The sequence below is a fragment of the Salvelinus alpinus genome, chromosome 1, assembly GCF_045679555.1.
Source record: "Salvelinus alpinus chromosome 1, SLU_Salpinus.1, whole genome shotgun sequence".
Classification (NCBI taxonomy): Eukaryota; Metazoa; Chordata; class Actinopteri; order Salmoniformes; family Salmonidae; genus Salvelinus; species Salvelinus alpinus.
In genome coordinates this window covers 45,740,457-45,806,040 of record NC_092086.1, presented here as the reverse complement: position 1 = coordinate 45,806,040, position 65,584 = coordinate 45,740,457, and the positions used below count along the sequence as shown (strand labels likewise).

At 45.7% G+C, this 65,584-nt stretch overlaps 3 protein-coding genes and 1 non-coding gene across 7 annotated transcripts; 2 read left to right on the top strand and 2 right to left on the bottom strand.

Annotated features, from left to right (window-relative positions):
* The first annotated feature begins 13,503 nt into the window (after positions 1-13,503).
* LOC139540564 (serotonin N-acetyltransferase-like) lies at positions 13,504-17,503 on the top strand. Its single transcript, XM_071344427.1, has 3 exons — positions 13,504-14,115; positions 14,482-14,636; positions 14,814-17,503. Exons 1-3 carry the CDS (start codon positions 13,950-13,952, stop codon positions 15,117-15,119), a joined length of 627 nt encoding a protein of 208 aa, XP_071200528.1. The 5' UTR covers positions 13,504-13,949; the 3' UTR covers positions 15,120-17,503.
* A 49-nt stretch (positions 17,504-17,552) lies between these two features.
* Positions 17,553-60,119, bottom strand: LOC139540341 (inactive rhomboid protein 1). 4 transcript variants are annotated; one of them, XM_071344289.1, is made up of 19 exons: positions 59,783-60,116; positions 34,088-34,232; positions 33,421-33,560; positions 32,161-32,268; positions 24,814-25,033; positions 24,361-24,567; positions 23,582-23,707; positions 23,136-23,305; positions 22,642-22,893; positions 22,409-22,520; positions 22,068-22,142; positions 21,729-21,890; positions 21,502-21,602; positions 21,298-21,361; positions 21,102-21,196; positions 20,676-20,751; positions 19,922-20,022; positions 18,999-19,152; positions 17,553-18,722 (listed from the first exon to the last, which is right to left on the bottom strand). In XM_071344289.1, exons 2-19 carry the CDS (start codon positions 34,202-34,204, stop codon positions 18,303-18,305), a joined length of 2,700 nt encoding a protein of 899 aa, XP_071200390.1. In that variant the 5' UTR covers positions 34,205-34,232; positions 59,783-60,116; the 3' UTR covers positions 17,553-18,302. The 4 variants fall into 4 exon arrangements, with proteins under 4 accessions (XP_071200390.1, XP_071200241.1, XP_071200470.1 ...); XM_071344140.1 differs by having other exon boundaries at positions 21,502-21,890; positions 59,783-60,119; XM_071344369.1 differs by lacking the exon at positions 32,161-32,268 and having other exon boundaries at positions 59,783-60,115.
* trnaa-ugc (transfer RNA alanine (anticodon UGC)) lies at positions 28,942-29,018 on the top strand. Its single transcript has one exon. It is a non-coding gene; the product is annotated as a tRNA-Ala (tRNA).
* LOC139561768 (histone H1, macronuclear-like) lies at positions 46,547-47,080 on the bottom strand. The gene has a single exon (XM_071379082.1). It carries the CDS (start codon positions 47,078-47,080, stop codon positions 46,547-46,549), a length of 534 nt encoding a protein of 177 aa, XP_071235183.1.
* Positions 60,120-65,584: the final 5,465 nt, after the last annotated feature.

Genomic DNA, 65,584 nt, shown 5'->3' with positions numbered 1-65,584 from the left:
AAGGGGGTGAAAGGATTGTCTCCTTTAGATTTGGTCTGACTAGATTTGGACTCATCCTTGGCCCTATAGATAGTCCAGATTGAACATCTCCCAATCTCAGTGCATCAGCAGGATAACTGACCATTGATGTCAAAACAAAAGAGGGGTCCAATTAGAGCAGCATCATGTCAGAGAATCCTGAGGTGACAGGCTGGGGGTGAAACATCTTCACTGCTGTTTGCGAACCTCTGTTCACGTCTGTTTGAGAACCTCTGATCAGGTGATCCTTAGTCATCATCATTTATGTCACATTTGAGTCATTTAGCAGATGCTCTTATCCAGAGCGACTTCAGGAGCAGTTAGGGCTAAGTACCCCACCTCTACACCAGCCTCCACCTGCTGTGGGTCTGCTCTATCCCTATGGGGAATGTGGATTATCATCAATAAGGAATACCAAACAACAGCCTCCATTCCAGACCAGACCGAGGAAAGAAGGGAATGCCCTGTAACACAGCATGTTGAATAATTATTATGTATTGTTATTGAACCTTTATTTAACTAGGCAAGTCAGTTAAGAACAAATTCTTATTTTCAATGACGGCCTACACCGGCCAAACCCGGATGACGCTGGGCCAATTGTGCGCCGCCCTATGGGACTCCCAATCACAGCCGGTTGTGATACAGCCTGGATTCATACCAGGGTGTCTGTAGTGACGCCTCCAGCACTGAGATGCAGTGCCTTAGACCGCTGCGCCACTCAGGAATTAGCTCTTGCAAATCTCTTGATCGTTATAAGAAAGTATTTTCTGCCACATCATTGTAGTCGCCAATAAATTCATGTGTTCATTTGAGTTGTGTGCTGTGTGTGTGTAAGCGCAGATGCTCAGTCCTCTTTTCTATTTCCCTCACCTCACATCTCTCCTGATGAGTAAGAAGGTGGGTTTACATTGCAGGCATTGTCTGGGTCTTGAAGAGAGTCTTATTTGATTAGCTGCTCCCTGCTTTATGAAGCCAGGCATCTGGCTCCCTGGGCCAGCTAACTGGTTAATACAGGGTAACACTACACCTTCCTTCCCAAGGCCTGGGGCCAGGTGACCGCACTGGGAGCTCCCCTAATCAGCTGTCTGGATGGAGGGATGTGTGTATGTATGCTGGAGGTAGATGTGATGGGAGCAGAATCTCTCTCACCTGCTCTCCTCTTAGGACATCATCATACTCAACACAATAATCTCTCTCTGTTACTATCAGACTAACAATCAGTAGTCAATATTGACCAATCCAAAGAACAAGTGCCTACCATGAATCAGCCAGTAAAAGCAGACCTGTTTAAAGATTAGAATTACTTCCTGGAAGGACTATTCTGCTTTGAAAACGTTTTATGTAACTGGCATTCTCAAAACATTATTAACCGAACTATACTGTATATATACTGAATAACAAAGCTCATATTGTGAAACACTTCTCAACCACTAAGAAAAACATTCTAAATGTAAAATCACGCAGATTTTAATACATTGCAGAAATGATAGAGGCAAACACAAGATGTAAAAAGCCACACACCAGTCCGTAACACCATTGATCAAGATACGGCCAACGGTGGCCTCTCTTGCAGAAGAGATCAGTGGGATTCATTAAAAGCGATGTAATTACTGTAGCTGGGACTCCACCTGTCCCCGGCAGACTGTTGATCTAACATGCAGTACATCTGCCTGCCTATTGTGATTGGCCAAGAGGCACAGCAGGGAAGTGCGTGCTGTGTGTGCAGCTCCTAGAAGCCTCAGTTCCTCCAGGAGAGAGAAGGGTACCCTTTCCTCTCCATCAGCGCTACTTTAAATATTCATGCTGGATCAACAGTGGAACACAATCCTTCTCCTGGGTTTTCTCCTTCCCTTCTTTGGGAGGCATAGGTCTATGGTGGCAGACCCATTATGGGCCGTTATCTCGCACATACACACAAGCAGAGCACACACAGTAAGCCATCATCATACTTAATACCTGATGAAAGCAGGCATTTGCAAGTGTTAAAGTGCATTGATCAGACAAATGTCAATTTTCACAGAAAAACAGAAAAATGGATATACACCTTATCCTGTTGGACAGCAATGTTATAAAAAGCTATCATTGATCACTCTTGACGAATTACTGCACTGTCAAATATTTGAGTCAGAAGGCTCTTTTTCATCTAAAACCAGACGACGGTGTGAGACCTCAGAGAGGAGAAGCTACTCTGTGGGTAGGAGCATGGCTGGTATCTCAGGAAGGGGTATCAGGTACCGGGGGACCCTGGGAGTCCCTAGGGGCCAGAGCTCATTAGGCATCTGCTTAATGAGAGAGCTGAGGGAGAGATGGGATAACTTGTGGCTCTCGTTAATGCTGTACTAGATGGTAACAATGGGAAAGAGAGGGAGAGATACCTGGAGACCATTCTGACCTAAATAGACAGGGTGAAGAACATTGTGTGCAAATATTGGTGATGTAACAAGCACATTTACATCAGCCAAGATCTCCCTCATCACCACAGATTGGCAAAGTCATTTTGAAGTAGTAGTGCTTGGTGAAAGTATGTGTAAAGCCTAGTATGAATGCCTTATTCCAACAGACTTTCATTTTTGACTATTTGATATTGTCTTCTAGAGAGCACAAACAGATTTCAGTCACAAGGGCATATATTACACTGCACAATCAAGCACACAATTTGGCCAAATGATTCAGTGCACTTACTAAAAAACGTGTCCTCGGCCAATCCTAATTATGGGGCTTGGATACTTGATGAAAATGCAGACCTCCGCGTCATTCAGAGCATTGTTTCTGGGGTATTGTTCAATACCCCTTTTCTGATCATATGAATACATAATTGAGTAACTCTTTAGCATTTGAATCTGTCCTGAGAGAGGGGTCTTTGTGTAGTGGTAATCATGGGGGCTTGCTCTGGCATTAGGGTCAGGACCTGTCCACACTCAAGATGCCTCCCTTTTTTTATGTCACAGCACCAATTATCCTGGACCACAGGGACACACATTAGCCAGCTTCTGTCAGGAGGAGAGAGAGAGACCAAATACTGCTGTAACCTTTGGGAATAGGACTACCCTGTATTAGAACATCTAAGGTTACAGCAGTATCTCTCTCTCTCTCTCTCTCTCTCTCTCTCTCTCTCTCTCTCTCTCTCTCTCTCTCTCTCTCTCTCTCTCTCTCTCTCTCTCTCTCTCTCTCTCTCTCTCTCTCTCTCTCTCTCTCTCTCTCTCTCCTCCCCCCCCCACAGTGGGCTCAGCAGGGGGTGGCATTCCAAAAAGACAATGCTAACCTCCCATTGGTCAACCGCAAGCTCAAGTTAACAGCTCATATGAACACCAACTGGCTATTTGAAGAGGAGAATGTGTGCACTTATGTGGAGGGTAAACATGTGGGTAACAATAAAGACTGTCACACTAATAATAAATCATGAAATAGGTATAGAGATGGCTGGTTGGCTTTTTGGAGAACAGACAAAAAATGATTTGGGTCCATCCATCTGTAACGTGTTTACTTGGATATGACTGAATCTGTGTACAGAATTGGAATGGACAAAAAGGTGAACACTGTAACAAGAATGTTGGGTGGTCAGACCATGTCAGATCATAATCAATGAACAGTACTGTCAATAAGATCTTGCTTTTCTGCTCCAAAGTTATATTGGCCCTAGAGTAACTGAAGCTATTTGTTATGCACCTGTGTTAGACTAATAATGTACTAGAGGGACTGATTGAGACATTGCCGGGTCATGCAGGTTTCACAGTGCCCCCTGCTGATGGTCTCCATAAAACTGGCCTTCTGGTACTCATGGTTGCAGGTAGGTGACATAAGCCTGTGTGTGTTTACTTCAATTATACTTCGTCTTCTGCACATCAACCACACAATAAACCTACACAACCACTTACCTGAAATATGCTAATAGAATTCACAAAGTGTGGTCTCTCTGTTATACGCTTCCTCTCATCTCCATTTGACTATCTCTTTATTGCTCTCCAGTTTACATATATAGCCCTCCTATATAGCCCTCCTCTCCTCCCTGTCTGGCCAAAGTCACTATCGTCTACAAAATGACCCTGTATGTCCTTAACATGATGTCTAATGTCCGGTCCTTCATTTTAGACCATGACGATTTTATAGTCAACATGTAATACATATGTGAACGAAAAAGAGGAACAACACTTACAACACGTTTAAGAAATAGGTCTTCATAATACTAATGTTGTTATAGAAATACTGCACGGTACAAATTCATTTGATAGTTTACACCAGAATATGTGTCTGTTGAAAGAAGAGACAGGTCAGGACTGACGTGGATACTGTGAATTGTTTGTTGCTGTCTTGTATGGCAATATACCAAAAATAATCAGAGGGGTAATATGATAGGTCTGGAACGTATAGTTACTTGGACAAGGGACACTGTTCGCCAATATTGCAAGTCTGGGCTTGAGATGGAGGCGGTCCTGGGTCAACCCTGGTGGCCTTTCAACTGATAATAGAAGATTGGATCATGAACAACCTTGACAGTTCCTGACAAGCCGTTTAACATTAACTATTGTTCTTCAAAGTTTGTATTCTTTTATGATTCCTAAATATTGTGAATATAGCATGTATCATTTCTAGAATAGCCCTGTACAGATAATTCTCAACATAATTCTCAAATTCTATACCCTCCGAGGCGAGGCGCCCTCTAGTGGGGAAACTGCAGTATAACCAACGGCAGATGAGTAAATATGGTCCTTGCATTAAAAACCTTAACAAAATGCATTGTAAACGATGGGCTGTCAATAAATAACATACGGACACATTTACTGAGAACCGATGATGCACATCACAACTGCAGCCGGCTTCCAAAAACAGGCGTCATGTTTGAGTAGACCAGTATGTTAGGCAAGAACCCGCTGAGACGCATAATTGTGCACCATGGATAAGGACTAATAACTACTTGTCTCACTGTCCATTATGTGTTGATGTGAATGACCTATACTTCTGAAGCACACCTGCTACCACAGCAAGTCCGTACATGCTCTGACTGAGTGTTGATTACTGATTGACAGTTCAGGCACATACATTCCAAACAGGAACTAGTGAAACACCTGTAATAATAATACGCTGCAATTGTTCTTGAGTCAATGGATTGGTCACGTTAGGTATTATTTTGCCCATATCAGGTGTGCAAGGGGTGATACAATTTCACACGTTGATTCAATGTCATCGCATTGAATTTTGGGTTGAAATGACGTGGAAACAACGTTGATTAAACCAGTTTTCGCACAGTGGGCAGATACTCAGAAAAATCATATAATGTTGATAAAGATCTGTATCACCCCTTTACAGTCCTTACTCATAATATCTGTATACACTGAGTGTACAAAACATTAAGAAGACCTTCCTAATATTGAGTTGCACCCTTTGCCCTCAGAACAGCCTCAATTAGTTGGGGCAAGGACTCTACATGGTGTCGAAAGCATTCCACAGGCCCATGTTGACTCCAATGCTTCCCACAGTTGTGTCAAATTGGTTGGATGTCCTTTGGATGGTGGACAATTCTTGATACACACGGGACACTATTGAGCATGAAAAACTCATCAGCATTGCAGCTCTAGACAGACTCAAACCTGTGGACTCAAACCCCGTTCAAATACACATCTTTTGTCTTGCCCATTCACCATCTGAATAGCACACATACACAATACATGTCTCAATCCATGTCTCAATTGTTAAAAATCATTCTTTAACCTGTCTCCTCCCCTTCATCTACACTGAGTGAAGTGGATTTTGTGACATCAATAAGGAATCATATCCTGGATTCACCTAGTCAGTCTGTCATGGAAAGAGCAGGTGTTCTTTATGTTTTTTACACTCACTGTATATTACGTATTTTCAAGCCCTCATACTCCCTCCCTTCATTAGTCCAAGTATGACATTGTGTGGTTTCTGTTATGCAAAAAACTAGATACTGGACACTGGATAACTGCCTCTAAGCACAAAGAGGAGAGTGTCTCTCACTGGACATTTGCCAGGCTTGGCTACGGTCTGCGTCAAGTTACAAGGTCAGTCAGTCAGCAAGTGCAAGGCCAGGTCCCTCCCCAAGACAATCAACTACCCTAACCTCAACCCTAACTCTAACCCTAGCTTCATGTCCCCACTCCGTCTCAACCCTAACTCTAACCCTAGCTTCATGTCCCCACTCCGTCTCAACCCTAACTCTAACCCTAGCTTCATGTCCCCACTCCGTCTCAACCCTAACTCTAACCCTAGCTTCATGTCCACACTCCGTCTCAACCCTAACTCTAACCCTAGCTTCATGTCCCCACTCCGTCTCAACCCTAACTCTAACCCTAGCTTCATGTCCACACTCCGTCTCAACCCTAACTCTAACCCTAGCTTCATGTCCCCACTCCGTCTCAACACTAACCCTAACCCTAGCTTCATGTCCCCACTCCGTCTCAACCCTAACTCTAACCCTAGCTTCATGTCCCCACTCCGTCTCAACCCTAACTCTAACCCTAGCTTCATGTCCACACTCCGTCTCAACCCTAACTCTAACCCTAGCTTCATGTCCCCACTCCGTCTCAACCCTAACTCTAACCCTAGCTTCATGTCCCCACTCCGTCTCAACCCTAACTCTAACCCTAGCTTCATGTCCCCACTCCGTCTCAACCCTAACTCTAACCCTAGCTTCATGTCCCCACTCCGTCTCAAACCTAACTCTAACCCTAGCTTCATGTCCACATTCCGGCTCAACCCTAACTCTAACCCTAGCTTCATGTCCCCACTCCGTCTCAACCCTAACTCTAACCCTAGCTTCATGTCAACACTCTGTCTCAACCCTAACTCTAACCCTAGCTTCATGTCCCCACTCCGTCTCAACCCTAACTCTAACCCTAGCTTCATGTCCCCACTCCGTCTCAACCCTAACTCTAACCCTAGCTTCATGTCCCCACTCCGTCTCAACCCTAACTCTAACCCTAGCTTCATGTCCACACTCCGTCTCAACCCTAACTCTAACCCTAGCTTCATGTCCCCACTCCGTCTCAACCCTAACTCTAACCCTAGCTTCATGTCCACACTCCGTCTCAACCCTAACTCTAACCCTAGCTTCATGTCCCCACTCCGTCTCAACCCTAACTCTAACCCTAGCTTCATGTCCACACTCCGTCTCAACCCTAACTCTAACCCTAGCTTCATGTCCCCACTCCGTCTCAACCCTAACTCTAACCCTAGCTTCATGTCCCCACTCCGTCTCAAACCTAACTCTAACCCTAGCTTCATGTCCACATTCCGTCTCAACCCTAACTCTAACCCTAGCTTCATGTCCCCACTCCGTCTCAACCCTAACTCTAACCCTAGCTTCATGTCAACACTCCGTCTCAACCCTAACTCTAACCCTAGCTTCATGTCCCCACTCCGTCTCAACCCTAACTCTAACCCTAGCTTCATGTCCACACTCCGTCTCAACCCTAACTCTAACCCTAGCTTCATGTCCACACTCCGTCTCAACCCTAACTCTAACCCTAGCTTCATGTCCCCACTCCGTCTCAACCCTAACTCTAACCCTAGCTTCATGTCCCCACTCCGTCTCAACCCTAACTCTAACCCTAGCTTCATGTCCACACTCCGTCTCAACCCTAACTCTAACCCTAGCTTCATGTCCACACTCCGTCTCAACCCTAACTCTAACCCTAGCTTCATGTCCCCACTCCGTCTCAACCCTAACTCTAACCCTAGCTTCATGTCCACACTCCGTCTCAACCCTAACTCTAACCCTAGCTTCATGTCCACACTCCGTCTCAACCCTAACTCTAACCCTAGCTTCATGTCCACACTCCGTCTCAACCCTAACTCTAACCCTAGCTTCATGTCCCCACTCCGTCTCAACCCTAACTCTAACCCTAGCTTCATGTCCACACTCCGTCTCAACCCTAACTCTAACCCTAGCTTCATGTCCACACTCCGTCTCAACCCTAACTCTAACCCTAGCTTCATGTCCACACTCCGTCTCAACCCTAACTCTAACCCTAGCTTCATGTCCCCACTCCGTCTCAACCCTAACTCTAACCCTAGCTTCATGTCCCCACTCCGTCTCAAACCTAACTCTAACCCTAGCTTCATGTCCACATTCCGTCTCAACCCTAACTCTAACCCTAGCTTCATGTCCCCACTCCGTCTCAACCCTAACTCTAACCCTAGCTTCATGTCAACACTCCGTCTCAACCCTAACTCTAACCCTAGCTTCATGTCCCCACTCCGTCTCAACCCTAACTCTAACCCTAGCTTCATGTCCACACTCCGTCTCAACCCTAACTCTAACCCTAGCTTCATGTCCACACTCCGTCTCAACCCTAACCCTAACCCTAGCTTCATGTCCCCACTCCGTCTCAACCCTAACTCTAACCCTAGCTTCATGTCCACACTCCGTCTCAACCCTAACTCTAACCCTAGCTTCATGTCCACACTCCGTCTCAACCCTAACTCTAACCCTAGCTTCATGTCCACACTCCGTCTCAACCCTAACTCTAACCCTAGCTTCATGTCCCCACTCCGTCTCAACCCTAACTCTAACCCTAGCTTCATGTCCACACTCCGTCTCAACCCTAACTCTAACCCTAGCTTCATGTCCCCACTCCGTCTCAACCCTAACTCTAACCCTAGCTTCATGTCCACACTCCGTCTCAACCCTAACTCTAACCCTAGCTTCATGTCCCCACTCCGTCTCAACCCTAACTCTAACCCTAGCTTCATGTCCCCACTCCGTCTCAACCCTAACTCTAACCCTAGCTTCATGTCCCCACTCCGTCTCAACCCTAACTCTAACCCTAGCTTCATGTCCACACTCCGTCTCAACCCTAACTCTAACCCTAGCTTCATGTCCACACTCCGTCTCAACCCTAACTCTAACCCTAGCTTCATGTCCCCACTCCGTCTCAACCCTAACTCTAACCCTAGCTTCATGTCCCCACTCCGTCTCAACCCTAACTCTAAAGTTTACCGTATGCTTCCCAGTCAAAACAGTGTGTGCATATATTATATATTTTTTGTTAGTTTTGGTCTTTGGCAGTTTTTTTCCCCGTCTGTTCGTGCACACAAAAACATTTCTTGAGGCAAGTCGAAGTTCGGTAGCCAAAGTCTACGCCCCTTAGTCTGTGATTGGTCAACAGTACTACTCCTAGTAGGAGTGGGAACATGAAGAGTTTGTTCTCATTCAACGAGAGATGACTAGGTTTCATGCATTTTTTCACTTGAGAAATACTGCACCAAACATCTTAGTTAAATGTAAAATTGCCTGACAAAGATCACCTCACCAAAAACGTCAAAATTAATGACCGATTTCTTGAGTTATCTTAGATTAATTCGGACTATTTTGAGGAAGTATTTCTGGCTATGTTGTTGCTACGGTGACTCAGGATGGACAAATGCTTTTTTCTTGTTTTTCAAGCGAAGGTCTTTAGGGAGTATGAGAGCACAGACGGTCGTTTCGCATTGCCAAGTTCTGCTAGGAGCAAACCAAACCTAGATTATGTATCTGGATTCCTTAACCCTAGCTTCATGTCCACACCCTGGCTCAACCCTAACCCGAACTTAATTTAGGAGGAATCGGACCATATTTACCCATGGATTTCAGCCATCCATCCTCCCTTTTCCCATTGGTGTTGACCTGTAGCCCAGTCTCTGTGTCATTTGTTAGGCCAAGTAGAGCTACTAGCCTCATAACCAGCTAGCGTAATCTCCCAGCACAGAAGGGTAGAAGAGTTATGAGACTACGCTGTCAGAGGATGGGTGATCCTCTGGATGTGCCTGAGCAGGCAGCAGGTCGGTACAGATTAAAACAGTCTGGCACACCGTGCCAACCTCACCCACTAACCTCATTAAGCTGACACTGCCAGTACAGCTCAAGAACCAATTCCATTTGCACACACACTGATGCACATGCAGGCACGCATGTGCACACATACACTACCGTTCAAAAGTTTGGGTTCACTTAGAAATGTCCTTGTTTTTGAAAGAAAAGCACATTTTTTGTCCTTTAAAATAACATCTAATTGATCAGAAATACAGTGCAGGAATTGGTAATGTTATAAATGACTATTGTAGCTGGAAACGGAAGATTTTTTATGGAATATCTACATAGGCGTACAGAGGCCCATTATCAGCAACCATCACTCCTGTGTTCCAATGGCACGTTGTGTTAGCTAATCCAAGTTTATAATTTTAGAAGGCTAATTGATCATTAGAAACCCCTTTTTCAATTATATTAGCACAGCTGAAAACTGTGGTGCTTATTAAAGAAGCAATAAAACTGGCCTTCTTTAGACTAGTTGAGTATCTGGAGCATCAGCATTTTTGGGCTTGATTACAGGCTCAAAATGGCCAGAAACAAAGACCTTTATGCTAAAACTTGTCAGTCTATTCTTGTTCTGAGAAATGAAGGCTGTTCCATGCGAGGAATTGCCAAGAAACTGAAGATCTCGTATAACGCTGTGTACTACTCCCTTCACAGAAGAGCGCAAACTGGCTCTAACCAGAATAGAAAGAGGAGTGGGAGGCCGCGGTGCACAACTGAGCAAGATGACAAGTACATTAGCGTGTCTAGTTTGAGAAACAGACGCCTCGCAAGTCCTCAACTGGCAACTTCATGAAATAGTACCCGCAAAACACCAGTCTCAATGTCAACAGTGAAGAGGCGACATTCTAATGTACTTGTCCTCTTGCTCAGTTGTGCCCCAGGGCCTCCCACTCCTCTTTCCATTCTGGTTAATGCCAGTTTGCGCTCTTCTGTGACGGGAGTAGTACACAGCATTGTACGAGATCTTCAGTTTCTCGTACAAAATCAGCCGCTTCCAGCTACAATAGTCATTTACAACATTAACAATGTCTACAGTGTATTTCTGACCAATTTTATGTTATTTTAATAGACAAAAAAATTAGCTTTTCTTTCAAAAACCAAAACATTTCTAAGAGACCCCAAACTTTTGAACGGTAGTGTACACACACACACACACACACACACACACACACACACACACACACACACACACACACACACACACACACACACACACACACACACACACACACACACACACACACACACACACACACACACACACACACACACACACAACATTCTGTAACACTACATTATAGTGCTCTTATTATTCTGTCATTACTTCTTGAAAGTATTGTCACATCCTGATCCAGTGATCCATGGTTTTAGGTTATCAAAGTATTTAGGAATATAATGATATTCGTCAACAACTTTGTAAGATGGAGTCTTATATATCCGAGTGTAATCCAAAACATTGAACACTAACAAACAAGGACATGATGTCACATGGAAAACATATAGGAGGTGAGAACCTGATATGCCGTCCCAAACCACCATTGCACGTCACCACAGCATAATTTCCTCCTCAACTCTCATTTAAAGTGGATAGAAGCTGCAGCTCAGAGGTTTGAGTGCTCCTTGAGATAATTACCTTCCTGACAACAACAGTGAGACCCTACTCTCCTCTCCTTTTTCCTTTTCAAGCAAACTAGTGAGATTAGGAAGACAAGAGCTTTAGGTGGATCCCAAACAAATCACACCATCATAAAAAAAACAGAATCCGTGCATACGCTTTAGGCCTAATATCCAGTGAGCCCAACAAGTGGGGGTTTTCTCATTGTGATTGTCTTGGAAAGACGCAGCTGTTGGCTGGAAATAGAGATTTCACCATCCGTTTCTAAAGTAATCCTACAGACAATGCTTTTTGGTAGAATAGTGGTCTACAGAGCCAAGTTACTCCACATTCAGTGGTGTTAAAGCTGTTATGGCTTTGCTAAGCCTGTGTGGATGAGACTATGGGGGGTATCTTTAAAAAAAGTCATGTTGACGTGGGCAAAGTTGTCTTAGTTGTCTACAATATCATCTTAATGTGAACAGTATGACAAGTAATGAAAGGCTATACTAATAACTGATAAGGAATGGGCGGCATGACATTATTTAGCTTTCTCATCATAAACTACTCAAGGAAGATTGTTTTGGGGATTAATGTCTATTTCAGTCACTATGTGAAGAAATGCTGCCATCTAACAATTCATCTGGCAACCTCAATATTTAGAAACCAACGGACAATGATGCACCTTACAGATGGCCCTGGTAGAAATGTAACAGTAAAATGATCAATTACTCCATAAAAAGAAAATATAATATTCTACATGTGGATTAGCTGCATACAGCACAAAATAAAAATCACATAAATTATCACCACAGTGCTACATAAATGATCACCATAAATAACTAGCACAGTGCTACATAAATGGTCACCATAAATAACTAGCATAGTGCTACATAAATGGTCACCATAAATAACTAGCATAGTGCTACATAAATGATCACCATAAATAACTAGCATAGCGCTACATAAATGATCACCATAAATAACTAGCATAGTGCTACATAAATGATCACCATAAATAACTAGCACAGTGCTACATAAATGATCACCATAAATAACTAGCATAGTGCTACATAAATGACATGATCATATTTGATCATACTACTTTATTTGACTACAAATCTGTTCATCTGTCTGGTGACGTCAAGAGTAGTCGTTCTGTAACCTACTCATCCTACCCCGTTCCTCCAGGCCATAAACAGGTGTATTCTACTCCAGGCAGCCCAGCAAACAGGCTGCTTTCATTCTCATTAATTAGCAGCTGAGCTAAACCTCTAAGCCATGAAATCAGCCTTACAGCAATCCACCCAAATCTCCCTCTCTCTTTCTCTCTGGGTTTGTTACAGTGAAAGCCCACATGTCCTTGGAACTGCACACACATGCCTATCACGCCAGTAAGCCAGAAGCCACGCTACATCTCTTTCCATGGGGCCCTTGGGGGTGTCTCCAAAACACACCCCCAAGGGCCCCACGTGTCAACACAATGTGAGCTACAGTATATCGGCTACGTTGGCTACATGCACATACCCTGGACCAGATCCACGACATACAAACGTGGGAATATTGTAGCTCTAGGCCGGCACATGAGAGCCGTCCAGAAAAGACGATGTGGGCGCTGACGTTAGCGTGCCAAAATGACATCATCGATGTGAGAGAAAAAAACATTGGTGATCTTGGTCACACTGAGCTTTAACTTCTAAAGCTTAATGAAGGCTTCAAAACTCTTTAAGCCTACACAGACGTTTCACTAATCATGTTTTAGTATATCATATAATGGTGATATAAGGAGCCCTTACATACAGTATGGTGCTTTGAAGTGTGAAGTGTGAACTTGGTGGTTTTCTTTATGGATGGATTTAATAACAGTACAGTGAAAGGGAGAATATACTAAAAACTGGCCTTCAATTGAGTTTTGAGAAAACCCTGAACAAATGAAGACTGAATGAATGAATCAATCCCTAACATAATGTATATCACAGAGTTCAATGGTTTCCTTTAATCCAGACACTGCGCTGCATAAACATGTGTGTCACCAGATTTTGTGAATTTTCCACCTCACGTGCCCAGACAGTGATCCCCTCTTTGGAATGACCACTTTGACAGATCAGGGGATGGGCCAATAAGAGAGAGAGTGCATGGAAGAGGGGGATAATGAAAGAGAGAGATAGCAAGAGAAGGAGATCAGGGAGGGTAAGAGCTTGCAGTGGAGGTGTTGAGACAAAAGGACAGGTACTATTCTACTGGTGAGGAGAAAGACTAGTCAGTTGACAGAGACAGACAGGCAGATAGAAAGCACAGAGCAAGATAACCTCAGATGTGTTTTTAGTGTTGGATTCAAAGACTATTATCATCATCAAACCACTCTGGAACAAAAAAAACGGTCAAGAGGAAACCAACATCTAACCAAGAAAATATCTACAGTATTCTCTACAACAGAAGACTGGAAAGAGAGCTGATATACTTGTAAAGACAGCACAGAGACTGTTTCATCGTTATTATTCGTCAGCCCAGTAACTGACCATCATGACACATCAGGTCAGCCGCTCTCCGTTCCTCAAGCCCTTCTACACGAGGACCCCGGTTGGTGGGGTCATTCCGCGAACCCAGAGACGCCACACGCTCCCCGCCAGCGAGTTCAGGAATCTGACCCCACAGGACGCCATCAGCGTGTTCGAGATCGAGAGAGAAGGTAAGGGTGTCTCCAGATTCTACTGGTTACTCAGAAAATGTTGATTGTATAGGATTTGTTGGATTAGAGAGACTTTTGGGTCTTATGTTCAACAAAATGCACATTTATCTTATAATTTCTAACACATGACAATAGCTGTCAGTCTCCACAATATAAATAGCTCAGGAAACTAAACAATGCCTTAACCACCAAATGTGTGTTTATCACAGATTCTGGTCCCAAAAAATGGATTGTGAATAACATCAATAAACTGTGATAAGAGAACAAGCAGCCTGTAATCCCTGGTTCGTTTGCTACTCTTCCAAGATGCTTAATCTGCTCACTGACTGACTGACTGACCGTGTGTCTTGTCTTTCCTCCCACCAGCATTCGTCTCTGTGTCTGGTGAGTGTCCACTCACTCTTGACGAGGTGCTGAACTTCCTAAGTCAGTGTCCGGAGCTCTCCCTGGGCTGGTTTGAAGAGGGCCAGCTGGTGGCGTTCATCATCGGCTCAGGCTGGGGCAAAGAGAGACTGGAGCAGGTGAGACAGACATCACAATTTACAATAGCTACCTCCATTGCATATTTGGAATTGTTTTGCCCCCAAAAAACAGAAATTTGTTTTTCATAATCTAAAAGGTAACCATCAATAAAATACATGTTTTTTACTCTGATCATACCTGGTCATTAACCCTACCTTTGCCTTTCCCTACCCCAGGAGGCCATGACCCAGCATATCCCAGAAACCTCAGCAGTGCACATCCATGTGCTGTCTGTGCACCGCCACGCTCGCCAGCAGGGTAAAGGTTCCATCCTGCTGTGGCGCTACCTGCAGTACCTGCGATGTGTGCCAGGCCTCCGGAGGGCCCTGCTGGCCTGTGAGGAGTTCCTGGTTCCCTTCTACCAGAAGGCAGGCTTCAAGGAGAAGGGGCCTTCTGCCATCACCGTGCCCAACCTCACCTTCCAGGAGATGGAGTACCATATCGGCGGAGCGGCCTACGCACGGCGGAACAGCGGCTGCTAGTCACTGCCGGCCGTCACCGCCCCGCTCATAATCACATCAACCCTAGCACTGGAACTCATCCACCATGTAAACATAGACTCTGGTCATCACAGTTGACCGTCCAGACCACACTATAGCAGACAGACAGATCCAAGCACCAACCTGGTCTCAGAGCATTTCATAATATTCTGTACGTAAATTCGAGACACTCCATTTAGTATGATAGGTTACATTTGGTATGGTTACATAAGACAGATGGTTACTTAAGGAGGGTGGTTGGTCAGGATGGGTGGGTGTACAACACGAACATCTAGCAAAGATTGCGAGTTCAAATCTCATCACGGACAACTTTAACAACTTTTCACTACTTACTACTTATTAGCTACTTTGCAACTACTTGTTATCCAAAACTTCCCCTAAGCCTAACCCTAACCCTTTTAGCTGACCTTTCACGTATAGCTAACCTTTCACGTAACTTTAACCTTAACCCTTTTAGCTAATCTTCCCCTAAACCTAACCCTAACCTTAACCCTTTAACCTAACTCATAAACTTAACCCTAACCCCTAGCCTAGCTAATGTTAGCGAGCTTGCTAGCTAGAACTAGCAACATATCATACGTTTTGTAAAATCCCAATATATTGTATGCTTTGCAAATTCTGAACATATAATACGAATTGTAATTTGTAACATATCATATACGAAATGGGTGATGGACGTCTACCAATCAACACATACCATACCAAACGTAACATATCATGCTAAATGGATTGTCCCAGATTTACATACAGAATAATATGAAATACTCTGAGATCAGGTTGCAACCACAGGTGCTCCATGAGAGAAGGCACTGCCCCATCAATCTCAGCTGCAGCACCAGCAGGCTCCGAGACACCATCTTTCAGTGCCTCACAGACAGCATCCCGACGCCCTGCAACATAGAGAGGGGACATGCACCATCAAATGAAGGGGACAAGAATGGGTTTTCTAAGAAAACAGCAACAGAAAGCAAAAAAAATGTCTGTTAGCGATAGAAGACAGAATCAGAATATGTTTGAGATGCAATGTGGAGTTTCAGCATACTTTGTGTACAACACGTCTTGAATTAACAAAGTTCTAATTTTGCCGTCCCGACATTCTTCTTTTTTATTATGCTTAATTTTGAGAGTATTTAAATGAAATATTCCTTGCCACAAATTGTACTTTGTAGTACTATTCTTGTTTGAGGTCTTTATTATTACTAATGCTACTATTGTTATTGGGATACTAATACTACTATTGTTATTGGGATACTAATACTACTATTGTTATTGGGATACTAATACTACTATTGTTATTGGGATACTAATACTACTATTGTTATTGAGATACTAATACTACTATTGTTATTGGGATACTAATACTACTATTGTTATTGGGATACTAATACTACTATTGTTATTGAGATATAAATACTTACTATTGTTATTGGGATACTAATACTACTATTGTTATTGGGATACTAATACTACTATTGTTATTGGGATACTAATACTACTATTGTTATTGGGATACTAATACTACTATTGTTATTGGGATACTAATACTACTATTGTTATTGGGATACTAATACTACTATTGTTATTGGGATACTAATACTACTATTGTTATTGAGATACTAATACTTACTATTGTTATTGGGATACTAATACTACTATTGTTATTGGGATACTAATACTACTATTGTTATTGAGATACTAATACTTACTATTGTTATTGGGATACTAATACTACTATTGTTATTGGGATACTAATACTACTATTGTTATTGAGATACTAATACTTACTATTGTTATTGGGATACTAATACTACTATTGTTATTGGGATACTAATACTACTATTGTTATTGGGATACTAATACTACTATTGTTATTGAGATACTAATACTACTATTGTTATTGGGATACTAATACTACTATTGTTATTGGGATACTAATACTACTATTGTTATTGAGATACTAATACTACTATTGTTATTGAGATACTAATACTACTATTGTTATTGGGATACTAATACTACTATTGTTATTGAGATACTAATACTACTATTGTTATTGAGATACTAATACTATTGTTATTGAGATACTGTTACTGAGATACTACTATTACTGAGTTCTCTGAGTGTGATGTAAATACCATTTTATTTTTGTAAACCCTATTTAGTCCTCTGGTGTGTTGAAATCTTAGGCTTTTGCTTATCTTTTTTGTATTAACACTATGATGTACTACGGCAATAAAGGGAAACGATGCCACTGATTTTATAGCTCCTCATGTTCCCTTTAGCATTGACATACATCATGAAAACAGTGGTGCCTTCAACAAAGCTGATTGTTAGCGAACGGTAACTAATGTTCATGTCTGAAAGTAAAGGGCAGCATCAATCACCATAGAAAATCAGACAGACTTCACTGACGGATTTCTTTTCAAGTTTTTTTTACTGTTGTATTCAGTTACATATGAGTAGATGGGTAGCTAAAACACTACCTTGTTTCAATCAATCATTACTTCTTAAGAAGCAATACACAAATAAAAGGATAGCATTCGAGTGCTCAACGTATTGTAACAAAAATATGGCAGTAGTTGGTACATTTATCAGCAAGGCACCAAAGGTATTAATGTCTGATTTGTTTGTCCCTGGTTGTTTTGAGCGGTTGCCTGAATAATTACAAAACCTACTCCTGGATTGTGAGTGTTAAAAACATGAAAATAAAATTAAAAAAGAACAAATTGAAAAAAATACAGAAATATTTCCTTCTGTCTATTGTACCAGTGATGACTCCTCCAAACCCTGCCTTACACGTGAAGAGAGAGAGACATGTGGGAGGGGCTTAGATAAGTGGTTAGACCATACCCTTCTCTCATTGGTCAGTGGAGGAGAGAAAATGGTGTGTGTGGGGGGGTGAAAAGAATGTGATTAATGCAAGTCCTCATGACGAGTGCAGTGGCATTCCTACTTATTCATACAGACAGACCGAGTAAAAAACACAAGCATATTGTCATCAGAGTTCAGTTCACAGAGCCAGAGGAGAGGGAGCTCCACACAGGACCCTCCCCTCCTCTTTAGCCACACTATAGGGCAGAAACAGAGACACGGATTACTTGATAACACCTGCCAATCGATGCCTCGAGACCTGACGCCCCTCCTCAAGCGCTACCTTCCCACTCCTCAGTGGAGGTGGGCGTTGAGGTCATACTTCTCACAGAACTTATCTGTGAAGGGGATGCAGGTGAGCAGTTCACACCAGTCACACTTGATGGGGTACACATAGAAAAGCACCACGAGGCCGGCGAACAGCCCCAAGAACACCACCAGGAAGACGATGATCTGCAGCCGCTTGCGGTACATGTCCATGCGTCCGAAGCTGATGTAGGGCAGGAAGGCGAAGGACAAGAAGAAGCCAGAGATGAAGCCAAAGATGTGGGCAAAGTTGTCGATCCAGGGCAGCAGGCCGAAGGCGAAGAGGAAGAGCACCACACACAGCAGCTTGATGAAGGCCCGCCACGGCTGGGCCAGGATCTGCCAGCTCTGGAACAGCTCCACAAACAGGCAGGCCAGGATGCCAAACTGGGAGCCTGCCGGACCCACCTGACGGAGGGAGGGGGAGAGAGAGGGACCGGTCAGTCAGTGGAAAAGGTCAACATAGAAATACTCAGCACCTAGAGTGGACACATTCTATTAGACACATTCTATTAGACACATTCTATGAGCTGCACAAAACAATGAAAAATCACCCCCAGTCTGAACCATACATCTAGTCTGTCTCATCTGACACTATTACCAGTCATGTGTTCTGAACTGTCCAAATTGAACCCTACATATTGAGGTGTGCGTGTTATTGTGTTTTATGGGGTTTATTGAGACCTCTGCTCTGTAGGGCAGGAAGATGGCGCTGGCTAGGTTTCCGGTGATGCCAGACAGGATGTATATGATGGAGATCCTCAGCCAGCCTGCCAGCTTCTCCAGGTCTCTCAGGATGGTCATCTGGAAGCACACTGACACCATGCAGTGAAGGATCCTACAGTGGGACAGAAAGACACGTTACACCATGATGTGAAGGATCCTACAGGGGGACAGAAAGACACGTTACACCATGATGTGAAGGATCCTACAGGGGGACAGAAAGACACGTTACACCATGATGTGAAGGATCCTACAGGGGGACAGAAAGACACGTTACACCATGATGTGAAGGATCCTACAGCGTGTATGCTCGTGAATGTAAGAGTATGTCCTCTGCAGGTGATGTAGGGATCCAGCTAATCCAGCTGCTGTGAGAAGACACCTCCACAGCCAGCCAACCAGGGATCTCTAGTTTATCCAGCATCAACATTTCTCTGCTGTCTGTCTATCTCCTCAAGCCTAATGAGGGCTGCTGCCTGCAGAGAGGACACTTCCTTTAATTACCCCGGAGAGGAGAGAGAGGAGAGCAGAGACAGATAAGAGGCAGCAGAGATATGAAGGAGGACTGCTACTCAGCTCCTTCTACTAATAGGATCACGACTTCTGCGCTGTGGAACCACTGACATTCTGACTGAAGAAGTCAAAGACATTAATGAGGGGCTTGAAGAAGGAGTTATTGGAGAACGTGTACATGAAACATAATGAATCAGTGAGAGGACACATAATTGGTCACCGAATGGAACGAATCGTAGGCCACCCTTCTGCTTCATTATAATACAGCTGCACCAGGGATGTCTAACAGTACAGTACCGGTCAAATGTATTAAATGCTGCTAGGATGGACAGAGGTTTGTGATGAAATGGCAGAGGCAGGCAGCCACTTACCCAGCGTGCAGGAAGAGAGAGAGCCACAGTCTGTAGAACTGGTCTGGGATCTCTGGGTTGAGGAAAGGCAGCAGGCCACACACATCATCCATGCAGTGAACCTGGGGGAGGAGGTAGAATACGTCACCTACAGGACACCATCGCTCTCTTTGTCTCTGTTGGCACACTCTCACACACTCACACACATACACATATTCACACACACACACACACACACACACACACACACATTCACACACGCGAAACCGCACACACAATAGCATAACTGATACCCACTGAATTTACAATAACTTTTTTTTACTGTCAAGCTATTCTAAGATAAGGATGTCACTGCAAGTACTAGAGGATGCATTTTCATTTGACACATATTGTGGAATGAATACATCATATTTATAATGAACCTTATGTGTGAATATATTTACTTGTGCCCTGGATATTCTGTACCTCAGAGCGGAGGGGATTACAGTGAGGACAATTTGCTTACTCAGTAGGGAATTGTATGGCACCCTTTATGGTGATTAAACACTATCCACTCTCACAGCTTAGATCTTCCTCTGCTCCTCAACGGCTGCCTCCGACTCAGCCTGTCTCATTAGCCTAGTTGGAACGGGGTCGGGGTTATGGTCTGGGTTATGTCTTTGTAGGACTGGGGCTATCGTATCCATCACACTAGCTAGCCACTAAAGATGACTTGGCAATATCCTAACGCAACGTAATAGTCAGATGTTCATTGAGTAGAGCGATGCTTACTTACTTGGGAGCAGAGAGTAGCCTCCTCGTGGAAGTAGCCCATCATGAAGTCACAATACTCCCTGGACGTGATCTCACACCTGAGGAACAGGAGAACCACAGCATGACCTCATGACCACACACTCCCTTGACTCCTCCCCGTCATGTGCACTGATAGGTCATGAACAAGACACATGGTGACCACTACACTGCTTACATACTGCTGCTTTACCAGATCAGTGAAAATGAAGGCAAGAGGGGAGAGGAAGTCCATATAGATTATTGAGATGCAGCCCCTGCCTTGTTTAAACATCCATCTACCAACTACATGTACCACAGACATAGGCAAATCAACACCACAGTGTCAATAGTAAATAGACACACAGGAATGTGTGTGTTGTGTCTGGCGTGAATGTTTGCATGTTTGGTTTTGTATGTAGGCTCTCCTCACCTCCCTTTTGTGCCGATGCAGCAGGGCCGGCCTGTGATGGTGCAGTCTATGTGAGGCAGGTTGGTGTGGTTCCCTGTGTTGTACCTGGTGCAAACCTAAAAACACAGCCAGAGGAAACAGTGAGACACTGACTGATTAACAGGTCCTCTGACCTCTCACCCTCTCATCATGACCAATGGGGTTCCACAATACTCACTGGCCACTTGGTGATGTCATCAGGCCATTCATGCGGTGCCACCGAAGCTGGCTCTAGACAAATCCTGTTGTGGGGTGAAAAATATGAATGAAATATTAGTATGGATACACAGTTCAGTCAGTGGTCCCAATAAACACACAGTGTAACTACAGTAGCATGAGGAGTGTGACGGCGTACTGCTGAATGTAAGAGTGGTTCTCTCACCGGGGGTCCTGATGGCACACTGAGCCGTACTGCCTGTCTTGGCCCTCCAGCTGAGGGGTGCTGTGATGCCGCGGCCACTTCACCCACACGGCCAGAGTACTCTGAGACAAAACAAAGATGGAAAGGTAAAAATATCGACCCCTGAATAGATCACTCGTGGAGGTAGAGTACAAAAGAGTGAGGTAGAGAGAGTGAGTGAGAGAGACGGAGAGAGATTCACGACTCACCGAACACTCCTCCTCTGAGGTCTGTAGACAGCCGGAGCGGTCGTTGCGTACACAGCAGGCAGAGTCTCTCTCTATGTCTCTCTTGTCCCGGATCAGGTCGTGCACCTGCTGGTCCTGACGCATGCAGGGAGAGTACTTGGCCCCCAGGTGGATCAGAGCCTCCTAACGAGGGAGACAGATGGCATGCAGACAGTCAGGAATAGACACATAGAACACCATCACTTCAGGCCTAGTTAAAGCGCTCAAATAAGTACCTTCCAAACTGAAAGGATCGGACATATCTGGTCATGGAACAGAATGTTTGAATGAAAAAAAGGGGAGCAATGTGAATGTGCTTACTGAACTGGGCCCGACCCAGAAGTTCTCTTGTTGTACAAACTTGACATTTTCATATACACCTTTGTTTCTTAGAACCTGGGGAGGAAAACATGTCACATTTCAAGTTGCTCCTGGAAGGATGTAATAGAAGGTCATAACGACTGTAAGACCATTGTAAAGCTGTAATGATTCGTTCAGAGGACTCTTGAATACAGTTTTTGATTATTTGATTCAAATTTTACTGCACGGTTAGGAGCTAGTAACACAAGCATTTCACTGCACCCGCAATAACACCTGCTAGACTGTGTACGCGACCAATAAACCTTGATTTGATTTGACTAGGGAAGTGAGGTGGTACTCACAGAATCAACCGTCTCGTGCTGGGAGAAGCCCACGGGGGCGATGCCATAGATGCAGACAGCCAGGATGGTGATCAGCAAGTGGACAACAGTGATCCAGTACGTAAAGAAAGGCCTGATGGAAACACAATATCCATATTAGAAAACAACGGTTTTACACAGAAGTGCTGTACTCTACACCAATGGTCTCATATATTGGACACGCTGAGCCTTAGCATGGTCTTAGAGACCATTACCTATGGTCATCCATGTCCTCTATCTGCCTCTTCACATAGCTGTCGATGCGCTTGCGGTAGGTTCGGTTGGTGAGCTTCCCCACCATGCCCAGCCCGTAGGGCCTCTTCTCCCGAGCGAACAGCTTCTTGACGGGCACAACGATGCGCTGACCCCGTCGCTGTCCGTTCACACTCACCACCTCCTGCCGCAAGGGCACCTTGGGCGGTCCTGGGGTTCCCTCTTTGGCCTTACGCCACCCTCGCTCCAGAGGCCTGGGAGGGGAGGGGAGACAGAGAGGAGGAGGGGTAAAGTCAGTTTAAAGGAACCCACCACAGAACCACCCTTGGAGAGAGTGTGGGTTCTCTTTAAACCAAACACTGTGTCAACACAACTGAATGGTTCACTGAGATGCTCTGGTAGTGTACTGGATATTGGCAACAGGAAACCAAAGATACTGTAGTCATTTCAGATGTTTCTGTGTACTTGTTGTCAGGAGTCAGTGTGACAGACTCACAGCATGAGATGGCTCCTCTCCAGTTCACTCTTGTCCAGAGCGCTGCCGGTCAGCTCCGTCTCGTCCAGCATACTGCCCTCCTCCTGCACCACATCCATCATAGCCGCGTCCGACGGAGACTCAAACACCTCGTCAGCGTATGTGGACAACTCTTCCTGCATCAGACAGTCCTGGGGGAGGAATTGGGAGGGGGTTGGCCAGGTCTGAGAACAGTAGTGGGTGGGAACTAGGCACAGGAGATTTCCCTGGTCAGCTCACACATGGTTTAGGAAAAACTCCTGGCCGTAATGAAAACACACACTAACTGGTCGGCCAATCACAGGCCTTTAGACTCTATCCCAGGCTGCAACTCTGTTAGAGACCTCCAGGGGGTGCTGTATGTTCTCTTTTAGATGGAGGCTTGAGATGAGTTTCTAACTACAGAGTAGATGAGGACATGTCCTTACTCTGGCGAAGAAGGATGTGTCCAGCTCATCAGGTAAGTCCACCCCGTCCTCCTCCATGAAGCTAGCAGGGGTGAAGCTGCGTCTCTGCATCCGCCGCAGGGTGGCGTTTTCCCGCAGGGAGCGCCCCTGAGACGCACACACACACATAACAACACAACACACACTATAAGCTGTCACCTAGCACAGCAGGCTGTAGTGTTTTGTCTAGTGCCATACAGCAAACAAACGGTGCAGACACACAAACACACACACACACACACACTAACATTGAGTTGAGTTTCTTTTTGCATGTCAGAATTGTTGGAGACAGTACCTCATAATTATAACACATGCATAGTAGGTATATCAGAGCTTGAGTACCCATGTTTGTTCATTCCTCCATGTCCCTCTTGCACTTCCAAAATGGTAAGCTCTTTCATAACAGTAGTCCTAAGCACAGCATTGCTGCTCTTGAACATGCAGCACAGCACATAGTGGTCTCCCTCAACACTGAATGACACAACACAACACAGAGATAATGTCTCCTTTTGAAAATAAATGTATCCGCCCCGATGGAACTGAGTGTTGTTCTAGAACGCCGGAGGCTGACTGATTCCACACAACTGATCAGGCCATGCTGTTTCACTGAGGGTACCTTATCGATTAAGGGAAGAGTTTGGTCATAGTGGTACTGGGTGGGTATGGTTTGGATCTGTGTGTACAGTACAGTAGAGGGCTTTAGCAGCTGAAATAATGAATCACTTCCTTCAATAGGATGTCTCGTCACACAGCAAGCTCACCTTCACCAGAGCTGTTGCTGCCCTGAAGCTCATCTTGGCGACAGACTCCCTCTTGCGTCGCCGCGGCAGCCGGTTGAGGCCTGAGCGGGAGGAGGTGAAGGAGCAGAGGGAAGCGGCGCCGGGGGTGACGGGGGTCTGGGGCACGCTGTAACCGTCCACCTCCTCCACCATACGGAACGCACGCCCCCTCGCCAACGGGTCCACGATCTGAAGATGACAGACACAGGCAGGGCGGTTAAGAACAGGCTATCTAGGACTGAGTTTATATTGTGAAACTGGATTATGTTCGAATAATCAACCTAGATTCTAATTGAAAAAACTACTGTGGATGCCACAGATAAATATTGATACATCCTAAAATATGTTATCAAGATCCACAATGAAACCCTCACTGAGGTACAAAAGTACTACAGGTATAATGACCCAAATATATAGATGACATAGGTATCATACCTTCTGCATGCCAAAGGCGTGTGCTGAGGAGGGTACGTAGAGGGGCGGGGGCGTCTCGGTGCTGGTCAGAGAGATGTTGTCCTGACTGGACAGGTCCATCTCCCGGATCACCTGGGGCTTCAGACGGCCATAGCGCATGCTGCAGTGGCGCAGACTCTTCCTCTGCCATTTCTGGGTGGCATCGCCGTCCTTACTGACCCCGAACCAGTCCGCTGTGCCCCTGACACCACAAACACCAGCCACTCAGTCCGCGGGAAGCACACATCTCATCTCACAAACTCCAACCTATCCACAGAACTCTCTCTGATCACCTAGTTCCGCAGTACTTCTCTTGTAGAGGGAGTCTGCTAACTCCAGCTATCTAGCACAGAGTGTGTCAGTTATTGGCCTGAGAGATATAGAGCTGTTATTAGATGTCCCTCCTCAAACCCTGTTTGGAAGACTGGGTGGGCAAACATGCAATGGACTGATAACGCCACACTTCCCAAGAATGGAAAAAATGACTAATTGTTCTTGACTGCACTAGTAATAGACCATCAGCATGAGAGAGGGAATAAGCCCGGACATGTTCCAGTCCAGGCACACACGCACACACACACACACACACACACACACACACACACACACACACACACACACACACACACACACACACACACACACACACACACACACACACACGCACACACGCGCACACACGCACACACACACACCCACACACCCACACACCCACACACCCACACACACACACACACACACACCACACACACCACACACACCGTCTCTCTCATGGGTCTGGTGTATATTGTATTACTTTGTCTGCCTTTGCAGCATTACAGCACGGTAATAAAGTCATAAACATTTGAATAAATGTAAAGACTGAACTTGCATGCTGGAGGCATTCTGTTGCTGGAAACGGCAAAAAAAAATCTGTCAATTTCCTCCAGATCACTACCTTTAGAATAAAGAGATTTTTGGAATGGACTATTCTATTTCAATTTGACCACATTAAAAGGAGTAGTTCACTATTTTACAACACGGTTCCTGAAAGTAGTAGTAGTCTGAAAGTAGTCTATGGGCCAGGAGAAACTGTAATCTACAGTTCAGTTCTCTTTAAACATCCATTACAAACTTCAGCTAACTTTAGCCACTACGGACTTTTTTTTCCTTTAAAAAGTCAGACGAGAATGATATACTGCTCTCCCGGGAACAGACCCAGATTCTTCTGAGAATTCATAGGCGATCGAATAAACCCCCACTTCTGTATTTTTGTAAATAATAGCTGGTGCACGATATCTAAGGAAGTCTCAAGGTTTTGCTCTCCTGAGATAGAGTATCTCATGATAAGCTGTAGACCACACTATCTACCTAGAGAGTTTTCATCTGTATTTTTCGTAGCTGTCTACATACCACCACAGACTGATGCTGGCACTAAGACCGCACTGAATGAGCTGCATTCCGCCATAAGCAAACAGGAAAACGCTCACCCAGAGGCGGTGCTCCTTGTACCCGGGGACTTTAATGCAGGGAGACTTAAATCCGTCTTACCAAATTTCTATCAGCATGTTAAATGTGCAACCAGAGGGAAAAAAACTCTGGACCACCTTTACTCCACACAGAGAGACGCATACAAAGCTCTCCCTCGCCCTCCATTTGGCAAATCTGACCATAATTCTATCCACCTGATTCCTGCTTGCAAGCAAAAATTTAAGCAGGAAGCACCAGTGACTTGATCAATAAAAAAGTGGTCAGATGAAGCAGATGCTAAGCTACAGGACTGTTTTGCTAACACAGATTGGAATATGTTCCGGGATTCCTCCAATGGCATTGAGGAGTACACCACATCAGTCATTGGCTTCATCAATAAGTGCATTGATGACGTCGTCCCCACAGCGACTGTACGTACATACCCCAACAAGAAGCCATGGATTACAGGCAACATCCGCACTGAGCTAAAGGCTAAAGCTGGCGTTTAGTGGGACTCTAACCCGGAAGCTTATAAGAAATCCCGCTATGCCCTCCGACGAACCATCAAACAGGCACAGCGTCAATACAGGACTAAGATCGAATCGTACTACACCGGCCCTGACACTCATCGGATGTGGCAGGGCTGGCAAACCATAACAGACTACTAAAGGAAGCACAGCTGAGAGCTGCCCAGTGACACAAGCCTATCAGACTAGCTAAACTACCTCTATGCTCGCTTCAAGGCAAATAACACTGAAACATGCATGAGAGCACCAGCTGTTCCGGAAGACTGTGTGATCACGCACTCCGCAGCCGATGTGAGTAAGACCTTAACACAGGTCAACATTCACAAGGCCAGAGGGATTACCAGGACGTGTACTGCGAGCATGCACTGACCAACTGGCAAGTATCTTTACTGATATTTTCAACCTCTCCCTGTCCGAGTCTGTAATACCAACTGCTTTAAGCAGACCACCATAGTCCCTGTGCCCAAGAACAGTAAGGTAACCTGCCTAAATGACTACCGACCTGTAGCACTCACATCTGTAGCCATGAAGTGCTTCGAAAGGCTGGTCATGGCTCACATCAACACTAATATCTCAGATACCATAGACCCACTCCAACTTGCATACCGCTCTAACAGATCCACAGATGATGCAATCGCTATTGCACTCCACACTGCCCTTTCCCACCTGGACAAAAGGAACACCTATGTGAGAATGCTATTTATTGACTACAGTTCAGTGTTCAACACCATAGAGATCTCAAAGCTCATCAATAAGCTAAGGACCCAGGGACTAAACACCTCCCTCTGCAACTGGATTCTGGACTTCCTGACCGGCCGCTCCCAGGTGGTAAGGGTAGGTAACAACACATCCGCCACGCTGATCCTCAACACAGGAGCCCCTCAGGGGTGCGTGCTCAGTCCCCTCCTGTACTCCCTGTTCACTCATGACTGCACGGACAGGCACGACTCCAACACCATCATTAAGTTTGCCGATGACACAACAGTGATAGGCCTGATCACCGACCAAGACTAAACAGCCTATAGGCAGGAGGTCAGAGACCTGGCCGTGTGGTGTCAGGACAACAACCTCTCCCTCAACGTGATCAAAACAAAGGAGATGATTGTGGACTGCGGGAAAAAGAGGACCGAGCACACCCCCATTCTCATCGATGGGGCTGTTGTGGAGCAGGTTGAGAGCTTCAAGTTCCTTGGTGTCCACATCACCAACAAACTAACATGGTCCAAGCACACCAGGACAGTCAATGAAGAGGGCACAACAAAACTTATTCCCCCTCAGGAGACTGAAAAGATTTGGCATGGGTCCTCAGATCTTCAAAAGGTTATACAGCTGCACCATCGAGAGTATCCTGACTGGTTGCATCACTGCCTGGTTTGGAAACTACTCGGCCTCCGACCGCAAGGCACTACAGAGGGTAGTGCGTACGGCCCAGTACATCACTGGGGCCAAGCTTCCTGCCATCCAGGACCTCTATACCAGGCGGTGTGAGAGGAAGGCCCTAAAAATTGTCAAAGACTCCAGCCACCCTAGTCATAGATTGTTCTCTCTTCTACCGCACGGCAAGTGGTACCGGAGTGCCAAGTCTAGGTCCAAGAGGCTTCTAAACAGCTTCTACCCCCAAGCCATAAGACTCTGGAACATCTAATCAAATGGCCACCCAGACTATTTGCATTGCCCCCCCCCCCCCCCCCCCCTCTTTTACGCCGCTGCTATTCTCTGTTGTTATCATCTATGCATAGTCACATTAATAACTCTACCTACATGTACATATTACCTCAACTAACCGGTGCCCCCGCACATTGACTCTGTACCGGTACCCCCCTGTATATAGTCTCACTGTTGTTATTTTACTGCTGCTCTTTAATTACTTGTTACTTTTATTTCTTATTTAGATTTTTTTTTAAACTGCATTGTTGGTTAGGGGCTCGTAAGTAAGCATTAAGGTCTACACCTGTTGTATTCGGCGCATGTGACTAATACAATTTGATTTGATTTGACAAGCTAGCAATCAATGTAAGTAATGTTTTTTTAAATGGCCAAATCTTCTTTAAGTAACATCAAACCAAATATGGAGTTGATTTGATTTGATTGTGTTTCGATGTTCCAAACATACTGCTCACCATATGTCTTCTGTGGTCCCGTGTGGCTCAGTTGGTAGAGCATGGCGCTTGCAACGCCAGGGTTGTGGGTTCAATTCCCACGGGGGGACCAGGATGAATATGTATGAACTTTCCAATTTGTAAGTCGCTCTGGATAAGAGCGTCTGCTAAATGACCTTAAATGTAAATGGACGAGAGAAAACGAGGTTTGATCAGTCATGGAAATAAAAGTGCTGAAAACAAAAAGTCTCTCTATTTAAAAAGACGATGGAGAACAAGCTATGAAGGAAAAATACTTGGAACTTTGGTGTAAATTAATATTGCGATAGTTGATACGATATATCGTCAAAAAGGATATTCCGATATGTAACTATCGATTTCTTCCCTCATCACTACTACCCACTGAACACGTTTTCTCATGGCTCTCTCTTGTCCCTCTGTAGAAGACATATGGTGAGCAATATGTTTGGAACATCGAAACACAATCAAATCACAGTATCAAATTGCAATACGTATATAATCGTGAGAATCATGATAATATCGTATCATGAGGTCCCTAGCAATTCCAAGCCCTACTCCCTAGCAACAGTTATTTTAGCCCACTAAACTCCTACTGTACCTGTTTCATGTAAAGGATTATTCTGGGTAATATGGACAAATCATTTGAAATACTGTGTCCTGTGTTCCTCTGGGTTGTGGATGGATGTACTATCTCTATCAGTCTGTTAGTGACATGATTGAATTTCTGGTATTCCAGACCAGCTGCCCTGTCCTCCAGGTCGTGGCGTGTCATCAGAGTGTGTCAGCCTGCCATCCTTGACCTCTGAGGCTATAAATAAACCTCTGCCTGATGGAACATCTGGAGCGCCTCTCTCCCTCTCCCTCTGGCTCTCTCTACCTCTCCCTCTCTCTCTACCTCTCCCTCTCTCTCTACCTCTCCCTCTCTCTCTACCTCTGCCCCCCTCTCTAGCTCTCTACCTCTCCGCCTCTCTCGCTCTCTACCTCTCCGCCTCTCTCGCTCTCTACCTCTCCGCCTCTCTAGCTCTCTACCTCTCCGCCTCTCTCGCTCTCTACCTCTCCGCCTCTCTAGCTCTCTACCTCTGCCCCCCTCTCTCGCTCTCTACCTCTCCGCCTCTCTAGCTCTCTACCTCTCCGCCTCTCTCGCTCTCTACCTCTCCGCCTCTCTAGCTCTCTACCTCTCCGCCTCTCTCGCTCTCTACCTCTCCGCCTCTCTAGCTCTCTACCTCTCCGCCTCTCTCGCTCTCTACCTCTCCGCCTCTCTAGCTCTCTACCTCTCCGCCTCTCTCGCTCTCTACCTCTCCGCCTCTCTCGCTCTCTACCTCTCCGCCTCTCTAGCTCTCTACCTCTCCGCCTCTCTAGCTCTCTACCTCTCCGCCTCTCTAGCTCTCTACCTCTGCCCCCCTCTCTCGCTCTCTACCTCTGCCCCCCTCTCTCGCTCTCTACCTCTGCCCCCCTCTCTCGCTCTCTACCTCTGCCCCCCTCTCTCGCTCTCTACCTCTGCCCCCCTCTCTCGCTCTCTACCTCTGCCCCCCTCTCTCGCTCTCTACCTCTGCCCCCCTCTCTCGCTCTCTACCTCTGCCCCCCTCTCTCGCTCTCTACCTCTGCCCCCCTCTCTCGCTCTCTACCTCTGCCCCCCTCTCTCGCTCTCTACCTCTGCCCCCCTCTCTCGCTCTCTACCTCTGCCCCCCTCTCTAGCTCTCTACCTCTGCCCCCCTCTCTAGCTCTCTACCTCTGCCCCCCTCTCTCTTGCCTTCTACCTCTGCCTCGCTCTACCTCTGCCTCGCTCTACCTCTGCCTCGTTCTACATTGGTCTCTCTCTCTTTTTAGTGGCATGGGAAACATATGTTTATCAAATTAGATTTGTTTTCAAATTCTTTGTGGGTCTGTGTAATCTGAGGGAAATATGTGTCTCTAATATGGTCATACATTTGGCAGGAGGTTAGGAAGTGCAGCTCAGTTTCCACCTCATTTTGTGGGCAGTGTGCACATAGCCTGTCTTCTCAAGAGCCAGGTCTGCCTTTGGCGGCCTTTCTCAATAGCAAGCTCTCTCTCTCTGCCTCTCTCTCTCTGCTCCTCTCTCTCTCTGCTCCTCTCTCTCTCTACCCCTCTCTCTCTCTGCCCCTCTCTCTCTCTGCCTCTCTCTCTCTCTGCCTCTCTCTCTCTCTGCCTCTCTCTCTCTCTGCCCCTCTCTCTCTCTGTCCCTCTCTCTCTCTGCCTCTCTCTCTCTCTCTCTACCCCTCTCTCTCTCTCTGCCCCTCTCTCTCTCTCTGCCCCTCTCTCTCTCTCCCTCTCTCTCTCTGCCCCTCTCTCTCTCTGCCCCTCTCTCTCTCTCGGCCCCTCTCTCTCTCCCTGCCCCTCTCTCTCTCTGCCCCTCTCTCTCTCTGCCCCTCTCAGCCTTTGCCTCTTTTTTCTATTGAATCATATCATCTGTACATTCAATAAGGATCACAATACAATGTTCTCTGCCTCTGCCAGTCTAATCAGGTGCTGCAGAAGGCCACGCTAACCCAACCCTGCCGCTATACACACATTAACCAGAATGGCTTAGTTTAAAGAGCAGCTCAGGTTATTTTAAGACTCAGTCAAACGCAAGTATGGTCTTTTAGTGACTGTAACATCGAATCAGTGGACATGTATTCTATGGTCCCTAACTCACACAGAGATTCATAAAGTCTGAGGCGACATTATTGCTGCTTAGTCTTTGGTCTGACCACAATGGAATGCGGTGGTTGTTGTGTATTCCAGGAAAATGGCAGCTCCCTTTGTTAGGCTCCTTTATTATGACTAATTCAGTGTGAGTCAGATGTGTCAATGAGGTGAGTCATATAACAACACCAGTCATAGCACAGAGAGAAAACAACAGCACCCCTGAAGAGAGGCTTACAGCTATAGGCAATGGAAGACAGTTCATTCAGTTCATTCAAGCTGTGTCTTTATGCCTGATGCAGTATTCTATCTTACGGAGACCCTGCACTCTCTTGATAATTCTCTCTGTTCTGAACTTCATACTCTTTGTACTCCCTAGATCTGAGCCATTACCAACATAACCTATGACACAAACATTGGTGGGGTAAACACTTAGCTAAACCTGTGTCAGTATGTTATCCATCACAAGATGTTCTGGCTCCCCATGGTTGCATACTGTATGTTACTGTAATCAGACAGGAAGTGCTGTCCTCATTGGCCAGTGTACTGTAGGCCCAGTCTGACCTCTGACCTCTGGCCTGCAGTACCTGAGCAGGGTTCTGGAGAGAGAGTGATGCTTCCTGGGGCCGCGGCGAGATGCCCGCTGACCCTTAACGGGCACTGTGTTAATCCGCTCAAAGTGCACCCTCCTGCTGCTGGAGACGGGCAGGGGGAGAAGGTAGGAAGGTGAGAGGAGGAGGGTGGGAGGTGGAGGAGGACAGGGCAGGGGGCGGGGGAGAGTGTTGAGAGGAGGAGGGTGGGAGGTGGAGGAGGACAGGGCAGAGGGCGGGGGAGAGTGTAGAAAGGTGAGAGGAGGAGGGTGGGAGGTGGAGGAGGACAGGGCAGGGGGTGGGGGAGAGGGTAGGAAGGTGAGAGGAGGAGGAGGACAGGGCAGAGGGCGGGGGAGAGGGTAGGAAGGTGAGAGGAGGAGGAGGACAGGGCAGAGGGCAGGGGAGAGTGTAGGAAGGTGAGAGGAGGAGGAGGACAGGGCAGAGGGCGGGGGAGAGTGTAGGAAGGTGAGAGGAGGAGGAGGACAGGGCAGTGGGCAAGAAAGAGAAGGAAAAAGAAAGGAGAGAAGAAAAGAAGAGATGGTGAGCAAGAAACAGCATCTAGAAAAGCGATAGACAGAAATAGTGCAAAAGGAGTAAAGCTTTTCAAGCACTGAAATTGTGAAGGGAAATAAAGTTTGAACATGCATTAGAATCATACACACTGACCAGACAAAGAACCAGGCATGCAGAGGGTTTCCCAACTCATTCATTCAGACTGTTGAAGAATCAATGCACACAATCACAGCCACAGTTATTTAAAGTTTTAAACACTGTAATATGAGCCCATCTGCAGAACCAGACAGGCACTATGATAAAACACACCACAAACAAACACCTACAAATACCAGTCCGTCCTGTCAAATATCCACTGTCCTCAGTTCAACCAGACAAATTGCAAGCAAATACAGAATTCTGGTAAAAATCAATATGCAATCAAACCACCAAACTGAAGTGGGTGGGGGCAATCAGGCAGAGAAACGGACACCATGGTCTCATTCCTTGTTACTGGCATCACACAAGTAGCCTACAGTAACAAACTGGTCAAAAACATGCCATCCATGACTTACAGATCTGGATAAAACATGCTTATTTCACACCATCATGACAAGTTCATAATCAAATATTTTCAGTGGGCCCACTGCTCAACACCAAAGATAACCAAATCCCATGGCGGTCGTACGATTCCGTGTCACAACCATGATCTAACCAACCAAGGTGTCCTTCAGTAGCTCCAGAGCTTTGATATGTTCCCCTTACCTCTTGATGGTTTGTGTGATGGAGGACTGGCGTAGCAGGGGCGGCCGGCGGGGGTCAAAGAGGTCGCGAGGCGGGGACCGGAGGTGGGAGGGCTCCACTGGCATGCTGATACTGCGGAGGAAACCCTGGCGCTTCACCGGCTGCAGTGGGGGGGGGGGGGGGGGGGGTCCCATGGAAAGAGACAGAGATGAAGTACACACAATGAGAGCCATATTGCATGCAGAGATTCACATACAGTTACAACAGACCACAACATAACTCTGTGGGAGAGAAAATGAGAAAGCAGGGAGAAGAATGAAGACAGAGACCCAGAGAATAAGTGTGGGATACAAGGAAAGGCATGCAGAGAGAGAGAGAGAGAGAGAGAGAGAGAGAGAGAGAGAGAGAGAGAGAGAGAGAGAGAGAGAGAGAGAGAGAGAGAGAGAGAGAGAGAGAGAGAGAGAGAGAGAGAGAGAGAGAGAGAGAGAGAGAGAGAGAGAGAGAGAGAGAGAGAAAGAAAGAAAGAAAGAAAGAAAGAAAGAAAGAAAGAAAGAAAGAAAGAAAGAAAGAAAGAAAGAAAGAAAGAAAGAAAGAAAGAAAGAAAGAGACAGTGAAAGAGAGAGAAAACGAAAGAGTGAACAGTAGGGAGAGAGAGATAGAGAAGGGGGAGAGAGAGTGTGTGCTGTACCTGGACGAAGGTAGGTGGCTCATCCAGGGACACCTGAGCAGTGGGAATGTCCAGTCTGAGCCATGGAGGCTTCTTCCTCTGCAGGCTGCTGGTGCTCTCACGGCGTGGTTCAGCCATGCTCCCAACCCCACCCCACGCCTCCCACCTACAGGGAGAGAGAGGCGAAGGGAAGGATGAGACTGATACATATACATCCTACAAGTATAATCACATCCTCTTTGTCCCTCAGGAGTTTCAGTTAAAAGTCTAATCAACAATTTGTAAATGAAAGCCTGAGAGCATCCCAATAATAGCTTGTGTTGCAGAGTCATTACACAAGATGGTGCTGATGAGCCTTGAGTCACGCCATGTAACAGGGTCTGTACTGCGATCATAAAACCAGTTAGAAAAGCAGAGAGCGCCAAATGGAGATATTACCAGACCACAGCTGTTTACTCTTACCCAGAAAGAAGCACACGGAACCATTTAACAAAGCAATAAATATTTGTTCAGCGGGGGTGGGAAAGTTTATGATCTAAGGACTAATCCCGAAATGCCAGAGATTAAATTTAATTTAATCCCACCTTGTTGTTATATATTAATCTATTCTAGGCCTATCCCCTGCCAGGCATTTGTGGGAGAGACTAAATTGCTAGGTCTTTTCCCTGTGCATTCCCATGACGCAGTCTAGAGACCACAGGAGGTGCAATGAACCTCACCGGCCTCCGTCAGAGAAACCTCCTCATCCCTAGAACATTGTTATCAACAATCCTTCACTTCAGCTTGGGTTCTCTCTCCCTGTTATTTGGTAAAATAATACTGTGACCTTCAAACACAAGGGTGGCACTCTTAAAGTGCTCTGCGACATTCTCCCCAGGGGTATCATAGGACAACAAACAATTATTCCCGCAGTGAGATACATGAACGCGTAAATAAAGACTATTTCCCCCGAGAAAAACACTCAAGCGCGCGCCATTGGTTAGTTCCTCACCAGAGAAGCTGTTATTAAACCCTTTGAATGTGAGGAAAAACACTCTCCTCACGTGTCACATGATATTTGTCTTTCACAGACTCTCATTTTGCTCAAATGCCCCACAAGACGAGGGATGGGGGCCCTAATGTGGTCTTGTGCTTTCACTTCAGCAGCATCAGAGGGCTATGAGCGGGCTGGCAGCAGTCATACAGGGTCACGCATTCCCTTCTACGGTTACAGAGCTTAAGGTCCTTGGAAAGTCCATGGCAATGTCAAGCACATCTGCTTTGCGTTGCATTTTAACACACTGCAGGCTCCTGTTTTAGCCCAAGTGATGATGGGAGCGTTCATGTGAAACATAAATCCTGCCACAGAGCCAGCGAGGCTGACAATGGAGGGCAGTGGAGGGAGGCAGGAGTGAAACCCCAGGCCGGAGGCGCTGTCCACAGATAGAGAGGAGGAGAGAAGGTGAGGTCAACCACACTGTGCTAGTAACAGCAGCCTGGTCCCAGTCAGCCAAGTCATCATTGACGGCTGGTGTTCACGAGCCATCGGTTCACAGCAGGACACACATGCAGTCAGTCCCATCCTGACCTGTCCTATCATGTGTGAAAAGGGTCTACTACACACAACTGGGTTCAAGTGGTATTTGCTTTCGGTAAAATACTTTAACTGAGTTTGATTGAGCTTGCCTGGTGCAATGGAACCAAGGGAATAGAACCAAAAGTGCAAACCAAGCCAATATTGCACTCTATGTATGCTCAATCAAATTCAGCAATCATTTGAAACAAAACACATACTATTTGAACCCAGGTCTGACATAGAGAGAGCATACTGAACAAGTCCATTAGCGTGTGGTAAATAGCTAGCTACTGTGAAGACAGAGCCAACAAGAGGTCGGTCACTTCACCCATGGACGCCATGCTGAGACATTCTGCCCCACTGCACAGAGTGGAGAGAGGGCTCTGTGGTGGAATGCTGTCCGAGCTCACCAGCCTTTATGTCTGGTCAGGAGCTCTGGGTTGTGATGACTGGCCAGGATTAGCTGTTAGCTGAGCCAGACGGGAACAAAGCAGGCCAGCCTAGGGTGTGAGGGAGGGAGGTGTGAGGGAGGAAAGAGGGGGAGACTGCCCTCACTGACTCACAACCAGGTTTTTCTGTGCAGAGGAAGATGAGCAGAGGAAATATCACAAGATGACACATTTCAAAGCACGGTCACTCAGCTCCATATGAGCTCAGACTTCTAGTGACGGTACAGGTCATGACTGTAGGTTTTCTGACTGGGGGTATAAGGCGTAGTGACAGCCTCCCCTGGTCTCCTACTGGGGTGAGTCATGGACCAGGTGAAGCTCTGTTAGACCAGCTAGCAACCAACGCCTGGAGGAGGGAAACTTCAGCCTGTCTGGCTTTAGCCTTTGCACTTATACAAAACACCCACTACAACATTTCTGCCAGAACAACACACACAAACCCTCTCTTCTATAGCCCAGACAGCCCTGAAGCTACAGCTCCCATAATTTGCTTTTAACTACAAACTCCAGGGATCTTAGTGCTTAGTGATCCAACACAGCAGAGGCATATGCCCTGGTTCTGCAGATTGTATCGAGGGATGGGAGCCTAATTGTCTTCCACACTCAGTCTCATGTGATTCCAGGCCCTGCAGCCGTGACTGTAGTGTGTTTGAACTGGGCCTCAGCCTCTGTCTACTGCTGAATCTACGCCCCACTATCTCCTGGGTTTGTAGCTAACACTGGGGGCTTTGGCGCCTCCGATTCTCCCCACGGTTTTCCTACGGCCAACCCACTTAAATCCTCCTGCCTGCTGCCTGGCTTTCCTCTCATCCTTACTACCCTGTGTACACACTCTGAGTGTAACTCTGAGAGGCAAGGTGGTTGACGGGTCTGGCACACTGAGGCCTATGAAAATCTGAAACCTTAGACAGACCTACTTACAGACTGACAGACACAGAACTGCAGACAGACCGACCTACAGTCAGCTGTGTGCTTCGGAAGCCTGTCTCCTCTCTTGTCCTTCAGTCCAGTCCAAAGTCAACATGGCAGCTGACTTGGCAGAGTTCTGAGGCTTGTGTCTGGGGAAGAGGATGGGAGGATGGCAGCCGCCAGCCGGATACTAGGTCTGCAGGCTCCAGGACACCCAGCATGGACACAAGCTGTGGTTATGGCAGTGATCTGGCTGCCTGCTACCACGTGGGAGTCTATAACATGGCAGTCATCTCCTCTCACCAGGATAATGAATGAGTACAGTACATTAGGCCTGCATGAAGGCCAAGGGCCTAGCTAGTATTCAGGGTCATCCATCCCAGTCTGAGAGGCACACTGACTGGAGGAAGTCCTTGAGCAATAGGAATATCCTTGAGGAGAAATTATGTTGATTGAATTCTACATTTTGGACCCCATCCAAGGACACAGGATTATAATTTTCCCTGACTCCTTGAAGTTTCAATTCACATTCAAGTTCCAAAAGGGTTGATAACGCCATCTTACTGTAATGCAAGTGCCTCGACCATTTATTTGATACTATCACATTAATGCTTATTACAGCTTAATATTATTAATTGAGTTGAAGAGACAGTGAAGCCAATTCTATGTGCATGGAATACTATAAGTCTTATCTAAAGGTCAAAAGGTTAAAACAACATTGCGTGGCAACAATTCCATGCCTGGGGATAGCAACAGTTTTCCCACCATGATAACTACTCTGTCTGTCTGTCTGCACTCAGCATTCTTAAAGTTAACCATAGCCGCGGGAAGTACTTTGGGGGTGGGGCTGGACAAATCTTTTTGCCCGCTCTGGCGCTGCAGATGGATATATTTTTTTATTGATACTTTTTTAAATTCAGATTTTTCAGGGGGTGCTGCAGCCCCGTCAGCACCCCTACTTCCCACGACTATGAGGTTAACGTGATTCAATCTGTGGGCCCTTTAAAGAGATTTGTTTTAACTTCCAGATCCACATCTGAAGAAGGAAAACACCCACTCCCATCCTTGCAACATGCACACTGCAAGATTAGCTTCCTGCTGACGCTTCAACTCCAGGCTAATGGATGTGAGAAACGAACGCTTCCTACTCAACCATGAGATGCATTTACAACAAACTCGATTGACTGTGTTTTTACGTTCTGGTGTTGCTGTTGCTCTACAAGGCTATTGCTCGCCATTAGCGGGTGGGCGGGGAAGACTGACAGGCAGACTAAACCCAGAGGACAGACCCGGGTCTCTCCAGGTGCAGGGTAGGACAGAGACGTCCATGAGGCTTTCAGGTTATCAAACTGACAGCCTGGCTCAACCACAGTGCTTTACCTCCCCGGGGAGCCATGCAGGTCTATTGTTGGTGTTCTCTCTTTCTCTCTCTCTCTCTCTCTCTCTCTCTCTCTCTCTCTCTCTCTCTCTCTCTCTCTCTCTCTCTCTCTCTCTCTCTCTCTCTCTCTCTCTCTCTCTCTCTCTCTCTCTCTCTCTCTCTCTCTCTCTCTCTCTCTCTCTCTCTCTCTCTCTCTCTCTCTCTCTCTCTCTCTCTCTCTCTCTCTCTCTCTCTCTCTCTCTCTCTCTCTCTCTCTCTCTCTCTCTCTCTCTCTCTCTCTCTCTCTCTCTCTCTCGGTTTTTAGGCCATCTATTAATATAATGACTTGGTAAATGGGTGCTAGTCATGCATAGAAAGGCAGTGAGTTGTGACAATGGAGGGCCCAGCTGTAACAGGTAAAGCTTGAAGACAAACAGTGGTGAGGAGGGCTGGGGGCTGCAAGGAGCTTTGTAGATGTGACTGCCTTCCTTCACTGCCTCTTTCAGCTGCCTGTCTGAAAGGGCTTTGGTGGGCGAGTGCAGGGGTTAATTCTCATTGTTCACTTTTCAACAGGACCTAGTTCTCCTGCTGCTATCTCACAACAACGTTTCCTTAATTGACACATCCTGTCTCACGTTAACCACATTCTAAATATAGCCCTTTATTGATGCCTGCTAAGCAGAAACAAATGTTCCACTGAAATATCTTCCTTTTATCTGTTTAAACTGGTAGCCGTAACTTCCTGATAGGAAACACCCCTCGACATAAGATCTAATCGATATAAAATGATAACTTGATCCATCCATTTAATTTTCCATGTGTACAGGAATGCATTTGTCAGCAGCCTCTCATCTAATGCCAGCCCAGATTTGGAAATAGAAGTGATACATTATACAGTTGAAGTCAGAAGTTTACATACACCTTAACCAAGTACATTTAAACTTAAGTTTTTCACAATTCCTGACATTTAATCCTAGTAAAAATTCCCTGTCTTAGGTCAGTTAAGATAACCACTTTATTTTAAGAATGTGAAATGTCAGAATAATAGAAGAGAGAATGATTTCTTTCAGCTTTTATTTCTTTCATCACATTCCCAGTGGGTCAGAAGTTTACATACACTCAATTAGTATTTGGTAGCATTGCCTTTAAATTGTTTAACTTGGGTCAAACATTTAGGGTAGCCTTCCACAAGCTTCCCACAATAAGCTGTGTGAATTTTGGCCCATTCCTCCTGACAGAGCTGGTGCAACTGAGTCGGGTTTGTATAGGCCTCCTTGCTCGCAGATGCTTTTTCAGTTCTGCCCACAAATGTTCTATTGGATTGAGGTCAGGGCTTTGTGATGGCCACTCCAATACCTTGACTTTGTTGTCTTTAAGCCATTTTACCATCACTTTGAAAGTATGCTTGGGGTCATTGTCCATTTGGAAGACCCATTTGCGACCAAGCTTTAACTTCCTGACTGATGTCTTGAGATGTTGCTTCAATATATCCACATAATTTTCCTCATGATACCATCTATTTTGTGAAGTGCACCAGTCCCTCCTGCAGCAAAGCACCCCCACAACATGATGCTGCCACCCCCTTGCTTCACGGTTGGGATGGTGTTCTTCAGCTTGCAAGCCTCACCCTTTTTCCTCCAAACATTACAATGGTCATTATGGCCAAACAGTTCTATTTTTGTTTCATCAGACCAGAGGACATTTCTCCAAAAAGTACCATCTTTGTCCCCATGTGCAGTTGCAAACCGTGGTCTGGCTTTTTTATGGCGGTTTTGGAGCAGTGGCTTCTTCCTTGCTGAGGGCCTTTCAGATTATGTCGATATAGGACTCGTTTTACTGTGGATATAGATACTTTTGTACCTGTTTCCTCCAGCATCTTCACGAGGTCCTTTGCTGTTGTTCTGGGATTGATTTGCACTTTTCGCACCAAAGTATGTTCATCTCTAGGAGACAGAATGCGTCTCCTTCCTGAGCGGTATGGCGGCTGCGTTGTCCCATGGTGTTCATACTTGCATACTATTGTTTGTACAGGTGAATGTGTTACCTTGGCTGTTTTCTTTTGATTTTCCCATGATGTCAAGCAAAGAGCCACTGAGTTTGAAGGTAGTCCTTGAAATACATCCACAGGTACACCTTCAATTGACTCAAATGAGGTCAATTAGCCTATCAGAAGCTTCTAAAGCCATGACATAATTTTCTGGAAATTTCCAAGCTGTTTAAAGGCACAGTCAACTTAGTGTATGTAAACTTCTGAGCCACTGGAATTGTGATACACTGAATTATAAGTGAAATAATCTGTCTGTAAACAATTGTTGGAAAAATTACTTGTGTCATGTGTAACGGATGTGAAATGGCTAGCTAGTTAGCGGTGGTACGCGGTAATAGCGTTTCAATCGGTTACGTCACTCGCTTTGAGGCCTTGAAGTAGTGGTTCCCCTTGCTCTGCAAGGGCCGCGGCTTTTGTGGAGCGATGGGTAACGATGCTTCGTGGGTGACTGTTGTTGATGTGTGCAGAGGGTCCCTGGTTCGCGCCCGGCGAGGGGACGGACGTAAAGTTATACTGTTACACATGCACAAAGTAGATGGCCTAACCGACTTGCCAAAACTATAGTTTGTTAACAAGAAATTTGTGGAGTGGTTGAAAAACGAGTTTTAATGATTACAAACTAAGCTTATGTACACTTCCGACTTCAACTGTCTTGTACAGTATGTTTCCCAAGCCCTCCATCCAGGGACAAAACCTGAATTCATAATAAGCTGTCACTGGAACATTCCATAGCAACATTCCATATGATCTTCAGTTGAACAGCCCCCCACCATCTCTCACCCTCGAGATTGCTGGCTCAGCTGTTAGCAGGGCTGAATCATTCAAATTCCTGGAGAACATCATCTCCCACAACCTCAAGTGGGAGGACATGATCACAGCGGTCACCAAGAAGACACAATAGTTGATGTACTACCTGCGGCAGCTGAAAAAAACCTCAAAATCGCCTAGGCAATCCTGATCCGGTTTTACGCATCAATCGTTGAATTCATAAATCACCTCCTCCATCACCGTCTGGTTTGGGTCTGCCCACTGCAAGGGAAAACTGCAACGCATTGTCCGTTCTGCATAGCGGGTCATAGGCTGCCACATGCCCTCCAGGACAAGGAAGCATGCAGGCAAAATCATCACGACTCCCCCCCCGCCACTCCAAAAATTCACCTCTGGAAGGCGGTTCAGGTCACTCTTGACCAAAACCTCCCGCCACAAAGTTTCTTCCCCCGGGCTATGGCCCTCACCAACCAGCTATCTGGCGCAAAGAGACTAAAGGACTATGGATACTAAAGGACACTCTATGCTGCACACCGCATCAAGCCATCTCTGAACTGTACATAAAATAACTGCATTATACTGCATTGCACTCTGTCCATCTCTCTGCATTTAGATATATTCATACTGATACTGTAAATTTGTACATCCACTGTATATCAACCGCATACCCACTGTATATCAACCGCATACCCACTGTATATCAACCGTATACCCACTGTATATTTATATATCTGCTCATTCTCTTATAGCGCTATGCTCACTCTATCTAGTTGTATATAATGTATGTAAACTTCGTATAAACTCGGGTTGCCTGTATTCTGTCTCTAAATGATGTCTATCACTAGTAGCACCATATCACCAAGTAAAATTCTGAGTATGTGTAAATGTACCTGGTGAATAAAGGTGATTCTGATTCTGAAAGTGATTAGCATTGCTGGAGAAAGCACATCAAGTCTAACCAGTCTGGTCAGCCAGTGTCTGGGCTGGGCGAGGGATTTCCTCCCTGCTGCTTCTGTGTGCTCTGCTGCTCACTCCCTGCTCCTATTCCATTACTTTTGGTCATTTCAGTAGGCCCTGTGTGTGGACAGTCACCGGAAAATGATCCGTCGTATTGTAAGTGACAGAGCTCCAGACAGTGCAGCTGGCTGCGGGGCAGAGCTAAGGCTGCGGAGGCAGGCTGGGTAGATGAGGGCGGCTGGGTAGAGGGAGGCAGGCTGGGCAGAGGGAGGCAAGCTTGGCAGAGGGAGGCAGGCTGGGTAGAGGGAGCCAGGCTTGGCAGAGGGAGGCAGGCTGGGCAGAGGGAGGCAGGCTAGGCAGAGGGAGGCAGGCTGGGCAGAGGGAGGCAGGCTGGGCAGAGGGAGGCAGGCTTGGCAGAGGGAGGCAGGCTGGGCAGAGGGAGGCAGGCTAGGCAGAGGGAGGCAGGCTGGGCAGAGGGAGGCAGGCTGGGCAGAGGGAGGCAGGCTGGGTAGAGGGAAGCAGGCTGGGCAGAGGGAGGCAGGCTGGGCAGATGAGGGCGGCTGGGCAGAGGGAGGCAGGCTGGGTAGAGGGAGGCAGGCTGGGTAGATGAGGCAGGCTGGGCTGAGCGAGGCAGGGAGGCTGGGTAGATGAGGCAGGCTGGGCAGAGGGAGACAGGCTGGGCAGAGGGAGGCAGGCTGGGTAGATGAGGCAGGCTGGGCTGAGCGAGGCAGGGAGGCTGGGTAGATGAGGCAGGCTGGGCAGAGGGAGACAGGCTGGGTAGATGAGGCAGGCTGGGTAGATGAGGCAGGCTGGGTAGATGAGGCAGGCTGGGCAGAGGGAGGCAGGCTGGGCAGAGGGAGGCAGGCTGGGCGTAGGGGGAAGAGGAAGAGTAACAGAAGAGGCATGCTGGCGTGCAGGCTGAGGCAGGCGCCATGATGGATGATCTCATTAATCTGGGTACTGAGAAGGCTGGAAACTTCCTTCCTGAGAAACTGAACTTCCTGACCTCAGGCTCTGGTTCCTCGCTCTCTCATTCTCTCTCGCTTCTGGTTTTCTCTCTTTGTGTATAATTGTATTGTTCCTTCTTTTCTTTTGATGAGTGATACACTTGCTTACTCATGACCCAAGATACACTATGGAAAACTATAAGACAATGACTTAGCTTTAGTACCGCATATCATGTTCCATAACAGAATATGCACCATAAATACTGTAAACCTGGATAAAAACAGAGATTCTCTCTGGTAATGTTGACCGTGACCATGCAGCCTATCCATCATGGCTGCAGTCAGCCTGCCTCATTACATGTTGAAAGCAATGCAAAGCCTGATATTAAGGAAACAATGGAAGGAACATATGCCATTGAGCAGCTCACTCTCTTACCCAAACACTGACCTCACTCCTCATATGACTCTATAGGCCTACTATGCTGCAATCTGCATGCACCGTAGGCAACAACACTCCCACAAAGTCATTACTGCCAAGGAGCCCAACAAGACCTCATCCTTCAAGTGTGTTTGGATGGACAAGGAACGTGCTAAGCAATTAGAACACACATCTGATCTAGCAGTGGACCTAGATGGGAGATCTAGAGACTGTCAATCAACTGCACTTAATAACAACGGCCTCGGTGTTGTGTAACACCTGATCCATCTGAGGCACATCTGGGAATTTATTACAGCATGGTGCTGCTTTTGGTCTTTAAATAGCACACACACCGCATGTGCACACACCCACACACACACGCATGCGCACACCCACACACACACCACTGTCAAGCAAGACCAATTAAGAAGCTGACCGAACCTGCAAGCTGCAGTGTCTTAGTTTGGGAGCCTTTGGATGACTTCTGAAACAGACGCAGATTAAAGGACTAAGAATATCAACATAGCATTCATGTTGGAGGAGAGACAGCAAGACCAGGTGACCACGCTGATTGTGGAAGCAGAGTTTGGATGCAGACTAGAGTTGCCTCTGTGATATAACCATGGGTGTAAACGCAACTCTGTTTCTCTTTCCCTCTTTCCCTCCTTCACACCTTCTCCCTGATGACTAACAGAGCAGTGTGACTCTAAACCATGTGGTTTCCATGAACATGGCGCCGGGATGACAAGGGGATTTTCACCAGGGTTTTTTAAGGGGAAAAGGAAGGAGGGTTCAGCTCTGGTTCCTCTCCTCAGTCTGGGCGTATGGCCTGGTGGTATGCTCCTCTTACATGGAAGGAAATACTCCACATAGCTGCAGACCAGGCCTGGGTAGCGGAGGCCAAGGAGCCGCCCTGTGTCCGGCCCGCTCCGCACCATTAAGATTCAGTGTGTGTCTAGCCTGAGGCAAACTGACACAGTGACATGTGACAGGCTGTCACCCCGAAACATCCCCGTCTGACATTAAAACACAAACACAACAGGAATACCCTCTGCAGCTGACCCAGGGATCCAGTGTCATGGCTGGGGAGGGGCCAGAGGGGAGGGGGGAACTGGCATGACAGGCCTGTCTGGTGGAACCTCATTCCATTCCCCATGTTTGCTCACTGACACCCGGGTCGTCTCGCCCTACCGTCCGGGAAAACACACGCACGCACGCTCATACACACACACACACCACAGGGGGATTTTACAGTGCAAAGTCAACACTTGGAAGTGAGTGGCTTTCAATCCAAAGTGAGTGTGAACGTGCTACATACGGTGCATGGGAAAAACCTCTGCTACTGCTGTCCAAACAGTATTGACTGTATGCTAAGATCTAGTGCCAGAGGTACTATGTATGAGAGGATAAGTAGGTCTCTGACGCTGTTCTGTGTGCATACAGTCTATTTATAGAACTTCAATGGCCAACGTCCTGCTGGAGATAGACTATAGACAAGCTTCCATAATGACAGACATGCTAGATATCAAGGCAGTAGAAAGTACTGTAGGATGATATAACGGCAAATGCTACTACTGTAACTGGCAAAATGATGGCTGCATCCTCTTAACATCTCACTAGTGACTTCACAGTACGATGTGCACTGTACTGTACAGTGACAGTGTTATGCAGTTCAACACTCTGCCTCATATACAGCATATTTAACCGCCAGTGTGGGAACTCTAAAATGAAACAAAGTTGAGCAGGCAACATCCCAATGAATACATTGAGAAAACAGTGCATATATCTTCCTCTGGAAATCAACGTGAAAAAAGGGAGAGATGTGTTTTATATCAGGGAGAGGAATTAGCCCTGAACTGCCACGTCTACTGATTCAGTTCACTTGAAGTTGAGTAAGTTCTCCCCAGGCAAAATGGTTTTCCACTTTTCTTTAGGGGGTGAAATATTATTGCAAGGGTGGATAATTCAACGGATAAATTATTAAGCCATCCTATACTTGTGAATAATTCACTGTGTATTTCCCATTGGAGCTAGCATGGCACACACACACACACACACACACACACACACACACACACACACACACACACACACACACACACACACACACACACACACACACACACACACACACACACACACACACACAGAGCAACAGAGAGAGAGAGACAAAGACAGAGACAGAGAGAGAGAGCGAGAGAGAGAGAACCACTTGGCCCATAGCTCTCTGTGACTACAGTAGTACACTTACTGCCTCTTTTCTCAAAACTCTTAGCGTGCCCCTCTTAGTGCAACTCTTTAGCGTGCCCCTCTTAGCGCAACTCTTTAGCGCGCCCCTCTTAGCGCAACTCTTTAGCGCGCCCCTCTTAGCGCAACTCTTTAGCGTGCCCCTCTTAGTGCAACTCTTTAGCGTGCCCCTCTTAGCGCAACTCTTTAGCGCGCCCCTCTTAGCGCAACTCTTTAGCGCGCCCCTCTTAGCGCAACTCTTTAGCGTGCCCCTCTTAGCGCAACTCTTTAGCGCGCCCCTCTTAGCGCAACTCTTTAGCGCGCCCCTCTTAGCGCAACTCTTTAGCGCGCCCCTCTTAGCGCAACTCTTTAGCGCGCCCCTCTTAGCGCAACTCTTTAGCGCGCCCCTCTTAGTGCAACTCTTTAGCGTGCCCCTCTTAGTGCAACTCTTTAGCGTGCCCCTCTTATCGCAACTCTTTAGCGCGCCCCTCTTAGCGCAACTCTTTAGCATGCCCCTCTTAGTGCAACTCTTTAGCGCGCCCCTCTTAGCGCAACTCTTTAGCATGCCCCTCTTAGCTCAACTCTTTAGCGCGCGCCTCTTAGCTCAACTCTTTAGCGTGCGCCTCTTAGCTCAACTCTTTAATGCGCTCCTCTTAGCTCAACTCTTTAGCGTGCTCCTCTTAGCTCAACTCTTTAGCGTGCCCCTCTTAGCTCAACTCTTTAATGCGCTCCTCTTAGCTCAACTCTTTAGCGTGCTCCTCTTAGCGCAACTCTTTAGCGTGCCCCTCTTAGCTCAACTCTTTAGCGTGCTCCTCTTAGCTCAACTCTTTAGCGTGCCCCTCTTAGCTCAACTCTTTAGCGCACTCCTCTTAGCGCAACTCTTTAGCGCGCTCCTCTTAGCGCAACTCTTTAGCGCGCTCCTCTTAGCGCAACTCTTTAGCGCGCTCCTCTTAGCGCAACTCTTTAGCGTGCCCCTCTTAGCGCAACTCTTTAGCGCGCTCCTCTTAGCGCAACTCTTTAGCGCGCTCCTCTTAGCACAACTCTTTAGCATGCCCCTCTTAGCGCAACTCTTTAGCGCGCTCCTCTTAGCGCAACTCTTTAGCGCGCTCCTCTTAGCGCAACTCTTTAGCGCGCTCCTCTTAGCACAACTCTTTAGCATGCCCCTCTTAGCGCAACTCTTTAGCGCGCTCCTCTTAGCACAACTCTTTAGCATGCCCCTCTTAGCGCAACTCTTTAGCGCGCTCCTCTTAGCGCAACTCTTTAGCGCGTCCCTCTTAGCGCAACTCTTTAGCGTGCCCCTCTTAGCGCAACTCTTTAGCGTGCCCCTCTTAGCGCAACTCTTTAGCGTGCCCCTCTTAGCGCAACTCTCTAATGTGCCCATTTTACTGAAGCTCCACTCCTAACCCACAGCAGCACTTGAGATGGTTGGTGCATATCTTTACTCTGGTGGAAAAACCTCACTGTAAATCTGTATCTTGTATGGACACATGCCAGTGTTTGTACATCTCATATAAAGAGAGACAACTCTAAACTTTCCTCATGGGCCAGATGCCTTATACTATTCTAAGACAAGTAAATGTAATTTGATTTAACACAATCAAATACTGTGTCTTCTTGTGCATGGACAGTGATTACATCAGCTGATTCTTAGGGCACACACACACACACACACACACACACACACACACACACACACACACACACACACACACACACACACACACACACACACACACACACACACACACACACACACACACACACACACACACACACACACACACACACACACACACACACACACACACACACACACACACACACACACACACACACACACACACACACACAACCACAACCTCCTCAACTCAAGATGTGGTGGGAATAGAGAGGGTGTTCTAGCCTAGCCTGAAGTCCCTGAGACTGCTGCTATCATGCCAGGGTCCCAGATGGTACTTTCTCGCATGGAAACTCTCCTTATCTCCCCCAGCAGACAACCCAGTGTGCCCACGCAGAAAGGCCTGTCACATGGGGAGAGAGTGGGAGTAGAGATCCACCTAGACCCAGGGCCGCTCTGACATCCACCCCCCAGACCACTGCAGCCTGGAGGACAGGGTGTGACCATGACAACAGCTTCTCCATGTAGCCTGTATAATAGCCTTGATACAGGTATATCTATGATTAGACCGTATTTAACAGCCTGGAGATGGGTAGGAATGCTGTGGGGATAAAGAGCAGAGTAAAGAATGGAGATAATGAAATGAACATGAGCATGACACTCACAAGGATGTGACCTCATCTTACATGACCTCAATTTAAGGAGAACTAGGAGATCTGGGTCAAAGGTTAAAAACACAGAGGTGGCGTGTGATTGGACTAATTCAACCATGACCATTTATCAACATGAACCTTTTAAACTGGGTTGGTTTAACTGAGGTTGAGTGGCTTAACAAGATAACGTCTACAGTAGAACAATGCTGACACCATCTTCTGTCAAACTAAATGTTAGCCCACATAACGATAATAACATAACTTGTTACTCAAAATGCCAAAAGGGTTATCCAAGTAATAACATTACTCAATATTTCATGATAGATTAACACGACACTTTTACACTCCATAATAAATCACAGCAATTACATGTGTATAAATAAAATACTGTCTCTCCGCTCTCTGCACTGACAGTTGACAGCCAAGAGATAAGATAATTGTTTCCATTACTTAATCACAAATTCAAAACACTGCTGTAAAACCGGCCTGACAGGGCAAGGGAAACCACTGGGTGAGCCACAGCATGCAACTCTGAAACAGCCCTCTCTCTCTCTCCATAATCAGTCAATCAATAACATTAGCATTTGACTTAGTGACCGGATTTTAGCGTGTTTGACCTCTTGACCTCTCACCGTTGGACATAGAAGTGTCTGTATGGATTTACATCCTCTTGAGAGACTGGGCAGCTTTAACAAAACAAAGGAAAACAAACTCAAAGCAGAATGTCTCTCCTCCACTACTATCCCCGTAGAGAGGCTCCCAGATGCATCCCCAAACTAGCTTAACAAGCACCTTATTGTCTGTAGAAAGCAGTCAGAAGCTGCCCTTCCTGTTAGCCAAGTGAGCTAAGAGGGGACTCAGCAGCAGCATGACCAAACAACATGTGATCCCCATCTAAATAGTTTCCAGCATGATATCAGCCTGAATCGCTCCCGCCCACAAAAGGCTGCATTGTGTGCTGGGCATCAGGCTGATGATGTGCATAGGGCTGAAGGAGGGTCATTGTTGTGGAGACTGGTCCAAAATTCCTCCTCAACGTGAGAGAAGGAAGGGGAAAACCAGGCTGACTGAAGGATTCATTCCTTTATCGATCAAAACCGGGGTGTCAGCAAGTTCTGTGTTTAGCTAATAACTTTCTGTGTGCATGGAGTTCGTTAACCCCATCATGGTTAGGAGGGCGTAAATGTGGACAGACTCCAGCTGTATCCAGCATGTTATGAAGTCCTTCAGATGGTGTATTCTGGAGGTGATACAGCCTATCACCACCGTATTACTCACTGTGGGCACTCCTAGGTTTATTTCCACGCTCTGGCCAATCAACACGAGTAAAGATACTTCACAAAGAGACGCCATCAACTGTGTGACCTCACATCCTCCCTAAAAGACCACCAGCATGGAGAGGTCAGATGACTGCTTATTTAAGATGTGCTGGTAGGAAGTGGGGAGGAGAGGAAGAGCTGAAGAGACCTCCGAATGGGAAAGCAGAAAACACACTGCTCTCTGGGAGGCTTCTCCACAACGTCCACTGCGCACAGCCACAACACACACACTAATCAATTTCATCCCATCACCGGCCATGAGGCATCCCTCCCCTCCAAATACCACAGTAGAGAACAATAGCCACCCCTCCCTCCTCTCTCTGTCCTGTCCCGTCAGCCCCCTCTGGCATCTCCATGCAGTGTGAAATCTAAGCTGTTGTCTCTATTGAGGAGTGCAGACGAAGCGTGGCCTGTTGCTCTGGGACAAAGGAATTAGCCAGACTACACACGGATTTAGCCAGGGGAGAGAATGGGCATTTGCCCTGTCCAAATCAGCCCTCTGATCTCCAATCAAAGCCAATGAGGTCAAACCTCCTGATAAACTGGCCAGGGAGGGACTGGCAGGAACACCCACCCTCTGTCTGTCTGCTGGGGTGGGGGATTAATTGACACACCATCAGACCTGGGTCCAAACAGTATTTGTTTACTAAACTCAGGTTTAGTCTTTGAATACTATTTGAACCCACGTTTGACAAAACGCCAGAGAAAATTAGCTTCACCATTATGTCCTAAAAACATAGGCATATACTGAAAGGTTAATTTAATGACATTCATAATCCATGGATTCATTCATTTATCAATTTACTACTAAAACGTTCATTCATATATTATATAAAAACGTTCACTACTTGGTAATTAGTTTTATTCCTAAGGGAATTCTATAGTGATTGTAATATGATTCAAAGCCTCTTTTAAATCCCTTCATACAGATTTGCTTGACCTTTATGGTTAATTAAGAATTCTCTATATCTTTCATTCGTTTTGGGTTTGGAGTGAGTCAAATATATATTGGGTTTGGAGTGAGTCAAATATGTATTGGGCTTGGAGTGAGTCAAATATGTATTGGGCTTGGAGTGAGTCAAATATGTATTGGGCTCGGAGTGAGTCAAATATGTATTGGGCTCGGAGTGAGTCAAATATGTATTGGGTTTGGAGTGAGTCAAATATGTATTGGGCTCGGAGTGAGTCAAATATGTATTGGGCTCGGAGTGAGTCAAATATGTATTGGGTTTGGAGTGAGTCAAATATGTATTGGGCTCGGAGTGAGTCAAATATGTATTGGGCTCGGAGTGAGTCAAATATGTATTGGGCTCGGAGTGAGTCAAATATGTATTGGGCTCGGAGTGAGTCAAATATGTATTGGGCTCGGAGTGAGTCAAATATGTATTGGGCTTGGAGTGAGTCAAATATGTATTGGGCTTGGAGTGAGTCAAATATGTATTGGGTTTGGAGTGAGTCAAATATGTATTGGGTTTGGAGTGAGTCAAATATGTATTGAAGAATACCGAACTCTTCACGGTATCACTTCCCTAAACCAAGAACATTTTTGCATGGAAGGAAATGACCTCAACTGGTTTAGTAGACCGGCGGTTTCTGGTGAAACGTGTACACAAATGAGAAATAACACACAGAATACACACAAGCAGATCGAAGGAATTGATTTCCTGACCAGCATCACAACAAACAGGGTCTGAGGCCTAATACCTGCTATGACCAGTCGTAATATTAAGACTGGGGGCTTCCTCTGGGATGTTACAGCTAGTGATAGCGGCAGAGCACTCACTGTTAGTGCTTGAACAGAGGACAGGCAGGGCATGGGATGGTGGTCTTAAAGCCAAGTGACAGGGGATGGAATGTCCCAGAACATGTGACACGTCTTTCAGCTGTAACCCCCATCACAGCATGGGCCATAGATGAACCACAGACTACTACAGCACACAGACTACTACAGCACACAGACTACTACAGCACACAGACTACTACAGCACCGCTGCTGCTGTGTTGTACCTGTCTCCATATGGCAACAAGGCAATTCAGCAATGGGGGCAACAATCTAAGGTCTCAATCTAATCAACACATATACAGTCACTTACACATTAGCTGTTGAGGATGTGTACTATGGATCTTCAATCTTCTACACAGAGTGACTCCAACCAGACAAACCCATTTACCTTTGACATATACACTACCGGTCAAAAGTTTTAGAACACCTACTCAGGGTTTTTCTTTTTTTTACTATTTTCTACATTGTAGAATAATAGTGAAGACGTCAAAACTATGAAATAACACACAGAATTATGTAATAACCAAAAAAGTGTTGAGAGCCAGTTTCATCATAGCGCTTGATGTTTTTTTTGCGGCTGCACAAATGTTCTGTATTGATGTACCTTTATGTCTTAAAGTAATGGTGGACTGTCAGTTCCCTTTGCTTATTTGAGCTGTTCTTGCCATAATATGGACTTGGTCTTTTATCAAATAGGGCTATCTTCTGTATACCACCCCTACCTTGTCACAACACAACTGATTGGCTCAAACACATTAAGAATTTCCACAAAATTAACTTTTAACAAGGCACACCTGTTAATTGAAATGCATTCAGGGTGTCTACCTCATGAAGCTGGTTGAGAGAATGCCAAGAGTGTGCAAAGCTGTCATCAAGACAAAGGGTGGCTATTTGAAGAATCTCAAATATAAAATATATTTTGATTTGTTTAACACTTTCTTGGTTACTACATGATTCCATATGTGTTATTTCATAGTTTTGATGTCTTCACTATTATTCTACAATGTAGAAAATAGTAAAAAATAAAGAAAAACCCTTGAATGAGTAGGTGTTCTAAAACTTGTGACCGATAGTGTATATATATATATCCCTCCGGTGTTACGTCTCTCTGTCTGTCCTAGACACAACAGGGTGATTTTCACATCCCTCCAATGTTGAAATCCCTTTCATCTGTAATACATCGCAGATATCCAGGAAGATAAGAGGATAAAAGCGGAACAGGTGAGACTCATCAATATAGTCAAACCCAAAGGTAGAAAGAGGAAGTGAGTCTTTGAGGTGTATCGCTGTTGCCATGCGGTGTACTAAGACAGGTGCTCCACTTCCACCTTGAACATGTGCACTGATTCCCACAGCCAGGCAGCCAGCCACCCAGACTGCCTGTTTACAAGTTCCCACATTCCCACATTCATCAACTTCAACGTGTACGCTCTGTCCAAACCAGTTGCTGTGTGTGAAAAAAGCAGCACTCTCAACTATACTGATGCTATGCTGATATGATCTCTTTCTCTGAACCTCCAACCCTTATAGAGTAAACCTCTAGGCCTGGAGTTCATGAGGGTTTCTTATTAAAGCCTCTACTAAAATAAGGAACATTATTGTGGTCCTGTGTAACTTTGTATAAATAGCACAAGTGAGTATTTTTGTGCTTGATACACTGTATCATAGTCTGCTGAGCACCATCAACAGACCGTGAAAATAAGATTAAAACGTTACAATGACAATGTCGATGCGGTTTACACGCTATGTCTGTATTTCATATCACTCAGTATTTAATATGTGCACCGTATTAGATGAAGAGGAGAAAAATACAAGTTAATCATCTCTGTTTTAGTGATTTAAAAGAATGTAGCTACATTTGGCCATTCTCTCAGCTCTGCCATGCCCTGGAAGAGCTGAGAGCCCACTCCCACACACACAACCTTTGATTGACCTGTTTCAGACAAGTCCCTCACCTGTATCTTTACATGTTATTCCCTAATCTAACAAGGTGCCATAGGATTCTCTATCATCAAGTCATCTCTGAGGAAGTGAAGCTGGCCCTGGGGGATCATCAGAAGGGAGGCCAGCCAGGGTTCAGGTCTGAGGGGTCGGGGAGAGAGAGCAGGGGCAGACGGGCCTGCTGCAGCCAGCTGTGCTGCACAGAGAGTCATGGAAACTCCCAAACACAGGCACAGGAAGGCTGGGGCTAGGGCTGAGGCAGACCCCTTGGGAGATACAGTAGGCTGGGGGAGGCCTCCTCAGTCCTCACCCTGTAGATTGGGCTGAGGAAAACACAGACTCCTCCACAGAGATGAGCTCAATGTTTTGACAGGGGAAAAAAGGGGGGACAAGGGATGACACATATCCCAGCTTCCCGGGTGTGCTCGTCATTGTGAGATAATCCAAATAAACCCTCATCAGTCAGGTAACAGGTTATGGTGTGACTGAGTGATTAGGAGAGATACTGTCGAGTGGTGGTGATGAGTGTGCATTAGTCAACCCCTACAGCAGCAGAACCAACTTGACTCACTGTATCTGGGCTACGTCCCCAGACTGAAGAACCTGACAGACGCTGTTCTACATGCAAATGTCCTTCACTACTGTGCTCCCAGCCAGAAGAATCCAGAAGACGGCTTCATTATTGCAGTGAGTGATGTGATCAACTGGGTGGCAACACTGGCATCACTGGTAGGCTTTACATCATATTCCTGCACAACCTCTGACAACTGGCCAGTGGATGGAAGAGCTGGCATGGATCTGAAGTGTAGCACAGGCAGCAGACAAGAACAGGAGAGCAAACTAACGGAAAGGACAAACAGAATTACAGGAGGACGTCATCAGCAATTTCAGCCATTGTGACACAAAGATCTTAAAACACAACCGAACAGTTCAACTACAGAACCTTTCCAAATTGTCTCCCTGTCAGTTATCATTAGTCATTCCTGGATCTACCTCCTCCCATAGGGCCAGGCAAGGCCAAGTCACAGAGCTGTTCCAAAAGCACCCCCTCGTTTCTTGGAAACTCCATTACAGAGTGAGTTGCGCCCAAGGTATGTGACGGAGGTGGTGGTGGGGACTGTTGGTTGAGACTGTCCAGATATTACTGTGTATGACTCTGTGTGCTCTTCCATTCAGGGGAACAGTCTACATGAGTTTACCGCTGTGATACACCATGAGGATCCGCAGTCCCTAGGGCAGGGTTTCCCAACTGGCGGCCCATGGGCCGAATTTGGGCCTTGGGTGATTTTATTTGACCCCCTCAAGTTTACTAAGCAAAAAATGTGTTTTTGCTGTTGGACATAAAAGACTGTAAAAACACCAGCAAATCAGCTCCAATTGATCTTCATTATGGAAATCTGTTCCAAAGTATTCCCACGCACAGTAGAGAGTAATACAGTGCCCTCTGAAATTATTGGGACAGTGAAGCATTTTTTCTTCTTTGAATCTGTACTCCAGCACTTTGGATTTGAAATGATACAATGACTATAAGGTTAAAGTGCAGACTGTCAGCTTTAATTTAGGGGTATTTTTATCCATATCAGGTAAACAGTTATAATAGCACTTTTTGTACACAGTCCCCCCCATTTTAGGGGACCAAAAGTATTGGGACAAATTCACTTATATGTGTAGGTGGTCAAAAGTTTAGTATTTGGTCCCATATTCCTAGCACGCAATGACTACATCAAGCTTGTGACCCTACAAACTTGTTGGATGCATTTGCAGTTAGTTTTGGATGTGTTTCAGATTATTTTGCATCCAATAGAAATTAATGGTAAATAATGTATTGTGTCATTTTATTTTTATTTTTATTGTAAATAAGAATAGAATATGTTTCTAAACACTTCTACATTAATGTGGATGCTACCATGACTACGGATATTCCTGAATGTATTGTGAATAATGATGAGTGAGAAAGTTACAGATGCACAAATATCATACCCCTGCAAAAATGCTAACCTCCCCTGTTATTGTAATGGTGAGAGGTTAGCATGTCTTGGGGGTATGATATTTCTGCGTCTGGAACTTTCTCACTCAACTTATTCACGATAGTGAAACTCATTGTATCATTTTTGTTTGGGCTTCTTGCGGTCAATTTGCAGTCTACAAATTATTTGTAATTATATTCTGGCCCCCTGACCATCTGCTCAAGAAAAAATTGTCCCGTGACTGAACCTAGTTGATGATCCCTGCACTAGGGGCTGAAGGCTTGCTGGGCCAAAGATAGCGTTGGAGAAGGCAGGCCGCCCTATTTAAAAAATGTGCTCTCAACTGTAACAGTCCTGGGATAGTAACTATAATTGTCCCTCTCCAATCCTTGTGTCTGTCTGGCCATTCAGTCTTTTAAAGAGATAGTGTGTGTAGTAAGCTAACACTATGGACAGTCTGACAGTAGACCTGTGCTAATGGGCTCTAACTGAAAACTGAAGAACAAGGATTTCTCTTGAGGATTTTGCAATAATGGAATGGACTTTGTTGGTGCACATGAGAACGCTCACTTCCTAGCAAAAAGGCGATGAAAAGTGCTGAATGTGGTATATGTTATTTTTAGTCCTGCACTCAAGATTCCTGTCGAAAAAGAACACTAACTGACTGTCCACTTGACAACCATAAAATAATGAAGCCTATATCTCATCTGTTTTGACTGGCAGGATCTGAATTGGACTAGAGATTCTGACTTGTTGTGTAAACTCTGTGTTATGAGATATTACACAGGTCAGGATCTGAATTGGACTAGAGATTCTGACTTGTTGTGTAAACTCTGTGTTATGAGATATTACACAGGTCAGGATCTGAATTGGACTAGAGATTCTGACTTGTTGTGTAAACTCTGTGTTATGAGATATTACACAGGTCAGGATCTGAATTGGACTAGAGATTCTGACTTGCTGTGTAAACTCTGTGTTATGAGATATTACACAGGTAAGGATCTGCACTATACACATGACAACAGCTATGGAACAATACGATCCTATGGACCCTATTTTTTTATCTGTGAAAAAGAGAAACACCCTTAGAGTTACTCTCTACAGACACAGAGCCGGGAGATCAAAATACACAGAGCAGTTCCTCCTCCTCGGGGCTCTAGTCTGCTTGGTGGGAGCACCCACAACATTCCCATGGTCCTGAGAATGACGAGTGCCGCCAGGTTAACCAGTCTCAGACCAGACGCCACCCCATTGAGAACAACAACCAATGGAATCCATAAAAACCCCAGCAGCAAGGATCATGCCCTAAATTTCATCTCATCAGACTAAGCCCCACCTAAAAACAGCTTTAAACAAATAATAACATAAAACAATCTATATTAATCCCTATATTCAGTTAAAGGAAGTTCACATTCTGCCCTGTAGTCATAAAAGGAAACATGTGTATTTGAGTTTCTTGGGATTCCTGACTGTGGATCCCAACATAGGTCATGGCTGAGTGTTGATAGATGAGGTGCTAACATGGGGACTAAGAGAGAGAGAGGAGCAGGCAGAATGGCTTGCTGGCAGACAGAGCCTTGGAGACCAGAGGTAGACCTGAAATAGCATTACAGCATTACATCATATCTGACTGAGTTTGTAGTCCTGTCTGTCGGCCGGGCCTAGCTTCTGCAGCACAGGCCCTACGTGCAGCACAGGCCCTACGTGCAGCACAGGCCCTACGTGCAGCACAGGCCCTACGTGCAGCACAGGCCCTACGTGCAGCACAGGCCCTACGTGCAGCACAGGCCCTACGTGCAGCACAGGCCCTACGTGCAGCACAGGCCCTACGTGCAGCACAGGCCCTACGTGCCACCTCCAAGATGTAATGGGAGGGTTACAGATAGCTGCTTCACGGCTGCTTTCCTGGGACTCACATAATCAAGGCCTGAACACTGACAGGAAACTCACAGACCAAAGCAATGTTCCATTTATTCATACACGGCCAAACTCAAGACACCCGAGGGAGGACGATTGTGAATACAAACAAGTAGCCTCCATGGCCACGCCAACTCCGCACACAACACAAAATGGTGGGGGATTGGTTTTGATGAGGCTTTTTCATTGTGACTGTTGAGAACTAATGTGAAGGTTTGTGTTTTCACTTGCATGTATAGAAAGACTTTTAGTGTCTGACAGCGTGAGGAAAACATCTTCCTGTTCACAAGTATTCCACATAAAGCGTAATCACCACGACGTATTCTCCACGGTTCATAGATTGGCAGATTGACGTAACAAGTCATTTTTGCAACGTCTGAAAAGAGTGGTCTGTTTTTGCTTATCAACCATTCCTGAAGCCTTGACACATTCTGACACAAACTCCAGGCCGACTACAAGCACATCAAAGTTATTGACGGTCGTGGTTGAGCAAGCACCAATGAGGCCCAGATCAAAGAGAGCGCATAGGCAGTAAATTGCACACACACACACACACACACACACACACACACACACACACACACACACACACACACACACACACACACACACACACACACACACACACACACACACACACACACACACACACACACACACACACAGACAGAGAACAAGAAAGAGAGACCGAGAGAGAGAGAGACAGAGACAGGGGGGAGAGAGAGAGAGTGAACTGTACAGAGACTAGGGTACATACCTGAAGGCCATGTTATGAAACTACATTGTTCTCTCCCAAGACAGGCTGGTCTTATAGACTAGACGTAACATAGTAAACGTATGATATGTTATGTTTGGTATGGTTACATAAGATAGAAGTCACTTAAGGCAAAAACGAAAAGAGGGTGGTTGGTCGGCGGTGGGTAGGTGGGCCCAAAGGTTGCGTGTTGGTAACAAATTTGTAACATATTGTACGTTTTGCAAATTCGTAAAATATTGTACAAAATGGATGATGGACATACACAAATTAATACATACCATATGAAACGTAACATATCATACTAAATAGAGTGTCTTGGGTAACGTACAGAATCATACGAAATGCTCTGAGACCACGTTAAACAAGAAGATTCTTCCAGGAAATATGCAATTGCTTAAGGGGCTGCGTCATCTCATCGACTGGACGGAGCAGCAGAGGATCTGCCATGACACATCCACATCTGAAGACTGGTCAGCTTTTCAATGAATCATCATGAGGTGATTAGAACACACACCTACACAGAACACAACCTCATGGCTGCCTTAGAAGGCCTTAAATATAATAGAGATGCATGCATGCTACCATGCTAGTGTCCTTCCCCTAAATATAAAAAAAAACAAGGCTGAAACAAGTCTGGCACAGTCTGGTGGGTTCAAAACAGGACTCCTGAGGGTGAGACCGGTTCAACCCAGTAACCCAAGTGAAAACAACACCACATGGAGAGAGAGTGAGTGAGTGTCACATGGAGAGTGAGTGAGTGTTGCACACTTAGCAAGACTGACTGATAGATAAACAGATACTGCACCATGACTCATGTGGGCATGACTACAGTTCAGTGTGCCCCCTCAGCAGCTCCCTGCTACACCCACATACCAACCAACCAACACAGGCCTGGCTAGCCCGTTCCCACCTGCTCCCTTCAATGCCAGCTCCAGAACCCATCGGTTTTTCCAAGGAATACTCTCTCTCGATTGTACGCCACACAAATGCCACACACCTTCTTCCACACATGCCTCACGCTGTACACACACAGTCTCTTTCTCAGAGAAACATTCCCTGTACCTCCAGTCCAGTTGGAACGGTAGGTGAGGATGAACATGACCGTCACTATCACACATCATGGCCCTGCCTGCTGTATCTGTGTCATGACATCAGCCCTCATGATGATCCTCTGGATGCGATCATGTTTCAGCAGGCCATGTGCTGCCTGCCTGGCCTGCTGCTCCTCTCACTTTGCCAAAATAACACATCTGAATACATCTCTCATTCCTGTTGCACACAGGGGGCTATAGTGCAGTGTCGGCTATAGTGCAGTGTCCATTGATCAGGTAGCACAGTGGAGTTTAAACAGTGGCATTGCATTCATGACATGTATGAAAATGTTAACAACCAATCAATTACCTAATAATTGCTATCAATAGTTCATAACAGAATATTGATAATGGTCGTCATGAACAATCGTTGAAGTACAAGGTGAAAGAGTAAAGCCATAATAATTGTATTCCAATGATTTTGCTTAGAAAACACCTGAAACCACTTATTCCAGGAGAAACATTATCAGAGGAGAACTGTTACATTCATCACCTGACAAAATACCTAAGGTGTAAGCCTGCGTAATAGCAGTCATATTATGTAGTAATGCCTTGCTATGTGCTCCTTTACAGACCGGTCGTGCTACCATGCTACAAACGAACATGCCGGACTGTCGTGAAGCCTATAGGCGCTCGCGGAAATGACAAACATTTATAGAATAGAGGCACTGGTATTGAGGTGATGACAAGCTGTCATTCACAATCATAAATATGCAAAACGAAAGAAAGGTCTAATATTGTATAGCGATACACGTAGATCTTTGCAACCTACAGCACAAATGCATGTGAACCAGGACATTCAAAACAGGTTCCAATATCAAATAGTACAATTCGTTCGATACATTCCCTTTGGATCGTGTGAGTAGGCTATCGATCCCGGTGTAGGCTATCGATCATACAACTGTGCGCACACGAGACAGAGGGACAGATCGCTTATTCAGTATCGTCTTCTTAACATTCTATTTCTGATGTTTTAAATCCTATATAGCCTAGCACTCTAAACCCAGCCTATTCATGTAGTATACAAATAAACTTACCCTTATCAAAATCAAATCCTATGTTTTCCGGTGTGGAGAAAAAATATTGTTGTAAAGATTTCAGATCCCAGATCCCAGTTACTGAAATGTGATGTGGTGTCACTTCATTCTGAGAAGGAAAAATAATAATTTATTTCGAGTCAAACAAGAGTCCTATTCTATATCCTGGAACTAGCCACAAAACGTTAAGACATTCCCAGATATGTCTATTGGGCTCCTATTTTCACGGGCAGTGTCCAGCGCTTTCCCACACCGCAAGGCTCAACAAGGGTAAGTTTTCTTCAGCCGGTAATTCAGTTTCACGGACCGAGAACCCCGCCCTTGAGCATAGGACAAGACTGTCAAACCCACCAGCCAATCGGTTTACATGGGCAGCCACTGCCGCGCTCGGCGCTAACCGGCTGACGGGCGTGACTAAGCAAGAAGAGATCAGGTTTAAAAATATTAAAGAGACAGGATCATAACAAATAATGTATGCTCTCATTTGGCACTTCTCAGACATTGGCCTATACAGGGAAATCATATGACATGACATCATAGGACATACCTGACCAGCCGTGATCAATAAATAGTTGATCATGTGTCTGTAATTGAAGGTTATTACCCTACTATGTTATTACACCCCTCTTCATACCTTTGTAGGCTACTGATTTTGTAGTTAAAGTAAGGGCATGCTCATTTCAACAGATCTGTTCAATATCTGTTCTTTATATCCCAGTCATAACAACTTTATTTGTAAAGCATGTTTCAAGCCTTAATCAAACTGGGGGAAAAACAACGTTCCTAACATGTTAATGAATAACAGATGTGGACAGAATGACTCTGCATAGACATGGATGGTCCCGTGTCTCTAGGGTCGCTGTTGTGAGAGCAGTCATGTGATACTGTTTCACATCACATCCTTTTAGATAACTGAACCTAGAAGCTTGACTTAACTCAAACCCCATCCTGTCTGTGTTTGTTAAATTCCATGGACAATTGGCTAGACACCTCTAAAAATAGATACATAAATGACTATCTTAGGCAGCCTGTCCTATAATAAACTACTGTAGCCTAATGAATTCCCAAGATAATTGTATAGAATAACATCTGTGCTGTCTACTGTGTACGGTTCTAAAGTATTCTATCACTTCAGTTTTAGTTAGGCATTGATGGGCATATGAGCAGGGTGTCTGCTGTGAGACAGGTTCCCATCACAGTCAGTTGAAATGAAGATAGAAGAAATTAACTCCACTGCAGGCATTTGATAGCTAAGACAAAGATATCACAATGACGTGTGACATTCCATTATTGTCACCTCAGGTACCTGAGATTCCTCCCATATCTGCCCTCTGGGACTTTCCAGCCATGTGCCTTCCTTTCCCAACCCACGGACCCTGTTCCCATACGCCAGCCATTTCCTCCTGAGAGAGACACATGAAAAGCCGAAAAACACACAAGTTTGTTAGACTAAATTGGTCTGGTTCTTTCATATTTTACAGCCCTGATTCAAATGGTATTTGTCAGATGCTCCGAACACAACAGGTGTAGACCTTACAGTGAAATGCTTACTTACAAGCCCTTAACCAACAAAGTAGTTTTAAGAAAAATAAGTGTTAAGAAAATATTTCCTAAATAAACTAAAGTAAAAAAAAATAAAAGAGCAACAATAAAATAACAATAACGAGGCTATATACAGGGGGTACCAAGTCAATGTGCGGGGGTACAGGTTAGTCGAGGTAATTGGGGTAATATCTACATGTAGGTAGGGTAAAGTGACTATGCATAGATAATAAACAGCAAGTAGAAGCAGGGTAAAAAAGGGGGTCAATGCAAATAATCCGGGTAGCCATTTGATTAACTGTTCAGCAGTCTTATGGCTTGGTGGTAGAATCTGTTACGAAGCCTTTTGGACCTAGACTTGGCGCTCTGGAACCGCTTGCCACACGGTAGTAGAGAGAACAGTCTATGACTAGGGTGGCTGGAGTCTTTGGCGATTTTTAGGACCTTCCTTCAATACCGCCTGGTATAGAGGTCCTGGATGGCAGGAGGCTTGGCCCCAGTGATGTACTGGGCCGTACGCACTACCCTCTGTAGCGCCTTGAGGTCAAAGGCTGAGCAGTTGCCATACCAGACAGTGATGCAACCAGTCAGGGTGCTCTCGATGGTGCAGCTGTATAACCTTTTGAAGATCTGCTGACCCATGCCAAATATTTCAGTCTCCTGAGGGGGAATAGGTTTTGTCATACCCTCTTCACGAATGTCTTGGTGTGTTTGGACCAGGATAGTTTGTTGGTGATGTGGACACCAAGGAACTTGAAGCTCTCAACCTGCTCCACTACAGCCCCGTCGATGAGAATGGGGGCGTGCTCGGTCCTCCTTTTCCTATAGGCCATGATCATCTCCTTTGTCTTGATCACGTTGAGGGAGAGGTTGTTGTCCTGGCACCACGCTGCCATGTCTTTGACCTCCTCCCTATAGGCTGTCTCATGAATGCATTTGTTTATAGAGATACTTCCATTTTCCTCCAAGAGTGGCTGAAACTCTTATGTAGACCCAAACTCTTTTAAGCCGCCATGTGTTTTCCCTGTTTCCAGGTCGGATTTGTTTTTCATGTCAGCTATTAACAATCTGTAGCAGACGATCACCTACAAATAGAGTGTGGCTCAAATTAACAATTTGATATTCAAAGTACTCTCTGTTCTTTAATTCAATCCAAGGGAGGTTTTTGTCCAGGAATAGTTGTTTGGAGCTTCTAAGTGCTCCTCAGAGAACAACGTCTGTTGGTTCTAATGTAAAGACCATTCAATTCCATGTTTTCAGTGAAAGCTCATATCCACTCTGGGCCTTTAGAGTGGGGAGTCTGATACGGGGGCAGGAGGTTCCAGAGTTAATGGCAGCCCTAGTGAGTTTCTCTAGATTGAGACTGCTGGGTATAGTAGCCCCAGGTTCCTCTCCTTGCAGGGGTTACCTCAGCCTGGGATCCCCTCCCTCATGGCTTTCTGGCTCCACTTCTCCATCCAAACACTTCCTCTTGACCAGAGAGTCTGGAAGCCCTGAGGCTGTCCCTGGCTGAAGTCGACACTTATTCATGAAAAGCAACAGGTTGCCTAGCAGTGTTTTTCCTCCCCTGTAAAACACTGACTCACTGCTCCCAGAACTGACCACAAGACACACATGGCTGGCGTCATGTCAGGAGAGTGGCAATGAAACCTTGCAACACCTCGAAAGTGGCACGACTACTGAAAAGTACTGCCATTTTCCGCCTATAAAGTAAAATTATGTTAAGTTCTGAAGAAAATGGCAGAAACATTTGCAAACATACTGTATGCTGCTGAGCCTCTATTAGCATTGGGGCGGCAGGTAGCCTAGCGGTTAAGAGTATTGGGCCAGACACCGAAAGGTCGCTGGTTCGAATCCCTGGTAAAATCTGCCGTTCTGACCTTGAGCAAGAAAGTTAACCCCCAACAACACATTAACAACTACTCCCTGGGCGCGGATGACGTGGACGTCGATTAAGACAGCCCACCACACCTCTCTGATTCAGAGCGTAGGGAGTCTCTGATTGATATACCATGAAGTAGGTGTGATTAAACGGTGAACTCTCACCGGGGTCGAGGAGAGGGGGAAGTGCGAAAGAGGTGAGGCCAGGCCAGGGCATAGGCAACTAGCGATTAGACAGCCGACACCAGACCTCTAAGAGCACTCCAGCTCCCCTGAAGCTCCATCAATCACACACAGATAAAAGGGTTGAGCTGCAAAGGCCATGTTTAAGCAAAGGAACACTGTCAGACGGATAACACAACTATTTCCTCCCGTGTCAGCCAACCACAGATGTGGGGGAAGGACCATCATTTCTGAGGCTAAGCTAAAGCAGTGAGAGAGACAATAATTCCTGGGCTACGCAAGCAGTACAGTGAGGATATTGGTCATGCATGGGTTAAAGCCATTCTCTTTCAGGTGGGGAAAACAGATACATACAGCAGGCTGGGGGAGTGGAGGCATCGGAGAGACAGGCAGGCTGGCAGTCTTCAAAGCGGCATTGAGATATCATCCAGACAGCAGACTGATAGTTCCATCAGGGATCTGAAGCTTAACAAATAGACTGGGGGAAAACAACAGCGAGTGAGACCATGTAATGCTTCAATGCATTAACATCAGCAGACTGACTGCATAATCTTATAGTTTACAGCTTTGAGATAATGAGGCTTTTTTTCTACATTTCTTTAGGGTTTTGGGTGACTCACTGCAGTGCATTTTATACTCTATTTTAGAATAACTTCATTGTAAGGTTCACATAGTTTATCCCATAGGAGTGAATGGATCTGGAAAGGGTATAATGTAAACTGACATATAAAAGCAGCTAGCATGAAAAGAGACTCAGGGTAGAGCCTGTCAGAATGACTTATTGACAATCCTTGAGTAGCCTACTCTCAGTGGCTGTGATGTTCAATGTAAAGCCACAGCCTCTGCTCCATCAAGATTCAAAGTCAGCTCACTTGTCAAATGTTTCACCCTCCATACACCCTGTAACCAATACACCAGCTGCCACTGAGACATCTCAACAACTACGCTATAGAGTGATACTCTGCAAAGTTGACTTTTGTATATACAGTACCGGTCAAACGCTTGGACACGCCTACTCATTCCAGGGTTTTTCTTTATTTTACTATTTTCTACATTGTAGAATAATAGCGAAGACATCAAAACTATGAAATAACACATATGGAATCCTGTAGTAACCAAAAAAGTGTTAAACAAATCAAAATATATTTTATATTTGAGATTCTTCAAAATAGCCACTGTTTGCCTTGATGACAGCTTTGCACACTCTTGGTATTCTCTCAACCAGCTTCATGAGGTTGTCACCTAGAATGCATTTCAATTAACAGGTGTTCCTTGTTAAAAGTTAATTTGTGGAATTTATTTCCTTCTTAATGCGTTTGAGCCAATCAGATGTGTTGTGACAAGGTAGGGGTGGCATTTAGAAGTTAGCCCTATTTGTTAAAAGACCAAGTCCATATTATGGCAAGAACAGCTCAAATAAGCAAAGAGAAATGACAGTCCATCATTACTTTAAGACATGAAGATCAGTCAATACGGAAAATTTCAACAACTTTGAAAGTTTCTTCAAGTGCAGTCGCAAAAACCATCAAGCATTACGATGAAACTGTCTCTCATGAGGACCGCCACAGGAAAGGAAGACCCAGAGTTACCTCTGCTGCAGAGTATAAAATCATTAGAGTTTACTGCACCTCAGATTGCAGCCCAAATAAATGCTTCACAGAGTTCAAATAACAGACACATCTTAACATCAACTGTTCAGAGGAGACTGCGTCAATCACCACTAAAGGACACCAATAATAAGAAGAGACTTGCTTGGGCCAAGAAACATGAGCAATGGACAAATCTGTCCTTCGGTCTCATGAGTCCAAATTTGAGATTTTTGGTTCCAACCGCCTTGTCTTTGTGAGACGCAGAATAGGTGAACAGAGGATCTCTGCATGTGTGGTTCCCACCTTGAAGCATGGAGGAGGCGTGATGGTGCTTTTCTGGTGACACTGTCAGCGATTTATTTAGAATTCAAGGCACACTTAACCAGCATGGCTACCACAGAATTCTGCAGCGATACGCCAGTCCATCTGGTTTGTGCTTAATGGGACTATCATTTGTTTTTCAACAGGACAATGACCCAAAACACACCTCCAGGCTATGTAGGGGCTATTTGACCAAGGAGAGTGATGGAGTTCTGCATCAGATGACCTAGCCTCCACAATCACCCGACCTCAACCCAATTGAGATGGTTTGGGATGAGTTGGACTG

Coding starts and splice junctions, on each gene's coding strand:
- LOC139540564 (XM_071344427.1), top strand. CDS start 13,950: ATGACACATCAGGTCAGCCGCTCTCCGTTCCTCAAGCCCTTCTACACG. Junction 14,116..14,481: donor GTTCGAGATCGAGAGAGAAG/GTAAGGGTGTCT, acceptor TCCTCCCACCAG/CATTCGTCTCTGTGTCTGGT. Junction 14,637..14,813: donor GCAAAGAGAGACTGGAGCAG/GTGAGACAGACA, acceptor TCCCTACCCCAG/GAGGCCATGACCCAGCATAT.
- LOC139561768 (XM_071379082.1), bottom strand. CDS start 47,080: ATGGGCACATTAGAGAGTTGCGCTAAGAGGGGCACGCTAAAGAGTTGC.
- LOC139540341 (XM_071344140.1), bottom strand. CDS start 34,204: ATGGCTGAACCACGCCGTGAGAGCACCAGCAGCCTGCAGAGGAAGAAG. Junction 25,034..32,160: donor CTCTCCAGAACCCTGCTCAG/GTACTGCAGGCC, acceptor TTGTGGTGTCAG/GGGCACAGCGGACTGGTTCG. Junction 22,521..22,641: donor GAGGACATGGATGACCATAG/GTAATGGTCTCT, acceptor TGTTTCCATCAG/GCCTTTCTTTACGTACTGGA.